Below are 72,089 nucleotides of genomic sequence, written 5' to 3'. Positions count from 1 at the left end.
AGTGGACCGAAACATTATTTCTGATGAACATGGCGGTACAAAATTTGCCGGGTTAGCTAGTAACTAGTAAATGAATAAATAGTCACTTCAATTGGCAAAATTGGGTAAAATAGTGCCGCATCATAAGTTTTTTGTTCTATAAAATCTAAGAGAATTCTTATTGGCAGCTCATTCTGTCATCATAATCATAAATGCAATATCTTCCTTGAAATTAAACTTAATTTGAAGTGATCGAACACCTAATTTTCGCTTACAAAACAATGTGGATTTCTGAGTCATTGTTGCATCTAATCGCCTCTACTTTATGCGACCGATTTTTGTTTATTTTCGTCGTTTCACATAGTTAACTACCCATATCCCAATATCCGTTGTGTTATTTTTTGTTTTACCATCTATTTTAGCCCTACCAAATAACAAGGTTTGCTACTCCTGGCTGTTTAGCAAACGACTCTATGACATAGCAACAAAGTTCAATGTCCAACGCTCACCTTTTGGGCAGAATGGAGACGAGCCGTGGGAATTTGGGCCAGACGGATTGGCGCCGGACCAAGTGTTGCGTATTTGAAATAGAACGAGAAAGCTGTGTCAAATGTCACGCAGATGTGAGCGATTGCAGAGCTCTTAGGGAGATCGATGACTTTATTGTACAATAAAACAAAGAAAAGAGAAATACCTATTAAAAAGGCTACAATTCAAGCTATAAAAGAGCCGATTTTTCAATCATCAGATATCTTATAATAACTGAAGAGCTGAAACTTTCAATGTGCCAAACTTATTTTTCAGTTAAAAGTAATCCGACGATTGAAAAATCAGGGCCAACTAGGGTGATTGGACCCAAATGTGTAAAATTACTTAATTTACTTAGGTTAAGATAATTAGGCTGTAAAAAGGCACTCCTTCTGCATGTGCCAGATAAATCTTACTTGTAAACAAAGCCATTTTTATCGTTTTCAAAACTTAGCGCATAGCGAAATGATCACTAAATTGATTTTGTCATTATGTTTTGTCTAGAGGCCAAACATTTTTTTGTTTTTAAATGAATTTTTTGTTCCTATTTGATACTGATTCCGCTTTTGACCTTAATGAGATTTCAAATTCTTTATTGTTTTGTTAGGTCGATTTCATTTCAGAGACCGTTCCAAATATAGCCTTCTCTATCACTGTTTCAAAGAAAAAGTACCGGAAAAAATCAACTACCTTAGTTGAATAAACCTAATATCCACATAAGTCAAGTCATCCATTATCTCCAAACTCCTTTTAAAGGTAGACATGGGCGGACGGAATCTGGACCTAACCAAATCGAGACGTATGACCGTTTACATACGTCAGTCAACCCACACTACCTTCTTTTGGATTGATTGACCAAATCTTGGAGTCACCGTTAGGAAGCGGTAAAACAAAATGGCTGAAAATGTAGAGCAGTAAAGAGCTATTTTTTTGCTCCTTTATGGTCTATAATCCGGGCCTTTTCAAGGCGAGAGTGTATAAGCACTTTCAGGGCAAATATGTACCATCCTAGACTGCATCACACTTAACATCAAGTGCGATTGTGGTCAAATACCTGCCTTGTTATGCATAAAAAAAGACTTTGTCCATTTGGTTAGTTAGAACCTAAATGAATGCTGTATTTTATCCCTAGTTCCCTAATATTATAAAGGGCCAAAGGCGAACGTAGCTGAACTGATTTTGATGAGGTATAGAGATAGTTTGAGCCTCGGGAAAGGACATTAGTTAGTTTTTATCCCGGTTTTTGAAACAGAGATGCGCGCGATAGTTTTTCTGTGACAGACAAAATTTCACGTGACCTAAACCGCGGTCAAAAGTTTAATTGTAAAGAATTTGAATCCAAAAAGAAGAAACATTTGAGTAAAATAATGCTTTGTCAAATCCAATGTGAAGTAACCAGTGTTTTTTTTATATAATAAAGTTGTGTGATAGCGTGTGGGCAGAGCTTTCAAGCTCAGCTAGAAGAAGTTACGAAGAAAAATAATAATAATGTAAGTGCATTAACGCAACGTATTCATAAACGTTATTATAAGGTCTCACAGTACGCGTGGACGCATAGGAACCAATCACAGAGCTCTATTCAACGCTGTGTGTTCGATTTGCGGCTTCACTTAAGCAAGCATCGTTTGTGAATACGAGTGTTAGCATTTGCGGTCAGTCGACCATTCCGATAATAGATGCGGTTGAGCGAATCTGGTTTATCATGAAGGCACAACAAGCTTTACACTGTAGCATCCAATATCGTCACAATAAGTGCTATGTTGCAAGTACAAAAATATGAGCAGTTTGAACTGCTCGTGGTATAAGTAATAATGCTAGTAAATTAATTTTACTTTGATTTTATTAATAATGTGTAGCAATATTAGGATTTATTTGCGTTACACTTTATATTTCAAAATGTATTGAAACGTGACTATTAGATATTATGTGATGAAACAAAGACAGATTTATTAGGTGCAGTCGCGTAGTCGATAGCACCTTTTACGTTTATATTATTTTATTTTATGTATACTCTAATTACCACAAAAATGGAACATAAGGAAAACTTAATACCATTGGGTATTCTCTACCATTTAACGTTTGGCAGTAATCTGGTGAGGTCTGGTCGTTGTGTAAATCTTTGGGGGAGGCCTTTGTCCAGAAGTGGACGTCATTTGGCTGAAATGAACGAACGAATTAGAAGTGATTTATACAATCTGTCTTTTACAATATATTATGAAGCTAATTATGTTATGTTTCGGATACGGGACTATTCCCACCTCTCGTTCCCACCGCTGCAACTCCTGTGTAGCCAGGATCTACAGCTTGACCGCCAATAATACCCAACCAGTGCAGGTCAAGTTTGTCCTGGGGGAAAGTTAAACTGTCATTGGAGCCGCAACACTTTTAAATTGATCAAAAGAACATGGGAGGAGTTCGAAGTTATAAGATCGATTTCCTTCCTCCAAAGCGGAACTTTTGGATAACACTAATGCATTTTTCATCTCATCAATACCTATCAGACTTTCTATCGGCCTTACTCCTACACTATATCCTTTCTAAACAGATAAACCATCGACCTTGGTAGGTCAAAGACAGTCTACCAACTTAACACACGATTCACATAAAAACAAACCCAAAACCCTCGATTTAAAGTTCGATTTCCGCTGAAGATCATCGATACGGTGTACGGCTGCGCGAACGCAGTGTTCTATGAAGTGGTTACACAATACGTTATTAGTGTGTGATTTAATTTATTCTGTACGTTATGGCGAACATTACAATGAACTCGGATTTACTCGACGTCATTTCCTTTTTTTTAAACCGGCGGAGTGTGACAACAGATTGTGTTAAGGCAAAAACGATACCTAATCTAAATATATTATTAACTCAAAGGTGACTGACTGACTGACTGACTGACATACCTAGTGATCTATCAACGCACAGCCCAAACCACTGCAAATGGACGGATCGGGCTGAAATTTGGCATGCAGGTGGATGTTATGACGTAGGCATCCGCTAAGAAAGGATTTTACGAAACTCCACCCCTAAGGGGGTAAAACGGGATCCACGCGTACGAAGTCGCGGGCGGCCACTAGTTTAGACATAAATGCTTAGAAATAGACGATGTAGATATGCGGGTATGTAGATGTAGATAGAAAGACAAGGTAACATTGATGATAGAGTCAATGTCAAAAGAAAATAAATTGCGAAGCTTTATTCGTGAAAATTGATAATTTGTGTTACTTATTAGATTCTTGGCTACCTTTATGATGTCGAACCTCTCACTTTTAAAAATATTATTTTTCGTCAATAAAAGTAGATAAGTACTGTAAATCATTCAGGCGTAACCGAAATATTGAACTCATGGACCAAAAACATAACATCGTTTATGTTCTAAGTGCTTTGCAACTTAATTTGAATGTAGAGTCAGAAAATAATGTGTGAAAAAATAATCAGATTTCATTACTTACCTTGAAAAATACTAACGATCTTGGCTTCGGAACAGTGGACTGAATAATACAATAATAGTATGGTAGGTACTTAATGACTGACCTTTACGTCTACCCTCCTTTCTGAAACTAGAGAATGTGTTATGGACAAGTAACGCCCTCTGTCGTAACTGAACCAAACTACAACATTCACGTGGTTTGGAGTGCATCACTGACGTAAGAAAGCATGCTATTTGTTACTAGGATGACGTGGTTTGTGAGTACTCCGCGAGATGGCGGTTAAAGGCATATTTTATGTAGAGTCATGAAAACATTTTCTTTAATCAATCAATCCTACTTCAATACAAATATTTTACTTAAATTACTAATTAAACTTGTACTTACTGGAATGCGATATTGTATAATAATTTCTATTAAGTAATTGTGTAGCGAAACTGCACCAATCAATGAAAGTAAAAGTGAATTTTCTTACATTTTAAAATAACTAGGTACTATGTTTATTTACTTATATTATTTACAGTTATTAGAAATTAAATTATATTATTAATCAAATAACGTGTTATGTTAAAAATTCATTAGCATTTTGACAAAACAATAATTTGATTTCATATTAAGATATTGTTTAACTTTCTTAAGTTTCTCTAGAAACTTCCTGCCCCGTACAACCAAACTGTGGAATGGACTGTCGTCTGCGGTGTTTCCGGACGGATACGACCTGCAAGCTTTCAAGAGGAGAGCGTATCTTTACCTTAAAGGCCGGCAACGCACCTGTAACGCCCCTGGGTCTGCGGGTGTCTATGGGCGACGGTAATCACTTACCATCAGGTGATCCGTCTGCTCGTTTGCCTCCTATCACATAAAAAAAAAAAAAAAAAAAAAAAAAAGTTAATTAAAGATACAAAATAAATAATGCACTTTATAATCGATTTATGATTACAACCGACAAAACAAACTCTACACACTCGTTATTTATGAATATTCTGTAATATTAGAATATTTATCTTTAAAGCTATTAATCTTTAAAGCTTTAAAAAGATATAGCAGGCATAGACAATATAAATTTATACGATGTGCTTGTTCGACATCTTCAGATTTGATTGCTTAGGATGTGGTAGAAATAAATCTTCAGTCTATGGGTGGTCGTTAGAGAAAGACCATAGATAATTATTTGTAAAAACGTAGAGTAGCTGAAATTATTTTGATTGTATTTTGACCATATTTTCTGTTTTGTTACAGGTAAGTGTGGAAAAGTCGCTGAAAATCTTGAAAACAGCGCTGTTGGCGTTGAGTATTTTTTATTTTATGACCAAGATATAAAGTGGACAAATAATCAGCCATACATTTTTGTAGTAAAACAACACCTATTACCATTTAATAAGATCGCTGGAAGACCTCGGCACAATGCTCGAAGACCTTAATCGAGTTTCCCAACAGCTAGGCCTTCGGAAGAACATGGATTTCGACCTCATAAAGGTAGCAGGAAGGCGCTGGATGCAGGCCGCTACCATCCGGGCGATGTGGAAGTCATTGGAGGCCTATGTTCAGCAGTGGACGTCCTGTGACTGAAATGATGATGATGATTCTACATTGTTTAGTTTGATGTGTTGTCATCTGTACAAAACAAAAGATGCATGCGAATTTCATCGTCATCATCATCATTTCAGCCACAGGCTGTACACTGGTGAACATAGGCCTCCTCCAATGATTTCCACGTCGCCCGGTCGGTACCGCCCTGCATCCAGCGCCTTCCTGCTACCTTTATGAGTCATCCGTCATGCTTATAGAATCCAAATTGACAACGTCTCTCTTGTATTATCTATACAGGGTGTTAGGTAAATGGGTATATGAGCCGACACTAGCCCATGTTAACATGGGCATATAAATGATATGGTGAAGTCAGAAATTTGATATCATCATTTTAATTTTTTTAATTTTCATACTAAATAAATTTTATAAAATCCGATTGGTATGAAAAATAAAATAATTAAAATGAAGATATCAATTTTCTGACTTCACCATACCATTTATATGACCATGTTAACATGGGCTAGTGTCGGCTCATATACCCATTTACCTAACACCCTGTTGTATAGGACTGCTCGTACAAGTATTGTCTACGTTATAGGCATTGATTTTCAAAATTAAATTAATTTTCTCCCTTCGTTATCAATTTACAAATGCTAAACGAAACTACAGATGGGGTGTTGTAGTTATTAATAACTTAATTTCACATTTCACACGCGTGTTGTTACTGCCATAATCATCCTACCTTCATTGAATGATGTATCATCATGACAGTCATACGGGTGCAATTATAAAATGCAGTTTCTTGTGTCGTATGCACAGGGTCTAAAGTTGCATAGCTTTTGTGAAAACATGGCTAACTCTTTTTTTCCAAAATATTATACTGGTAGTAAATGTTTCGAAGCGATGATAGGGAAACAGGCATGTGTGCATTTGATGCAACGTGGATTTGGTATTTTGTTTCATTTAAATTAGTTGGACCATGATAACAAATTATCAACGAAGATTTATGTACTACCTAAACATGTTGGCAACATCGAATAAAAATGTGTATTTTTTACTCTAGCAACTAAGAATTCTTTATACTTTTGCTTGTGTGTCTGCAACAAACGTGTAATGTGCTATTATTACTTGAAAGTCGTCAATAAAACTCAAAGACACTGAAACTGATGAGATGGTTCTTTTCCTTGACTTTCAGTAAAGATGTACAGACGACAGCAAGCCAAGCTGACCACTTTAGGATCTTACGTTCTCACATCTTTACTGAATGTTCTTTTCCTTGACCTTCAGTAGAATTAAAGATGTATACTTATTCATTATTTATGTGTAATTGTAAATAATTCTATGTCAATTTTTTAAACTTATTTATTTACTTTAATACACTGGCTATAATGTACAGTCGCAGAATGAAAAGGTTCGTCACCTTAGTGTCGGTTTTCGCTTGCACTAGGTACTGTAAGAGTCAAACCTGCCAACATAAAAGTGCAAGAAACAGTGCTGCTAACATTTAAATAATTTAAATAATTATGACGTTTGCTAACAAATAAGGTTTTGCTTGTTTATTTTTCTATCCCATCAGTGCAATGCAATGATGACATTGACCAATTTTTTTTTATTTAATAGAAATAATAATGGCAGGTTGAACCAACAAGAAGGTTTTAGTTTATCAATCATAATAATCTTCTTGACAAGATAAATCGTCAAACAACTTTGATCTGGATAATTTTGAACTTTACTGACGAACAGTTAAAGATTATTTTCTCTAACCCGAGATTATTCTGTAACATAGTTTCAAAAGGTAATATGTGCTCGCGATTCGTTGAAGGAATCAATTTGAAAACTGACGAACCTTTTCATTCCGTGACTGTACATACAAACCGCACGAAGCCATAAAGGAAGAAAAACTGCCTCGTGTGTGGTCGCACCTCTATGGCGCATGTACACTATGCGGGAAATTGATCGAGGCGTAGTGTAAACACGCACTTCGGTTAGTTTCGCCGTGCATCGCTCATACTTAGTTGTGCGGGCTCGCGTTTCGTCTTGGTCATAAAGTTAATATTCCTTCGGAATAAAGCACCAACCACGAGCTGTCAAACAAAACCGATTTTGGATGACACTGGATATCATTATGTGGCAGTGTCAGGATTATTTAACAATAAATCAATCACTGAACCAGACACCACGTTTCTGAAGCACTATTTCTCATAAACATCTACGATATCACTCACGTAAAATCTGAAAATATCTCAGAGTTAAATTTTCAGCGTGTCAATAAGTGCCTCCGAACTGTCAAATAGTTACAAATATGGTTCTGTTTGACGTGACGGCAACGGCATCACGTATCTCTTTTTATCACACAGTGTTGCTGTTAGTGACATCTCGCTCGCTCAGTTCTTTGTTGCTATTCCGCTATTAACTTTATGGTCTCGGTCAAACCGCATAGTGTATATGTGCCTCTAGATGCGCGTGCGTTCCCGCGTCACTAGTCGACGCGCTCTGATTGGTACAGTAGGGAGGTATAATAATGCTAGTTTTGCGGAACAAACGTTGGAAATGTATTTATTTGTCTGGTGATATCTAGAATATGTAGAGCAAAACATATGATACGTACATTGTTGTGCAGTGGGCCTAGGATGCGCGCATATTTTTAATCGCGCCATTTTATCGATTCAACGCGACAAGCCATATTTGTCGTCTTAACATCGATAACATTTTATCACAGCGCGCATCCTAGCCTGCCAGGACGAGTTTTCTTTTTCAGGTGAAATCCTGTTGCGTTTTGATGAACGCAGCCAAATTCCCAAAAAAAAAGGATTAATTAGGTAATTTATTTGAAACATAATGTCCTTAGGTAATAAACTTCGTCCCATCTATTCATCATCATCAACATCTTCAGCCGAATGCAGCTTATTGCTGGACATGCCATTCTGATATGAATTCAGGAACATTTTCCAAAAATGGTAGAGACGACGCGTGGGGACTGGTGGAATTAGGACGAGGTGGAATTAGGATTAGAATTGTCATAGCCGATTATGTAAGTTCTTAGGTTTTAACAAAATCTCCCAGTAAGAGCTTTTTTATTGAATAAAGTAAATAGACATCTTGCATATTCATTGAATGTTAAAAGCAAAATTGATTTCACTTTTTATCAACACATTAGTAAAACACTTTATCTATTAACATACTCCATTCACTAAACTGTCTAATGTGATTTTTATGGTGATGCACAGATATTGAGAGTATTTTTAAACTGTGGATGGTTAATGTATGATTTTTATTGACGCTAGTTTGAGGCGGTGTAATAAAAGTTTATGGTTTATCGAATTGATGCATTAATGTTATGGGGAAGTATTCTGAGCTGGTGGATAGTGTGTGTGAAGCTTTAGATAAAAACGTATTGGTATTTTGGTGCATTAAAAACGGGATATGGTTTGGTGACCCAAAGGAAACTCGTTCATGCAGTATTCATGTTAGAAACATTCATGTTCATAATTTTATACCTGATTTTTTTTAGTAATTATTTAATTACAGACGACCAAATAAGTCATAAAAGTATACGTATTTTCTGCAAATGGGCTTCTGAAAAGCGCTTTAATTTAATATGGCCGCCATAGATAACAATGCATTATCTTAAGATGAGTACAGACAGATAGACTACAGTATTTCTATGTGTGTAATTTGAAGTTCTTAGGAATTTCAAATTCGATTCGATTCGCCGTTCGATGCTAACCAACGCGAGCAGAGCCGAGGGATCAGGCTAGGTCTATTTATAAAGGGTGGGGTGTATTTGATTGTTTGATTATACAGTCATAATAATCAGTCATCTGGGAACACAATGCGGGCGGCACACGAGCTGCGTAGTTTTATACCTCGTATTAAACATTCTAATCATTGGTTTTAGTAGTTAAGGCTGAGTTTCACCGTACTTTAACCGTAACTATAACTTGTATTTTTTGTATGGCGTTTGACAGATTATTGACGTTTGTTATAGTTAAAGCTAAAAATAAGTTTGTTAGAAATTCAAAGGTTAATCTAGACACTGTCCGTTTCCGTGGCTTCTTTCGTTTTGATTTTAGTCTGTAAGATTTTTTTTTTCAAGAGCATAAATTATGGATGCTAATTTGAGAAATGAACAAAAATTCTTTTTTTTTCCTATATTTCACCCCCTTCTCATTACATTTAATGATCAAATTGGTTGAGGAAATCTTACGTATCGTTTATTTGTTGTTGACTCTACATTCTTTGTGGACTATCTCGCATTCTACAACTTTATAATCATACTAAAACTAGTTGTTACTGAACCAACTTTAATAAAACTGTCAACAGTACTATCGACTAGTTTTCCACTGGACCAACTAGGGCTATGATCAATTATATCAGATAATTGCCTTCTAATTGGACTAAGAAAGCGGAGAAATTGCTATGAAAGCTATAAAAGCGCAAAGGTGATATTAGGGTTGGTGGGAACACTGCTTTACGACAAAATCGTTACGATCATAGCGTGTGTCTTACAAACGCTTTTGTTGAAATTAATAGCAGTTAGTACGCCTTTGTTCTCTGAAGTAGCAATGGGCAGGGCACATAGTACGCAGAACTGACGGCCGATGGGGCTGCAAGGTTCTGGAGTGGAGGCTACGTACCGGAAAACGTGGCTTGGTTCCTCCCACAAGGTGGTGGACCTACGATTTTATAAAAGTAGCAGGAAGGCGCTGGATGCAGGCTGCCTCCAGTCAGGCGATGTGGAAATCGTTGGGGGTGGATTATGTTCAGCAGTGGACGTCCTGTGGCTGAAATGATGATGAGATGACATCTTTGTTTCTGAAACTTTCAGTTTTTTTATTGGGTAATTTGTAACAAACTAAGGTTGCTGATTAGGTACTGCTGTCTTCATCTGCCAGATTGTAATATTAGGTAATATGTGAAGATATAACACATTTTTTTGAAACTTTTAACCCCGTTTCGTCCTTTTATGGGGTGAATAATACTTATTTAGTAGATATCTAGGACATAGTAGGTAATCAATATATTAATACCCGCCTTTCAGCGCAATCCGTTCAGTGGTTTTAGCTGTTTTGTGATAGATCAGTAACTAACAGTTGCCTTTTATATTATTTACGTTTAGATAAGATGGCACCGACAGTAAAAATAGTTGTCCGTTTTTTGAACTGTCATGGCCGTATGACCGAGCCACATTAATTGAGGCACATTCACGTAATTAGTGTTCATTGCTCTGTAATTGCCTGAATTGGGGACCGGCCGGCTGTTCTGTCTGTTCGTCGCGTGTACAGTCACTGTCAAATAGTTGGTGACACCTAAAATAGCCAAAAAGCTCGCAACACGTCTTTGTTACAATTGGAATAAGGTTGTGTTGACAACTTTTTGACAACTTTGGGTGTAACGAACTATTTGGCACTGACTGTACAGTCCACAGCTCAACAACTTACAACTAAAAGTCAAACCTCAGTCAAATTTGGACTTTATTACTAAGGAAAGAAATAGAGTCCAATTTCCATTGAAGGGAGACATTTTGTGTACGTTGATCTGCTGTTGACTATAGGAAAGGAAAAGTCTCACGGGTCCTATATTATTTAATGTTATATCCTCATGGATAATTTTAATTTAACTATTACATATTCATTGCTAGCTATAGTACATACATCGTTTGCCTCCCGGTTCGTAAAAATATATAAATCAAATACAGGCTGGGCCAAAAATGTTTTCAAATAACAACGCTTGCTTTCTCGAAAACGGTTCGAGGTAGGGTGATGCGAAACTGTGCATAATTTCGTAAATTTTTAACCGACTCCAAAAAAGGAGGATTTTCTATTTCTATGTTTAACTGTATGTATTTTTGTCACTATGGAGTGCTTCATGAAACAACATCGTGATTTTGTGTATTTTTTTTACCAGAGCAAAAGCGTAAACTTGGCCCACTCTGTAGGTGACATATTTTGTTCCAGTAGTTTTGAAACCAACCACATTCTTGTAATTATTTAGGTGCAATTTAACTATCCTTTCCCCAATCAAGTATTGAAGTAACTAGTTACATATAAGTATAATATCTAACCAAACATTTTGTACTTAATCTTGATGAACTAACAATAAAATTATAATGTAATAAATTAATGTCATTTTTATTAGCTTGTATTGCATTTGAACTAATTTTAATCGTCAATTTTCTACTTTCGCATATTAATATTAAGTTTATTTTTTTTTATGAGTGATGTAAATTAATTTAAACTTAACTAATTAGTTTACTTATTTTATTTTAAACTCAATATTGTTATTCGTACAGATACTTAGAATTTAATTCTTTCTTTTAGAACACTATTTCATTATTTCTTGAGACGACGTTGACTGGCACTGTTTATAGTTACATAATAATATTGTCATTAAAATGTACTCATTAAATGACTCTTTGTGTTCCATAATTAAGTAGATTATCATTATCATAAATAAATACTTACTTGGATAATTGATAAAAGAAAGTTACCCAAACTATCAGTTGTGTGACGTGATTCTAATTATTTACTTACTAATTTATAAAGCTAAAGAATTAGTTTAGTTTTTTGGTTGAACGCGCTAATCTCAGAAACTACTGGTTCGATTTAAAAAATCTTTTTGTGTGTTATAGCCCATTTATCGAGGAATAGTACATAGGAGTATCAATGAAAAATGATGCAAAAGCGGGAAAAATATTCAAACAATTTTCACGCGTACGAAAGTCGCAGGCACAGTTAGTTAAGAACAAAAGCCGCACCAAACGCTAGTACAAGTACTTATTCTGTGCTGTAACGGAAGCTATGTACTTTGTACTATATTTAGCACATCTCTAACTTCATTAACCAACTGCATATGCGAAAAGCTATGAACACTAATGAACAGGCACTATTGACCAACACAAAACGCATCCTCACACATTTGCCAGGTCATTTTAAACTTTATTATAATGCAGTATAGCTTGCAATAAAAGTAACATAAAAATAAAAATAGTTTATGAACTGCCAGTGTGCGTTTTCGGCCATTGCTTGCACGCCGAATTAGAAACTTTTTAAAAATAGTGATGCCTCTGTAGTTCTATGAGCTAGTTCCTTGTTACAAAATGAACTACGTTAATTTGTTAATTGGCAAAATTATAGCTGTCTACAACGTTTATTTTTAATGATAACGAAATTAATTATTTTTTGTAATTAAATATATTTAGGTACTTACCTACTTATAACATTTTTTCCGTAAAAATATGTCAATAACTTACAAAATAATTTTATAAATTTTCATTACCTAAGCTTCTGGAAAAAGAAGTTTATAAAATGCCAATTACTGTGTCAAAACGTCAAAACAAAAATACTAAAATAAATGAACATGGCAAACCACCTTTGTCTGTAATTTATGAACTGCTAGTAACAAAGAGGTAGCTTGTGTCTTTATTTCTCTGGCTGTTAAATGCTATCACATTATTTCAAATACATACGAGTCTTTTAATGACTTAAAGTTTAAACATTATGATTATTCGATTTAGGTACCAGCCATACAGAAAGAATACTGTGTGCAACTGTGTGTTATTCTTATCTTTTATTTGACTTATTACCGCATCTGGGGAGATGGCACTGCCCTCGGTATGCTAACTTTGATACGTAACACATAAGTATCTGTATGACTAAGTTAAGTACTATTATCTATGTACTTAATTAATCAGAAATTGTACCTAGTTACACATTTTGAAGTGTTTGAAGTGTACTGAATGCAGACAAAACTTGTAGGTGATGAAAATTATTATACTTATGTATAGGCTACATAGTCTTTATTTTTCCCCTTTTAAAACTTAAGTAAATAATATAGCTAATTCTTGATTCTTTTAAAATTAATGAATTAATACAGGACAATGACCTTCGCTATATCACGTGGCTGCGAATGCTTATCAATGGGATGACGCACTCTCTTATGTGGCGCTACCAAACAGGATTAAACATAATTTTGCTGTTGGTAGAGCTATAAATTAAATGCTTTGTATTATTAAATACGCAGAACTCGGCTGAGAAATTCCATGATTAAATTGTGTTGTGGACGCGCCATGAATGAAAGCAAATAGGCGGCGGGATAAAGCTAATATTGACGGGCCGGCGCCTATGAACGCGACCCAATTCACTGATGCCCGATCCGCTCATTTATCTAATGCACTGTGCATTGCCATTGCTTTTAGTTCGGTTACGCCACGCGCGCTCACAGAAATAACGACGAATATCGGTCACAAACTCGCACCGCACAGACTCCGGAGGAACGCATCGAATTAATTGCTCGGCGCAACACTATCGCGGCGGACGGCCCGCGGGCGGACGCTCCTCCATTTTTAAAATCGGAGGAAAAGCGCGCGATCACACGTCAAACACGCGCGGGAATTTTTATTCGAAATTTTTATTACTTTCCGGCCAGTATTTCCGTGTCAGTTTTTTTTTTTTAACAAACAGGTTAGCAACGGAGATGTAATCGTGTTTTATAAGACACCGATAAGCAATCGCGGCCGAGTGCAAATGTCGCCGATATGAAACTGAGAGCGAGCGCAGGCGCAGTGCTCTAATGAGTTTTAGATCGGCGTGGCTTACGATGGTCGCATCAACAAACGCGGTCCCTTCGCGGAATCCAGTGAATCACACACCGGTTATCGGGTTTTGAGCGAGTACGGCATAATGTGTGAAGTGACAAGTTGGATTCCGACGGCCGTGGCGGCCACACTGCGCGAGGACCGTTCCGCTCAGCCTGTGATCGCGTGGCTGGGCGCTATTAGAGACTTCACCGAGGAGTACGACCCACTGATCACTGTCAGATCTCCCTCGCCAGAATCCGAAGACTCCGACAAAACAAGCGCGTCCCCCGACAGTGCATTCGACGAAATACTTTCTCAGCTGGGCAAGGAGATCTTCAAGCTAGACGAATACCAAAAAAACCTCGCCCCCGAAGGAAAGGAAGTGTCTCTCAGCATTCTCAACATATTCGACGAGTGCCTAGAAGGGATGAGTGATACGAAAGAAAAGTGTGTTGTGAAAACAGAAACAGTGAAAGATTTAGTTAACGGTGTGGAAGAATGTAGTGATGGTGAATCGACTCTATCTGATGTATCGTTCGTGACCAGTACGCCTATTGCGGCGAAGGTCGAAGTGCCAGAGAAAGTTCCTCCGATCCCTCCAAGGAGAGGTCGTTTAAAGTCGCCTTCTAGTTCGTCGTCGATTTACGACAACGTAGAAGTGAAGACTGAGCCTGTGTCTGATAGTGAATCGACAAGCACTTGTTGGAGTTATAAAGAATGCAGCACAGACGCCGAGAACGATGGGAAGGACGCATACGCAGCGATGTGGTACCAGTCGAGTGGTTTCCACAAGTCAGACGAAATACTGCAGCGGGTGTTAGCGCAGCACCACGCGACAATATCTCGATTGTCTTTCCATACCGCCGGCGAGCTGTTGCCGAATAGGTACTCGGTGTACGCGTTGCACGAGGTGGGAGACCCGGGCAGGTGTGTCACGGAGCCGGAGCCAGTCGCTATGACGCGCCACAAGCCGCTCGACGACGGCTACGAGCCGGTCCGCGACGCGATCACCGACGAAAACATTTACGAAGAAATCGAGTATGGATACAGTTACACAGACGAAGGCTGCTCGTGCGGAGGCAGTATCGAGGTGGAGAGTGTGTCCATGAGTGCCAGTTCCGATGGTGCGGGCCGGGAGAGCCCCTTGTACGCGAACATGAGGGACCACGACGCGTATGCGGTGACCTCTGACGTGATATTCTGGAAGAATATGCTGTTAGACCCGTATTACAACGACGACGAGGAGGACGAGGTTAGTTTTGTTATTATTGTCGCATTTTTCCTCAAAAACAAACAGCTAAATATTATCCTCAGGTATTATTATGCCGTTCAAATGTTATTTTTGTTTTGAACTAGTTCATGATTATAAGAACTATGTAAATGTATTCGATTTATGAATGCATTAGCTTCAAAACAAATTAAAAAAGTTGCGGAACTTTTCGCGCCAAATTACCATTTGACAGTTCGTATGCGTATGTTGGTATTAAATATGGCGAATTGATTTGCATGCTCCCGCTCGTTATGGAGGATATGATGATGTCACTCATTTTAGTTTTGCATAAGGTTTCCTGTTGCCGCTGGTACCTCTATTTACGTACATACAGACAAACGGGCTCACAATAACAATAAATGCTATGCGTCATTTATTATTAATTAAAATTGTACGTGGACGGATCATTGAGTGACTAATAGATTGGTCGAAACGTCTTTTGAGTTCGTTATAATAGAGTTCTTAAATTGAGTGGGAAAAGTAATTAATGTCAGTAAAAATGTTATTGATCGGTCTAGGAAAACCCAATCTTTGTCCTTAATTAACAATACCAATACTTAATTTAGGTATTCGGTGTATGAATTCATTAGTGTAATAGTAATATTTTAGTCTTGTTTTTTGTTCGGTTGAATTCCGACAGTATTCAAATAATTAATTTATTAAATAACTTATTATCCTTGCTACAAAACAATTAACCCCAAACCGCTACTATACTTTTCCGAATAGTTATGATTCCTTGCTTTCTAGTATTTTACAATCGTAAAAATATAGTTTCCTTATTGTCCTTAAACTACAAAATGTACCTAATTAAATTAATTGTCCATTTAGTCACTATCGGCCTACCTACCCTACCTACCTAAAATATTACACATTTTAAATGTTATTCACTAATATTTAACCTATTAAAACATACAGTCAAAGCTCATTATTCATTGAAACGTATAAACAACAAATTATAACTGATTTTCTTGTTCTTTTCACTAATAATGCTAAATTTATCGAAAAATGTATTTTGCTCGTAAAAATTCCTCAGGTGGGAATCAGTTAGACTGATTATCGAGTGAATTACGTTAATTTTCTCAAGAGATACACTTTATACCGTTTGTTACATTGGATTTTAAATGGTAGGTACATGATTAACCGAGAGTACGGTAAATCAAAGTTAAGTAGGTACTAGCTCTCGCTTTCTAACAAGCGATTATGTTAACGCGTGATTAGTTCACTGCCCACAAAGTGGTCATTAAGTAATTGAAATTAATTACGGATTTGTAACGCTAGAGGTGCTTGGCCAAGTTTTTTGTCGATACTTTAGCATAATTACTATGAAGAGTCGAAAGAATAATGAAAACAAACAAGCAATTTTCGATCTATAGATCAAACGATTTGATTGATTGGAAATAACTGCGGCCTACAATACAAAGGCCAATTGAATACGATATTATAATTTTTATTCAATAAATCAACAAATTACTGGTACGGAAGGAAGTTTTTCAGATAATTAGGTAGGTACATTATCCCAACTAATATTATAAATGCGAAAGTAACTCTGTCTGTCTGTCTGTCTGTCTGTCTGTCTGTCTGTCTGTCTGTTACGCTTTCCCGCTTAAACCTCGCAACCGATTTTGATGAAATTTGGCATAGAGATAGTTTGAGTCCCGGGAAAGAACATAGGATAGTTTTTATCCCGGTTTTTGAAACAGGGACGCGCGCGATAAAGTTTTTCTGTGACAGACAAAATTCCACGCGGGCGAAGCCGCGGGCGGAAAGCTAGTAATTTATAATGAGTAGGAAATTATTATAAAGGTATGTTTATTAAATTATATTTACTGGTATTTCCCAATCACCACTCTTTACTTAAGTAAGTAATTAATATAGGTAATACAACAAATTATGCGTTTTCATTAATACCTAATTAATAATAATTATCGAATAACTCAATACTCTCACTCAATCCCTATCACAACATTTGCAATGATCGTTTGAACTAAGCCTTAGTTATTTGTTGACCTTTTTTGTGTATTTTATGCATTTTTTTAGTATCGCCTGTTATTTAGCATTATTACAGTTTTTATTTTATCAGGATATATCGCTTAGTTTAAAAGTTATTACGTTTTCTTTACAATAAGTAATTGGAAGAAAAAAAATTCTATAAATTAAAAAAAAAAAATCTCAAAAAAATTTTGACCTCTTTTTTGTCGATAAAAATAGGTCTAATTTCATGTTTTTTCATATGTACACTTTAACGTGACTCACACTGTATTTTGTTTTATTTTTAATCTGTAAAAATATGGCGCGCAAACTGAAGTGAATCCAGGTGACAGTAATTTTCTAACAGTTGGCAAGCCTGCTCACATCTTTTTTTCTGTTACACTTGATTACAGCGAAGGAATTTCTTCCATAACGCTTCACATACAACAGATTCAGCTTACATTTTAAAAATGTTCAGCAATGAAACTGAATAACAGTTATTATCCCGCGGTGTTCAAACCTAAACACTGGTCTTAAAATAGGTTTAACTGTACAATGTATGTTTTAGATAATATTCCTACAATAAGGTTACTGTTATCGCGTCGTGACTGCTCAACAGTTAGCGCAAATAAAATATTATGAATACGCAATTCTAGGTAGTTATCATTTTGTAAATGAAAGGAATTTTATGAAGTAATTCGTACTTTTTATGTAGAAAATACTTTTTTATTTCGCTGTTGTGAATGTTGTGATACTTGCTTTTCAGTAGGTATTATACACGAGTAACTTACGTGGTTGGTTTGTTTAGTGTCTCTACCTCATATCCGGAATTCTTGGGTTTGATTCCCAGAGGTGACACTCGTACATCAATTAAAAAATCTTCGTAAGAAAAAGGTTTAGGTATTCATTAGGTGATTGCAGGCTTAAATCAACTGGTGTATCGGAAAAGATAGATTTCATGCTGTATCTACAGCTTCTTTAATCAAACCGTCTCTATTCGATTTATAAACCGTGTTTACCAGATATCTTAGGGTGGCTAAAAAAATAACACATAAATTAATAAAAATCTTTTTTATTACTTGATTTATTACACTTTTGCGTGGCACTAAACTGCTAATTCACAACAAAACCTTGTAAATGTGTACGTAGTTGTATGTACATTAATTTTATGCCCTTACAATTCACATTACAGCAATACAAATCCAACTTAATCTAGGGTAGTGTAGAAATTCACTCGCGTGTTGCCAATATGGTCGCAACGGCTCGCATGATTGCATGCCACAAATGTTGCTGGCAATTTTAGGTAATCTCAAGTGCGTTAAAAAGTTGAAAAACATTCGTAATGGACTATGTAAACTGCTGGCTGAAAAAGTTGCTGATTGAAAAAAAAAAGATGTCGTGCGTGTTTTTTTTTTCTTAATGGCCAGTTGAGTTATAAAAACGAGTTTTTAATCTTTTTAACCTATAGACAGTAAGTATACTGTCATGATAATCGTAAAAGCTGTGGCAAAAGCTCAAAATCTCACTCAAAATGTATCAAAAATGTAACTTGTAACCCAGTATTTTTGCATACTTGCTGTCTGTACTCTTAACAAAAGAATCAATGCTGATACATAATATTATTTTTAGATATTTTTAACGTCTTGAACAAAGCATTAGATACTCATAGGTACTACAGATTGCACTGAACTGCAGTTTAAGCTGAAAATAACAGATAAAAATAAAGAACCAAGTTAATAAAAAGAAAAACAAAAAATCAAATCACAACATAGCACGAGCCAGTCGGGTCATGTACCGTAAATCAAGTTAACAACGTTCGTTATCAATGATAACAAAAAACTGGTCGAGTCCATTGCCTTTGTCATTACAAATCATCAGCCAGCTGATTATGAGGCCACACACCATCAATCCAAGTCATTTGCAATGGAAATTAGGTAGAAAACGCTGAAGTCATGGTTGAACGATCATTGTTGTTTCTGTAAAAAGAGTCATGCAATGTAAACAAAAATAAAAACTAGCTGGCGATTCCGCTAGTTTATTTGTCAATTTGATTTAAACTAAGAACCTCAAAATCTTTTGTTTTGTGTCACAAAGTAAACATAAAAAAAAATTGTCACTGTAAAATACTGGCTAACGCAAGCTTTAAAGAAAAAAGTTGCAACCTTTTTTGTTGCTAAAGTCATGCAAAGCAAACACCTTTTACTTTTAAAACATGCGAGTTCCAAGTTCAAAGCAAGAAGGTTGTATGTGTGAGATGACTCAAAACTTTTTGATCTTAGTAGATGAGGGTCTTGGGAAAGTCCCATTTTTTCTTTCCGGCCATTGGGTTTTTTCAATGATTTACTTTTTCTGATGAGTTATAAATAAAGGATTAGATAAGTTGTTTTCCTAAACAGGTACTTTGGTTTTTCTTTTCTTTTCTGGTGTGTAAGTAATTGGGATATGAAGTCTGTCCAATAAGTTTATTAAAAGTATAGAATTAAGAGATTAAGAATAATACAAATAATTAACCTACATAGACTAAAATTAAATATTTACAAATATTTACAAATAAAAAATATGTCCCAAATCGCTGTCCAAACAACGCGACATGGTGCCCAGAATGCTGGCTGCATTTCCGCGCTGAATGGCCAAACTGATTCGTTGGCCAAGAAATGCGCCAGCTCTTCTATCACCTGTACAGTCAATCAGCCGCTTGGCTAATTCCCTGTACAGGCGATGAGCACTTGGTCCCCACGGACCTAGCGTCTCGACCCCAAATGGCTCAAACATGTAGGTACTACTAAGACCTACATATTTGCGTCGCTTGAGGGATTCCGCTGATGCAGCGGCAGTACCAGCCCCAGACGAGGTTTGCGGAAGATGAGACGGTGCCAGTGTGTCTACGCAGGTTGCATCCCACACTAGTGGCCGTCCCACCTTCCATGGAACCAAAGTCATACCATCAGGTCTCTTACCATCACTTCGAACCAGGCCATTTGGTTCAAGAATGGCCGGTACGGAAGCGCTAGAAAGAGACCTGCGTATGATGTCATTGAGGCTGGCGTGACGGGAAAATCTCCCGGCACTTCTGCTGCATGACAGTCCGTGATGACCAAGGGAGTCAACCATGTCACCGCAGGGACAGCGATGGGGGACAATGCATGGTGCCCCCAAACGGAGCGAGACTGCTAAATTAAAAGTGGTATTATCCAAAAGTGTGCCAATATGAGGAGAAGGTAGGGAGTGAAGCCAAAGACCTGATTCCCACTCGGCTACAGCCAGAAGACGAGCTCGATCTGCAGAACTGGAAGACGTGTTTAATAAGTTATTCCGTACAAGTCTGCAGAGCGGCTCGTCCCACTGCCTTTGTGAGATGAGAGACAACGGCAAATTTTCAGAGCTTAACTGCCTCCAAGCGCTAATGCCTTCGGCTAGGTGGATGGTAGTTGAGTCAGAACACTTACTCAGTATTTTTGAAACCAATCCACTGGTGCTATGAGCCGAAGACAAAAAAGCCGGTAGAGCAACACTGGAAATTTTGCGAATACCCAAACCTCCAAACCTAATAGGTAGAGAGGCTTGGGTCCATGATCGATCATCTAAAGGAATATTTAAAACGGAGGAAATAATTTGTTTTATAGAGTTATCTAATTTGGCAGTTAAGCTAGGGTATTTCCAAAACTGTGAAGAACGAATGCAATATGTGAATTTAGGGACAAAAAGACAAAATCGAATAATTGTGCACGCCATGTGTGTGTTAATTTTAAGTAAACGGTCCGAAACATTTTCAAAGCTCTGTAATTTTTCGTCTGTGAAAGAAGCAAACGCTTCCTCCAATATAGGAGACCCAAGGAGGCGAAGGGAATCTCTTTTAATAATTTTGATATTGGGAGCTATGGAATTAAAATTCGAAATGACCCTATCTGAATTAGGGCAGGAGTCGGGTACAAACAATTCACATTTTGAAAAATTTAAATCTAAACCGGCTTTTTCAAAGTTTTGTGTTAACATATTTAAATCGGCCAAAACTGTATTAGGGTCTCCTCCAAGGGTCCCGTCGTCTAAATACCACACATTTAATTTGGAATTTAGTAAGGTTATGAAAGGATGAATTGATAGGCCGAAAATAGCTGGACCAAGAGGGTCACCTTGCTGACACCCAACAGCAGACTCAATGATATTATCCTTATATAATAGTTTGCTTGGGGTGCTATAGCACTGCCAAAGGAAAGGATAAATCAACGGAGCCTGCTCTTTTATTTGTGTCAGCAAGACGCCCCTATCAACTGAATTAAAAGCATTTTTAACATCCACTTTCAGCAGGACGTCGCTGGGATTACTATACAAAAAAGAACGGACTGAATGGATGGCGGCTTCGCAACCGCCTTTTATGCCAAAGCCCAGCTGGACAGGTTCAAAATAAGCTGCAAGGCTATCGGAAACAGCCCTACAGCAAATTTTGGCGGCTAGTCGTCTCAAAGTTGAGCCAACAGCAATGGGTCGAATGCCACCATCCTTTTTTTTGAGAGCGCAGAGATTGGCTCCGTATAAAATATTTATAAATTGAGGGTTGACGCCACCAGATAGCATCAAATTTGTCAGGGCAACCAACTCCTTCAGGAGGAGGGTACCGGCTTCGCCACAGTTAGCACTTACTAAGTCTTTGAGATGCTGTGGAGTAAGGCCATCCAAGCCGCCCGCAGAACCACTCGCAAAGGAATTGATTGCACCCAATAATGCTTCTGGTGTTGTCTGGAGGCAGGACTGTGCAGGATCTGGTTGTTCAGGGTATACTGTGGTGGTTGCTGAAAGTGGATGTTTGCTTTGAAGGGCCGAGAGGGTATCAGGGGTATTAGGGGCTATAAGATCGTCGGAGAACATAATGCGCGCAGCACTTTTAATGTCACCGTCACTGATTTTTGATTCTACATGTTTTATGAAATGTTCACTGTTAGAATAACGGGAGTTAGGTATGGAAATGATATCAGAGGTTTGCCACGGTGTACTACAATTTTGCTTAATTCTGTTTGTCAATGATTGATGGTTGTTTGGTTCAGATTTTATGTGTAAAACTCTATAAGAAAAAGTAAACAAATGCTCCCAGGCCTCAACAGAGTTGCTTCGAACTACATGGGATATGGATTGACTTAGGCACTGTGCAACTGAGGCACGAGCGCCACGAGGAATCCGTTTAATGAGAGGATGAGAATGTTTAAGGTGACATAATTTTTTCCAAAAAGGACAAGTGGACGGTGAGGGTTGAGATGGAGATGGATTTGGTTGGATAGAATCTGGCACTGTACTTGGGTGAATACGACTGAGATGAATTCTCAGGCCTCGTTGGCCTTTGAAAAATCGAGGCTGGGAGCATTTGGGGCAACGTATCAAGTTCTCCGACGAAACGTTATCTCCGTTTGAAGGCACTGCACTAATAGCGGAAGAAACACTCATATGATTTTACTTACAAAAGAACAAATCCTAAAATAGTAAAAAGGCATCCAAAAAAACATTGAAAATATAAAAACACCTAAAAACACAAATGTCACAAACATAATGTCATTATAACGATGACGACGAAAACGACACCAGGTTGCTAGGCAGCGGCGATAATACCGGCCTCCTATTGGTCACGGTTGCAGTGGGCGCCTAGCAACGGTAGCTGCTGATGAGGCGTCCTTAGAAACTGTCACGTTATATAAAATGACAGCGGCACAGCTGATTTCAGAAAATAATTTGTGTAAAAACTTTATGACACACTGTTCAATCAAAGTTGCCCACACGTACAGTCGAGTAGAAAGCTCAGGGCTGCAAGTTGATGGGGTACTTTCGTCCAAACTTGCGATATTATTATTTTTAAAATTAAAAATTGAACTCGACTGACACTTTCTGTCACCTTGTTAAAAATTACGTTCTAATTTTCTGGTGTAAATTTTTTATAACTGGAATTTATTTTTTTAAAATCAGGTTTTTTATTAGCTAGATCCAGCTATGTCTAGTATAATACAGTTTTTGTTTTGTATTTATTATGTTGGCAGCAACAACCGTTGAGGAGACTTCCTGTCCTTGAATATGATCAATCGATCGGAAACGGTGCCGAAATCGAATATTCATATCGATCTAAATGGAACATTATGTATGATGGAAAATACCGTATCGTCTGTGTATTGCAGTTTGCTATTCGCCAAACGGGTGTCATACTTGATATCGAACGTTGAAGTATCTATTGTCTAGATATCGACAACTATGCATCAACGGGTCGCTACATCTACGGTACTCCATATTAAAAGTCATGAAATCAACGGGTCGCTACATCTACGGTACTCCATATTAAAAGTCATGAAATCAATCGGTTGTTTAATCAGTGTCATGACATCAAAAGTCGCGGTGGGTAAATAACGAACTTCTCAGGGTGGGTAAGTAATATTTTCCTACCAAATTTTGTACTAAAAGGTAAAGTATTAAGAAAAAACAATTTTTTAATCATACATAATTGTGTATTTAAATAATGAAATAAAGTAATTAATTAGTACATGTTTAAAGTAAAGTTAAAGTTAAAGTATCTTATTGTGTATGATACCAGGCCTGTTCATCTCCGCGAGTTTACATCGAAAACAAAACACGCACGATGGCCCACCTACAGGATACTATTCGACAAGGCCTCACATACGAGCGAACATTGACTCACGCACGCGTATTCTTGTGTATGATGGAAGTAAATAAAGAAAAGTGTACTAAATACTGTGCAGTATTTAACTGCCTAAATAATAATAAAAACACAGAATGTACTTTTTTAAGTTGCCTCAAGACACTGAGAGGTAAATAAGTAGTTAATATTATTCATGATAATTCATGCTAAATCATGTATTTCCTCCGCCATTTTCCGCAGTTTGGCACCTCACGTCACATCATTTTACCGAAGTCAGCCCTATAGCTTCGGCGCAGTGCCGATCACTGACGTTTGTCAACAAAATGGTGCTTGACTCTTGAGACAGGCTAAATTACACCATATTGTTAATGACATTGAGCATACATTTTTTTAAATACCTTCGCGAAGTAAAACTTCTGTACGTAGTACCAGGCCTATTCATCTCCGCGAGTTTACATCGAAAACAAAACACGCACGATGGCCCACCTACAGGATACTATTCGACAAGGCCTCACATACGAGCGAACATTGACTCACGCACGCGTATTCTTGTGTATGATGGAAGAAAATAAAGAAAATGGTGTACTAAATACTGTGCAGTATTTAACTGCCTAAATAATAATAAAAACTCAGAATGTACTTTTTAAGTTGCCTCAAGACACTGAGAGGTAAATAAGTAGTTAATATTATTCATGATAATTCATGCTAAATCATGTATTTCCTCCGCCATTTTCCGCAGTTTGGCACCTCACGTCACATCATTTTACCGAAGTCAGCCCTATAGCTTCGGCGCACCCGGCGCAGTGCCGATAACTGACGTTTGTCAACAAAATGGTGCTTGACTCTTGAGACAGGCTAAATTACACCATATTGTTAATGACATTGAGCATACATTTTTTTAAATACCTTCGCGAAGTAAAACTTCTGTACGTAGTACTTATTATTATTCTGTGGTAGTACTTATTATTATTCTGTGATGATACGTACTACAAAAAAGAATTGCTTGCTATTCCTTTCAGAAATTGAAAAACAATGACAATGTTCGTTCTCCATACATTGTTTGCCCCAGAGCAACAGTGCCGAAAATATACTTTCTAGGTTCGAAATCATACAACTATGTAAGAACAAATTATTCCAGGCGAACAAATCCACGTGACTTACTAAACTATCTCCATGGTTACCGTCGTAGTCTATGCAGGACTATATAGGGATTGAACAACTTTTAATTAAATTATTAAATGCCAATTTATTATTGACAGTTCTCGATAATTTATCGATTGAAAAATATTCGGTATTTGAATCGAAAGGTATATTCAATTTTATCAATATCAAAATATTCAATTTTAATGATAAAATAATTATTATTTACTACCACCTATTTAACTTGCATTCTTATTTAAAATTATTCATGGAAAACATTGGTTTTAGGCTTTACTTGCTAACATTATCAAGTAATGAGTGCCATTACTGTGGCAGTACTAAATGTATGGAAGCTAGTAACATTGAATTTTCGGATATTATCCAGTCTGTAACCTATTACTAATATCGTTTGAAAGAGCTCGTGAAGCACTTTCAGGATCAGTAATCAGTTTTTCGGTATCTTGTGTAGTTTAGAAATAATCGAGTTAGATCACTTATCGTTTCCACCCTGTATAGGTACTTAATATTTGAAATGTATTACTAATTATTGCTATAAGAATTTTGACCGAATAAAACTTTCAATTCTATTAGAACTTTAGACATTTCTCTCACTTTAAGCGGCATTGGATTTTTAATCGGATTTTGAAACTGTTACAGATATATTAAAGATGATCCCATATTGCTAACGGGGCAACAACGACTAGGCGCTGCGGAGACATTTGAGTAGGTACATACGCGTGCGTGTGTGTGACGAAGTCCTAGCGAGCAAATCCGTGGGTTGCGGGCGTACGTTAAAAAACCCATGCCAAAGCGGGAATACAAATAGATACAGCAACATTCATTGTAACGTACCTACTAATTATTATGGAGTACTGTAGATGTAGCGACCCGTTGATGCATAGTTGTCGATATCTAGACAATAAATACATCGACGTTCGATAACAAAACATTCATTGTAACGTACTAATTAATATAGAGTACCGTAGATGTAGCGACCCGTTGATGCATAGTTGTCAATATCTAGACAATAGATACTTCGACGTTCGATAGCAAGTATGACACCCTCGCCAAACGTTTTGTTGGATAATGAATAATGATAATTAAGTAGGTAGCAAATTCTAAAAATATATTAAAGTTAAAGTATTTTGCAATGAGGGCTATCGTTTTTATACTTAACAGTTGGCACCCCTGGCGATTGACAGGACCTTACTCTACAGTGGCGCCATCTTGATGAGTGCAAATGCGATAGTCCTCCTACCACTTTCGCGCTCACCAGTTGGTGCCACTGTCTTCGCTACTAGCAAGTGACAGGACCTTACTCTACAGTGGCACTAACTGGTGAGCGCTAAAACGATAGCCCTCATTTTCATGGTCATAAATTCAGTTCCAAAACTCATAATATCTAAGTTTTGTAGAAGATTCTGAGAATGCTTGCAAATGCTTTTGCAATATAGATTTTTCTAACTTTATGCGTCGATCGTCTTCGTATGACTTTATGTAGAGTTAACCAATTTCGATGAATATTTGTTTGTCTGAAAGATCAAACTCACGAGATTGTTTCATGAAATTTTTCACTGCTTTTTACTACCTACCTACCCAATTAATTTTTACTATAGCCAGTAACATCGCTGGCATACAAACTATAGGCTATTACAACGCACGGCTTGAGCAGATGGCTCTCTCGTCGACCTAGATGCGCGATAAGTGATGTCAACGTGCCCGGATCGAATACCCTGTTACAATTTACTAGTTTATTTCTCGATCTAATACACGATAGATTATACTATTTGTTGTCCCGATTGCAGAGGTAGGGTTTTAAGTGATATTGGGAAGTGAAATAGCGCTTTTTAAAAGCCTATTTGCAAAAGATAAGTGACTATTATAGAGCCAGCAGTATCGTATAATTTGTTATCCTTGGAACAGCTGGTGTTTAACAAACATTTGAAGACCCCAACTCCTTAGAAACATTGTATATTTTATCGGAATTTCGTGGGAAAAAGGACACAATCAGAAATGAGGTCAGAATAGAGGTACGATCTTCCATGATCTCAATTCTAGAAGATTGATTTACCCATTTTTAATATAACCTTTCTGCGCTTATGAGAATAATATTCAATACTTTTGCAATCCTTTGTAACTAATAATTGCAAAACTTTTTTGTCAATTTTTGTTTCTTCTCAAAATCGCTGCAGTTATGTTTGGACATTTCAATGCCAATTATTATAAAATAGCCAAGTATGTTATTAGATACTTATATTTATTGAATTTTGTTTGTGAATTATGAGTTCGGAATTAGTTATCTAAATAAGCCCTAGATATCCTTATCAAACTGATCAGCAAGATCATGATTCAGTTAAGGGTTTCCTTGACATTTGCACAGCACGTGTAGATGTCTGATTGTCGATTTCGAGAAGCCATCTTGTTTGTTTTTGCGCAAGCGCCGTCTGCTTCCTTTCCGCGAAGTGCGCTTTGTTCCGACGTAATTAGTGAATTTTTAACTGGACAATATTAAATATACCGTTGAAATGAGTAAGTAAATAAATATCCTTAGACATTTTAAGGCGAGAGACACTTACAGGGCAGATAATATGAAGGTACCATCTTAGACTCCATCTCACTGCGATTGCGTTCAAATACCTGCCTTGTTACTTGTTATGCATAAAAAACATTTTACACTGCGCTATCTAGTCCCAAACTAAGCATAGCTTGTGACTACGATATCCAGACCAATACAAACAAATATGTTTTGCACACAAGTGTTTGTAGTGTTTGTACAATGCGGGAATACAACCCGCGACCTTTGGCACAGCAGTCCATTAAGAACCATTACACCAAAGTCGCCAAACGGCCGACAACTCAGGAAACAAGAGTTTTGTGTAAAACAAATTGTTAAAGGAAGTGCATTAGGACAACAAGTATTAGAACTAAGCTGTAAAACGTGTTTTTTAATACTTGAAATAGCTAAAGGAAAACGCAATACCTCAAGTGCTGCAGTTTTGTTATGAGTCCCATAAGTTCGCTAGTTTGACCGACCGCTAAATGATTGTGGTGAATCCCCTAATGCTATAATATGCATTTACCTAGCCTGGAAAATTATCAGGAATTTTAGTAACTATTATAGATTACTTGTAATCCTTAAAAATACTCTGAAATCTTATCATCAATGATGGTAACGACGCTGCTTTCCAGTTTTTGAGCCCTCTACTATGTTTAATCATCTTAAAAATCTAACAAAAACACACAATTTACTATGCCTGATTGTCTAATCCATCCGAAAACCAATCGACGGCGTATCAAGCTATACACTGTTGTATCTTACCTACTTGTAATAGTGTCGATTTTACAATACAAAATCATAGTCTGATGAGCTATCGTCTGTATTAATACGGACATATTATTATTATCTACAGCAATCCATTGTTGGCTTCCTTACATTTGCATCGCCTTAGAAGTCGTACCAACATAACAATATGAACACAAAGTGGCAGTCACGTACGATGACAGATAGACATACAGTCGCCTCGACAAGTTTTAAAGGGATTAGCACACTTGATAATCCACGATTTATATAATAGAAGCATTAACGTTTTCTGGACAAAGGACTTAGATTTCCTTGCTGTACAAGAAAAAAATCGTTTGCAGACCGTATTTCCACGGATCACTTGTTGGGAATGACTGATTTTATAGCACATGTCTTAGGCTGGGTTGCACCATCTTATTTTAGCTTTTAAAAACGTCAAAAATGTGTTTTAATTATGTAATTAATAATTAAAATCTAAATTTTTTGTAATTTATTATAATTGTAATTTATTATTATTGTAATTCATAATTAATGTAAAACGAATTTATTTTTATTATTTAATTTTTATGGTGCTTTTTTGTTTCTTTCTTTTTGTTTGTTTGTTTTCTCTTTTTCTATTGCGCCCCCCTGCTGCGTTCTCCCTGCTGCCGGACTTGTGGACTCCTTTCTCCTCTTGCATCTCCGTCAGCAGGGGTACACCGTGACAACAGAGGGCTCCCGCTGAAAATCAGTTTCAAGACAAGCCCTGGCGGTCTTGATGTACGCTGAGCGGGTGCCTTTTTGTCAGAGGGGCACAAGCAGTTAATTGTCCACTTGTTTATTTCTCTCTGTTTTAATCTATGTCTTACCTGCTTGTATACCTTTCTTGCAAATAAAAAGTTTTCTATTCTATTCTAAAAATCTGTCAAACCCATACAAAAATTACCCGTAATCGTTACAGTTCTAGTTAGATGGTGCAACTCAGCCTTAAAGACTCTACTTTCGGAAATGCTGCTATCATCATCATTGACAATTAATATGACCATGAAATGTGCAGAACATAACTGGGTTGCACAGAGGGAAGTCACTATGTCTATTCTTCGAACTGCCACCCTCCTTTGATTCTTCTGGTTATATTCTTTGTGAGTTCAAAGACAGTCAGTTATCCCACGGCACTACTCAGCCTTCACTGATTAGGTTTCATTGACAGCCAAACTGGAAAGATTGGATTAAAATTATCTAACTGCCGGAGATTGGTCTTCTTCAATGCTTTTCTTCGAGTCAGTTCTAGGGCATTTTTTATTACAATAGAAATACCTGTCACAATACTAATGACATCAAAAAGTAGCTCAAACCTGCAAGGGCTCTAACAGCACTAACAGGCGCCTTTTAAGGAATCAGACGCAGAAGTGGCATAGGTAGTCCGTGACGAGCCTGCATTATTAGTTCTTAAACACAGTCACTATTGCTATAGACTTAAGACCTAGTTAACAAGAACGGCGAAACAAAACTTAAACACTGGAGCATCTATATCAGTGTTAATAGGTACTATAATGCAACTAAAGTGCTGTTAATATGTCCACTGTACCTTACACAGACGACGCAGTACAATATGTGACTTAAATGCAAACTAAATCGCATTAGTTATAGTAATGCTATGCTAAATAAGCAAGTATAATTTAGTCTTGTATAAAGTAGTTATATGCTGTTATTGTTTTGATATTTCTGTCACATATTTTAACCGTTGCGATTCTAATTTTGAATGAAAATCTGCAGCGAACTTTAGTTTTAATTATTTCCAAAATGGAGCAACAATTTTGCTGACGATAGAGTCTTTGTCCTTTATAACTCCAAGGTTTTAGCTAACTTCATTGATTAACAAAGGTTTACTTTAGAGTTAGGTAAATTGGTGCGTTGTTTGTGTCATATAGAAAATAATTCAGTGACAAAGGCACAATGGTGGACTGCCAATATGAGATCCGTGGAATGTTGGATAGTTCAGAACAGTGTTTAACACACTACTAACATAAGCACAATATTTAGCTTGTCTGGTTGCTAGTTAGGCTTATCCCCAAAGGTCTAGGACTCTATTGTCCTTCTTTTCCCTCCGAGTCCATGACATGTACAGGGATATTAGGTACCTATTATTACCTACTCTTTAGAAAACACCAAATACTTAAGAAGTACCGCATCCGCATAAAATAGCAAAACCGCATCGAGCTTAGTTTATTGCTCTTTTGAACGCAAACTCAGCATCTTCCTTACCTTGGAAATATTTTTAGAACCCTTCCTACTTCATAATGAGCCATTCTATCCATGCAACATAAAATTTTAGTACCTACTTCTTACGCAACGATTTGCCTTTACTAGCTCGTAAATCAAGAACTTACCCCATCTATCTAATATTGCCGAAGAATTTGGGTCGATTGTTTTAATGGACTATTAACAAAGGTAGAAGTGTGGTCATTTCCTAAAGTGTTTATTTCAAAATCAGAACTGCGTAGCGCTTATAATAGTATTTCTCTTATGTTCTTCTGATTGATTTCGTTGCCGGTCAAACTTGACCTTCACTGGTTGGGTTATTGGCGGTCAAGCTGTAGATCCTGGCTACACAGGAGTTGCAGCAGTGGAAACGAGAGGTGGGAATAGTCCCGTTATAATAAATAGTATTTGGGGGGAGTCATGCAAGGTAGTATATTCGGACCTGTGTTATTATTGGTAGATAAAAATGTAATATTGAAGAATCTTAGTAATGTTTAATTAATATTTGAATAAAACAGTTTGCGTCTAATATTTTAATGTTACTTTCTCTATAAATAACAAATAACTTTTTAACTAACAACAAACTAACGTGCCACCTGAGTATTCATTCTCGTTTGCGTTAATGAGTAAAAGTTAAACAATTTGCATTAGAAAATCAATACGATTCGTATCTCTATTGCCATCTGATTTTATACAGTATAGCTGTTACCTGCGGCTTTACCTGTATTCTCTGTTTCAGAAAGCTTTATCTCTTTAGCTCGTCCCTTTATCAAAATCTATTTTCTAAACAAACAAGAACTTGAAAGGAAAATATAACCAGACTTTAGCAAAAGGTACCAATCTCAGCATGGTGCTGTGCTTATCCTAATATTTCTCACACAAATTTCCATACTCTATCATGTACCTTGGATGCAGGTCACTACTCGCTACCAATCTCTAGGCTACTCTGGAAATCATTGATGATGATTATCATACCTTTATTATTTTTGTGACAAATGATAGCCATGTCACTCTCTAATATTTAAAGCTATCTCCAAGATTCATCAAAGTTGTTTGAGTGATCTAAACGTGACAAACAGACAGCTATTCAATACCATCACATTTATAATCACTATACGAGTAGATGGTAAACAATCCGCCGCTAGGTCAACAGACACAGACATCGATACCATAGTCGATGCCACGAACAATGGCTGGAAAACATACAAAAACAAACGAATGGCTCGCATTACGTCACTCATTTCGATTTCTTTTATTGTTTTTTTATGACGTTTAAATTGCCGTCTCGAAGAGTCTGGATCACAGAATGTAATGTGAGGTAGATGGAGGTAGATTCGTATTCCACACAATTAACATTTATACCATCATCATCATCATTAGGGTCATTAAAATTTAGTCTCCACTGCAGGAGCACGACCCTCTCTAATTTACCAGAGGCAAATAGAGGATTTGACTTACACTTCCCACGCTGGCCAGAAAGGTTGGGGACGCCTGACGTTCGCATATCTGTCTCTTAGACGCTTTTTACAACATCCAGGGGAAAAATCCTATTCAACCCTTCTGGAACCACACGGCATACGAGCATTTATAGTTTCTGAATTTGAATTTAATGCTTTAATCACTAAGGCTGAGTTGCACCACCTAGTTAATTTGAATCGTGCCTATTACGATAACCGGTCTTTTTTGTATGGATTTTGACAGATTTTTGACGTTTGTCAAACTTAAAATAAGATGGTGCCTTATTGTCAAAAATTGTGTCATTGCAGTTGAAAAGAGACAACAACGGTTGTAAAAAACAGTTTTAGTTTATACGTGTATTTTAATAGGATCCAAAGGATGACTGTATACTTAATTGTGCAATGTTTATTTTTAAATAAATAAATAAAAATTGTTGCTGCAAGTTTCTCCAGTGGTCATCAATTCAGAGATAACATCACATCGAGGTTATTAATGAATCAGAATTGTTTGCACACAGAACAATAAAATAGTGTCATCGCATTAGTAATAGACGCACGACCGACCACGCTGGTGTGTTTTATCTAGCTTTATTTACTCCAGCGGTTCGCAAACTGTCTTATAAATACGACTAGGTACCTAGTTGGCAGCCTCCCTAGACAAATTGACGTTCGTCTCGGATTTCGCGATCGCTAGACGGAACAAAATAGTTCTCAACAAGTCACACGGTGTTACTCATTGGGAAAAAAAATCCTGTCCAATCACACCCCTACTCGTTAACCTGTATTTGCTTACACAACTTTAGATTAGGTTATACTATTTCGATTTTTTAATAGTCACTACATAGTAAACTTCTCTCCCGCGATTACGTATTTTTCAGTCTGCTATAAACTCAAAAACTGCCAATTACACAATATTTTCACCAATAAATAGAGTGACTGAGGAAGATTTACTGGGGCAAAGCCGCGGGCAAAAGCTTTAGTTACATAGGTAGGTATAATGAGCATAAGTTTAAGCGATTAAAAAATATTTTCGAATTAAGACTCTAACCCATGTTATTTGTCTACGAAGGCTGACACATTATGGTCACGGAATCCGATATAGCGATTAATTTACAATTGTTTCAAATAATAGTCCTTTATTTCATAGTTCAAAAAGGTTGAGCATCTATGCTACGATCAAAACGAGATACGTTATGCGCGGGCGCGGTAAAAACGGTGGCTTCCTGCCTTGTAAAACAAATAAACTGGATCTTTACCAAATGAACTCGAAGAGATACGCGCGTGAGTTTCCAATGAGTTTGATTGTTCGTTCGTTTCAGCCAAATGACGTTCACTGCTGGTCCAAGTCCTCCTATCCAGATACTTCTCGATCCAATGAGTTTACAAGTTGAGTATTCAAACTAAAAAAGTAAATAATATGTAATTTATTGGTTTGGTTTTCAGAGCTGACAAAATGCGATTCCAATAATATTTTGTTTTGTACAGCCATAGAAACATAATGATGTCACATTTTGATACAATAATAATGACTCTACCATTTTTCAGCAAAGTAAGTACCCTTTAAACTTAAAAAAATTTTTTGTACTTCAATTAATATTTTACAGTTAACTGAAAACTAATTGTGTTTTCAGGGCTAGAGAAGTGTTATTTTAGAGAAGTTGTATCTTTTAATTATTTTGGTAAATGGTGTCAACTACTCAATGCATTTAAATAACATTAACTTGGTTTAGAACTAGGTGGCGCTGTACAAAGTCCTAAGATGAGTTATGTATGCTATGAGGGCTATCATCATTGTTCACACCAGTCTGTTGGTACTGATTTGATTTGAAAAAAAAAATGACATTTCCATACTAACAATTTAAGCCAGAGTTCAAATAGGGTGTAACTTTTATTAATAAGAGGGGCAGAGTAAGATCCTGCCACTTACCATTGGTGCCAACTGTTAAGTATAAAAACTATAGCCCTCATTTCCAAGTACAGTGGCGCCCTCATAACCAATGGTAGTGGCAAAGGTCAGTTATGTAGGTTATTGCTCTCGCATAGTTGAAATAATAAACAAGCGTGAATCATACGTACCTACATGTAGTAACACGTTAACGAAACGTTAATAACGCTACGGTACTGTTACTACGTAATAAATACCGATAATTCCGTGTACGTTTCACGAAAAACGTTCCGTCTATGTTTCACGAAAAACGGCAAGTTGGAATGAAAATGTCACTTTTATATAAAAATGTGAAAATTCTTCAATTTATGGGGTTAGTTGTGTTTTATTACAACATAATAGAGTTGTATATGGTAGTTCTTTTCAATTATATTTTTTCATTTAGTTCAATTAATAAGTAGGCATAAGTTTTTCATAAACAGAGCTGCATACCTACTTGTAATGTCTGTTTTAAATTACCTAACCACAAAGTTACTCATTAACCTACTTTTATATCAGTTAAACATGATAGCAATAAAGCAAATTACCTATAATTACTTTTCATGCAAGTATAGTAGACTCAGACTTTAAATCAAATTAAAATATTAATTGTATTCATAATGATTGTAGTAACACATTTTTCAGTTTCAGTAATCTACTAATATCATAAACAATTTCTTGTTCGTTTGTTCTTCAAAATGTTGAAACCCGTATCATTAAAAAACTTGAGTCCAACTTAATAATAGGTTCAAACCTGTGATTGGTTAATTTTAATATTGAGGAGACCAATCACAAAAATTAATGTTCACATCATGTGTAGGTAATAGGGTTTCTGATTTCTCGACTTATTTTTTTTCTCGAGTTTCGAGAATTCTCGAGGCCAAAGTCTCGAGTTTTCTCGGGTCTCGAGTCTTTTAATGAAAACTGCTGAAATCGGTTGAAATTTAATAAAAACACAGGTTTTTTTAATCTAATATACCTACTTTTATGCACAACAATCAATATTAGAATTTAGTACCACTTATTTTGGTAAGGAAAGAAACAATAAATAAATTCTTCTTTCATAATTAATATTTACTAATAATCATAACAAAAGTCATAAAGTCGCGTGTACTTTAAGGATAAATAACAATAAAAATCTGGAGCAACAATTGAATCACTTGTTTTCTAAAGAACACAAGTCCAAATAGCAAAATGACGATAGGTAAATAAAGTTTTTTTTTTTAAATGTCTTACAGATAACGACTTTAATAAACTTTACGAGGAGGCACGAGTACCTAACCTAACGTCTGTTAGGTAAGGTAACTGCCTAGTTAACAAATTTTTCAGTCTTTAAATCAGTCAGAGTTAAACATACATAATAAATATATCATACTTGTTGGTGAACATTATTATACCTTAGTTTCGATTGAGATCATTACTTTCAAATCAAATCAGTTAAAAAAGGAAAGACTAGGCCAGTCTAAAAGCAACTTTGACCTATTAAATAATTAAAAACTTACTTGTGTCTAAGAAAATAGGCTTTCAAGAATATTAAAGCTTCAAAATCGAAACTCGAGAATTCTCGAGCTCCGGTAATTTTTTTCTCGTCTCGAATGAAGCCAAATTTCTCGAGTTTTCTCGAGTTCGAGAAAGCTCGAGCAGAAACCCTAGTAGGTAATTTTATAAAATACCAGCTAACCCGGCGAAATTCGTACCGCCTATGTTCATCAGAAATAATGTAGTGTTCTAATGGTGAAAGAATTTTTCAAAACGGTCCAGTAGGTACCTACTTTCGGAGCCTAATTCAATTAACAAATATTTCTTCTTTTTAATATTAGCGTAGAAGATCTGTGATGGTTTTTTCATAAATAAATAAAACTATCAAAGAAAAAGATTCATAGGGTGTAGTTTGTTAATACAGGTCTAAATGACGCAGTTATTTTTCTTATAAGTAATTTGATTGGTTATCTATGGTGTCAATAGTGACACACTCTTTTGACGTCATGTGCAACGCTCTGTCATTTTTGGCGCCAATACAGATAAGCGGTAGACATCCTGCATTTTAGGTAAACAAATTGCTAATGTAAGGTAAATAAATCATAATAACTAGGTACTGTTAGTAATTTGGCCAGTAAAAATAGATTTTCTTTTGTATCGTTAAGCAATTTTCCTAATCAAAACATCAGTTTTCAGTAAGGCCTTATCGTTAGACATAACACTAGCCAACTCGGCAAATTTCGAAAATTATGTAGCCTATGTTCTTCTAGGATTCGAATAGTGCAAGAATTTTTCAAATCGGTCCCGTAGTTTCGGAGCTTATTCAATACAAACAAACAATCAAAATCTTTCCTCTATAACATTAGTATAGAAGTAAAGATTATGAAAGATTTTTATGTCTCACACTGCATTGGAATTAAAAATAAGCAGATATCGTTAGGATATCCGGCGATAAAAGAATAATCACGGTTATTTTTAAACGCGTTTAGTTTTCATTCAGGATGCCTTCAAGATTATTGTCTTTGGTTCTTCGATTGGTTTATAGCAGTTCAGTTTGTCTATTATGCTTTTTATTCTCGAATTACGTATGATCATTATAATAATAAATCGATCGATCGATCATAGTAACTATTATCCGCTTGAATTTCATTTTGTCACAAAAAACTGACTTACTTGACACTTATATTTGTAATTTGCCAATTATTAAGTCAATATAGTTATAATTTATAGCCTATACGTTATTCAGATGTAAAAACAATAATATTGTACCTAAAGTTTCATCATTATCCGTTCAGTAGTTTTTGCGTGAAAGTGCAACAGACAAAATCACAAACTTTCACATTTATAATAAACTCGTACTTAGTACATAGTAGGACTTAGGTGCACGAACATAAGTAATGAGAAATAATATTACCTACTTCATTGAAATACAATTTTTAAGTCGGTTGCAGACTAATAAAAACTTTGATAAGCACTAATTTGGAAAATAAACGCAGTTCAATGATGAACTGCTTCCTGATAACCTCTGCCAGAACTTAAGTAATTAAACAGTAAAAATAAATCTTATTTTTTACTGATTAGTCTTGTATCTGTCATTTACAAGAAGGATACAGATACCACATATTTTTTTGTATTATTAAGTGTAGGCCCAAAAGTTGATCCTTGTTTGCAAGGAAAATACTGATTAGAAATGCATTAAAACTATTAATTAATTTACGATAAACATACTAACAAGAAACATACATTATTATATTGTTTATGTAATATTGTATAGTTATCAAAAGGCCAGTTGCCTAATTAATTTTACGTAACGCAAATAAGTCTTAGTAGGTACCAAACGCTTCAAATAAATCTTTAATTATCTTCAAATAAATAAACAAGTATGCATTAATGTGGAATGTTTTGATTGATAAAAAAATAAAAAAAAGATAATTTAACTAAACAATTTGATTATTTGAATAAGTATTAATAAAGTTAAATAAAAGCTGGGTACTAAGGAAATGAAGAAAGATTGCATTTTAAAGGTAATATTTTTTTCTTTTAAGTTAGTGACGTTGTTAAGGAGCGACACGACTTAATCGAACCAACCACCGCTGAAGTATGAAATTATATTTTAGGTCAATAAAATGGATTCAAGCCTGCAATATTCAAACAAAACTAGGAACAATTACAAAACTTGTCACACCTGGGTATTAAACCAAGAACATAGAAAGTGAAAAAACTCTATATTTATAATCACAGAATTATCTATAGTAACATTGAAACAATCAGCTCTCTTAAACAAAATTTGTCATTCATTTCACCTTAACATTTTAACGTTCTTTCATTTCTTTAAATCAACACTACGTTCTACAATTAGTGCTGTCATTGTACGTACCAATCCAAAGTCGTCGCTAATTGCATCTTATTGACATTGTTTCCGGACTTTGCCGTCTCTTTCCTGCATTACAACACTGTGTAAGTCAGAGAGAGATGGAGACAATGAATGGAGTTGCCCATTCACGCTGACACTGAGGTCAGCGGTTGATTCAACTTGTAAAGATAAATTAAGGACTGACTTGTCTCGTAGATTGGCTCCGATGAAGGCAATGGTCATTTGTTTAAGTTTATTTTTATGTGGCGAATGGAGCTCTTTCTTAGTTTCTCTTGGACTTGATATTATCTTCCGCCACTTCTTCTCAGCACCAGCCCATATGTTGTCCCGAAGGTAGTAGGGCAAGCTATTTCGGACGCGTATAGGCACCTTTAAAAGGGCCTAAGTACTGAATAAAAAACTTTGAATTTCACTTTGCTAATCCCGCTGCAAGCTTAGCTATGTTTTTTATGGTGGAGCAAGCTTTTCCAGCTAACCAGACGGGTTTGGAAAACCTGTCTCCTAGACAAAGTAACATTTGTGACAGTTTTAATTTCAAAATTGGTTTGATAGACCGTTGTAACTACGAGAAGAATTCCGGAGCCAAGTGATATCAGATTTCAACTGTCTGTCGCTGACACCTTTGTCTAGGGGGGGGCAGATATTCGCATATTCGAAAGAAAACGAAATTTTCCTTTAGTCGCCTCTTATTATCATCATCATCATCATCATCTCAGCCATAGGACGTCCACTGCTGAACATAGGCCTCCCCCAATGCTTTCCATGCTGCCCGGTTGGTAGCGGCCTGCGTCCAGCGTCTTCCTGCTACCTTTGTGATGTCGTCGGTCCACCTTGTGGGTGGACGTCTCACGCTGCGTTTTCCGGTACGCGGCCTCCACTCCAGAACCTTGCTGCCCCATCGGCCGTCAGTTCTGCGTACTATGTGCCCTGCCCATTGCCACTTCAGCTTGCTAATCCGTCGGGCTATAACTTACGCTAAATCCTCCATTTTCTTCTGGTAAATTAGAGAGAGTCGTGCTCCTGCACTGGAGACCAAATGAAATGACCTGAAAATAATGAGCGAGATTTTCTCGTAGCTTGTCATGTTAATTAGATACATGAATTGTTTATTTTCAATTATATTACTGAGCTAGGATAATGTACAGCAGTTATTATAACAATACAGGAACTTTCAATGCTGTGATTTAATTATGATGCAATATTTCACCTCCCCGATCGTAAACAATACTTATCACAGTATATGAAAAGGTCGCTTTATCGGTATTATGTATATTATCAAATAACTCACAAATATAATATGCTTATAAAATCAGTAACCTGAGTATAAATAACAAAAATGCTCTTTAAATAAAAACTGCTCTAGCAAATTAAATATTATATTTTTGTGGGACTAAATGGCAAGTATTCCGTATCGAACAAAAAAAGAATCACGTAAATCGGATCAAATCAAAATCGGTAAAAAAATACCAACCGAATCGAGAACCTCCTCACTTATATTGAAGAAACTAAAAACTTTGGCAACTTTGAAAAAAAGAAAGACATTATTCTTAGACAACTGGTAAAAATTAAATAGGGTTGATGGTTTTAATGTCACATTGGTACCGAACAAAATTAAATATTCAAACCATTTTTCGCAATTTCAGACCATTCTACGCAATTTAAATTATTTTATTAAATTCGAATCGTTCTAAAATATGAACGCTAATTAAACGTCTTTTGTTTCACGACTGTCACTTGTTTTAACTATGACCTTTGGATACCATTTAAAAGTGTCACTTGTCAGTAACTGAGCACCTGTTTTCACGGAAGAGCTGTGAGGTTTAAAACACCGTGTTTAAGCACTGGGTCAAGGCGAGTCAGGTCCGGTCGAGCCTCCCATTCATGGTGACGTCATGCCATTGATAAGTTTTTTGGTGGTATGAGGAGTTTGGATGTTATGTTTGGTAACATTCAAAGAGGTTTTAAGCACAAATATACATTTTACTATCTGCTATATCTTTTCTTTTTTTACGCAAGTATTTGATCGCAATCGCACCTGATGTTAAGTAAGATGCAGTCTAGGATGGTACTTCTGCCCTGTAAGTGCCTATTCACTCTCGCCTTGAAAAGACGATGATTTATCTGTTTTTTATTTGTTTTGATGATTTAAACGCTTCTGTAAGTAGTCCAGTGGTTTTAAGACTTTACCGACTGAAAAGTTCAAGATTTCATTCCCATTATGTCAAACATCGTAACTCAGCATACGTATCTTCCCTGTTTGGTTAGATATTTCAGGTGAAAATCAACCCGATTTTCCAAAAACATTGCTCTTTTTCTTTAAAGGACATCTTTATCAGTTTGATAGAGTCAGTTAACCACTTCTTTCCAGTCTATCAAGTCAGATACCATTGTTGTGACATCACTAGATTCAACCCACAATCGAAGATGATGTGGTCAACTATGAATCAACAAAACAAAACAGCATCGTAGGCCGCGTGACGTCAAAGAATGGGTCAAAGATAAATAAAAATGGACATAGACTGCTAAGTAAACTACTAGACAAGCCATTTTGAATAAAAATTTAATTACAGCTAAAATTATTTTTATTTTGTTAAAAATAATTTTAGCTGTAATTAAATTTTAATATTTGCTAGCTTCGAGGCACATCTTTTACTCCCTCAAAAACGTAACAATTGACTAAAAGATTGTTTGTTTTTATCAATACCTAATTGGGTAAGAAAATATCTCCATTCAGAATTTATCCTATCTAGTAGAAAATTGTTAATCGTCTACGACCTTAGCAGTTCTAACGGCACATCTACTTCTCTAGCTCTTTCAAAAAAGTCTCAATGTATTAAAATAGTTGTTGATACTCGTACTTATTAAAAACTCAGTGAGCAATCGCCATTTTGGTTCAATAATTTTGAACCAAATAAACAATTTTTCTTTCTTTCTTTCTTTCAATCTGCATTCTGTCTAGTAGACATAGAAGTCTATTCAATTGACCTAAACGAATAAGGATGTGGTTTAACCGCAGTTTATCGTTTGGTGGCTGTTTGTTGCGTCGTTAAATATTGATGACTGTACACACAAAACAAAGTGCAATGAGTAGCCAGTTTCTTTGAATTATGGGCTTATTCCTAATAATTTGATGAACATTGTTATTCAATTTGTGGTTGGTCAAATTCATGTAATTTTGTAGCGTTTTGTAACTGTTAGTTCGTAATAAAATGGTTCATCATCAGGTAATTTACTTAGTTTTGGCTGCAGGAACACGACCCTATCTCCAATTTCATCATCATCATCAGCAGCCCTTTACAGTTCACTGCTGGACTATGAGCCTCCTCCACTATAGTGGAGGGTTTTGCCATAATCTCCACGCTTGGCAGGCGGGTTGGAGATCGCAGTTTAAAAGATTGATGTTTTTCCAATTTACCAGATGTAAAATGGATGATTTGGCATCCACCCTCCTACACTGGCCAAATCGACAGGGGACTCTGATGATAGCATATTTTCTTCTTAAGACGCCTCTTACGGCATCCATGGGAAGGATGGGGCTGCCATGGCCCTGTTCTCTGCCAGAAATACACGGCTATTATTTTATAGAGACAGAGTCATGAAATATTTAAAAACTAAAAATATTTACTAGTAACTTAAAAAAAAGTCGTTTTCCACTGCACCATCCAACACCCAATCTTATCCAACTAGAAGCAAAATAATGTTTAATACGGATACTGAACCTGCAACCTCTAGCATAGTAGTCACGGACCACCAGCAGCGTTACAAATTTTATTTCAAGCCTAAAACAATTTTCAAAATCCTTTACACATTTGCGAAGTGAAACGTAACCCAGTAAGGCAATTTGCGCATCCCAGCGTGTCAGGTTCCCATCCTGTAGCACATGCACAATGATGGCTGTGTTTCACAGTTCGACTCGTGCGCATCCTGGGATGATGACCTCTATATTCATTTAATAATTAAGTAGGTATACCGGGTTTGCCTGTGGTTTTGCCCGCCTGAATCTCAATCTGCCATTGTCCTTAAAATGTCCCGGATAAAAACTAGGTAGGTATCCAATGTTTTTTCTGGATCTTTAACCATGTCTAACCAAATGTCATTGAAAGCCGTTCAGTAATGTTTGCGTGAAGGAGTTACAAATATCTATCCATCCTTATTCGACCTTAAATTAGTTATTTGGCACTCACAACAACTTTTTGAAGACTCAAAAAAACTTACTTCCCTTAACCAGCTGATTGTCAGCTAGAGAAGTGCCTTTTTGAGTTTTTTTTAGCACTTAAATCATATTTCTTCTCTTATACCTGGACTTGTACCTTTAAAGCACGTTATCATGACTCTACATATGAGAGATTCAGTTGCTATCTCTATCTACGAGTAGGTATCTACGCCAATCGTTTCCCTTCTTTGCCTATTCAGTCTCAGTCCACGCTCGCCTTGAAAGCGACTCTCTAACATGACTCAGAAACAAGTCAATTTTAATCAGCTTGTCTTTACAAGTCAATTTTGTTTGAATAAGCTATGCATTTTAAATTAGTGCCTGAATACAGACCTAGTAGTTCACGCACTACTAACGCCATCTGGGTTTAGTTTGAATAACATGGAGGCTATTTTAATGCTAAACGTATAATCGTTGATCATAATTATTTGAAATTGAGAGCAACTGCGAGCTTATTTCGAATTTGCATTGAACGTCGTCGTTATTTTTCTTAGGGCTGATTTTTCAGTCGACGGATAACTTTTATCTGAAGAATAAATTATTGACAGATTCTGTATGAGAAATGTTAAGAGGCCATTTTATTCTTCTGTATGCTTACCATGATTTTACGTTAGGGGTACCCGCTAGCGACTCCGTAAAAATGACATTAAATGTATGACAGATTGTACAGCGCCCCTAGCGGGAACTAAAATCTTCATAGATTTTTTTTTGACGTACTCGCTAGCGAGCACGCCTAACGTAAACTCATGGTAAGCACACTGATCTATCTTATAAGATATCTAACGAATGAAATCAGTCCTTAATTTTTATCTAAAAATGTCTAGACAGAGGCAATGATTCTCAACTTATGTGTACTCATCAAATTAAATTACCATATCCATTGGCCTAATCAAAGATCAACTTTGACCGCAAGCCTTTCCGGTGTTGCAAGCCAAGTTGCAGTTGACGTAACTCCGTTTAAAAATAACTTAACATTCGTCCATACTTTGATCACCGTCTGAATGACCATGATGTACGATGATTCACAAGCGGTAGCGGGAGAGTAAGCTGATGATCGCTTAAGGCTTAATACGCTACAGCCTATAAGACACTGCTGCATACTGTCGGTAGTTGCAACTGAGTTAATTCATTTAACACACAACTTTCTTTGCCAGGGTTGTTAGAGATCATTTCCTAGCATTAAGTCCACCCAATGGTGGCGATCTAACTCCTATATATTTCTAGTATAATTAGAGCGTTTTGTGCAATTTGCAATGAAGAACATCTAAGATATTAAATAACTATTTAATTACTCAGATACTTTGACTAAAAAGCCACTTTTTAAACGTATTTTACAATTTATCGACTGTTTTCATCAATCATCATCAAGAGAGACGCCTATTCTGACACATAGACGTCTATTTTGACAATAGACTTCTATTATAATCTGTGAACCTCATCTTTCAATAAAATATACATTCTCCGCTACATCTCCCGCTGCCGCTTATGTTAGGACATAACTGTACGATCATTTACCGGAACAGAACTGTACGATCATCATGACAGATAATGATCGGATTATACAGTAATCATGATTATTACGACTACAATCATTAGGCTGGCCCGATCGACGTAACATGACATTTGCTGATCGTCATCATCATTTACTTATAGAATTCTTATACATACAGTGTAAAAGAAAACTAGCCAATATTTAATTTTCATCATAGGATTTCGACTGCTTAACATAGGCCTCCCCCAATAATTTCCATATCGCCCGGTTGGTAGCCAGTATCCTGTATCCAGCGCCTTCCTGCTAGCTTTAAAAAATAAAGAATAATTTATTTGCACTGAAAAAAAACTAACAAGAAAAAATAGAAAGAGAAGAGGTCGTTTATCCACCTTGTGAGTGGCCGTTCTGAACATAGGCCTCCCCCAATGATTTCCATATTATTTGGTAGCGGCCTGTTTCAGCGCCTTCCTGCTACCTTATGAGGTCATCAGTCCACCTTATTGATGGACGTCCTACCGGAAATATTGCTGTAAAATTCAAAAATATCAAACAGTTTTCAGGGACATTACATTAAATCGTTTGGGACAGTTGCCATTTTATAATTTGAAATAAAACTAAAAATACGCATATTTTTAATTGTGACTTTTAATTATACTGTACACTTGTATGCAACTAATTACTTTCCGTAAGTGGACTGTGCAACTGTATCAAACACAGACTTCTATGTCTACTAGACAGGCTGTGCTGAATTTAAGGCTGAGTTGCACCACTTTGACCGTAACTATAACGATAAGCGATGCTTTTGTATGGAGTATGACAGATTTTTGACGTTTGTCAAAGTTAAAGTAAGATGGTGCAACCCAGCCTAAGATATTGCTTACAACTTGTTGATTAATATCAACAGCCACTAACTTAGTTGATTGTGAACGAGTGAAATTATAGAAAATACAAAGTTACAAATTTGACAGTTGCAACTAATTATAAAATCACTCGCTCCACGAAGCGATTTCAAAAATTAGGGTTAGTCCCAACGGCCCCGGTGGATCTGCCCCGTCAACGGGGCGGATGGGAAAAAGTGTTTCAACGACCCCGGTAGTCATAGTCCTAGCGTTCAACGGGGTGGATGGAACACATCAAGTGTCAACCACCCCGGTATATCATTTAACGGGGCGGATGGATCAAATCAAGTTTCAACCACCCCGGTATATCACTAAACGTGAAAGATGACACAGATCTAAAAGGCTCCACCTCGGTATTGCATACCGAAAATAAAACCTGTTAATAAAATAAAAAAATATGTAAATATAGTGGGGGAGGCTCATAGTCCAGCAGTGGACTGTGATGATGATGTAAATAATAATCAGATTTATTTAACAGTCACTGTTTAAAAAATCTACAGCATAAAAGTAAGTTTAATTGTCACACAATATAATGGTCATAAACCTATAGATTACGTCTAGAATCACAGATGCGCAGTTGCATTAATCAGTCAATATTATAAAAATCTAATAGTCTAATGTGATAAAAAGTCACTCTAAAATTGTTACAAAATATTATTATTTTAGAATCACAGATACGTAGTTACATTAATCAGTTGTTGATTAACAATAAAAGTAAGTTTAACTGTCACAAAATATTATGGTCATAAACTTAAAGATTACTTTTAGAATCACAGATGCACAATTGCATTAATCAATCAATATTAATAGCACTTTAATAGTCTAATGTGATAAAAAGTAACTCAACTCCTCACTAACAAATAATAACAAGGAAATCTAAAATTGTTCCAAAATATGATTATTATTTAAGATTCACAGATACGTAGTTACATTAATCAGTTGTTGATTAACAATAGTACTTAAACTACTACTTAAATAAATCATTAATAAGACTCCTGTAAACGATTACACTGCTGAGATGCTGACAGATTTTCTACTTGTTTTGAAATCACTTCATAATAGGAGGCGTCGCTGAGCAGTGTGTTTAACAACTCTATGATATTCGGTTGCTTTTTTTAATTGTTTTATTAAGCTTTTTGTGCCACGCCTCAAGCATATAAGTATTCCGGTGTCTCTCTCCGAATACGCACCAGATTGGAATAAACTCGTCTCGTAACCACTGACTGAGCATAAATATTTGCGGAAAAGATACAGCAACCGAATATCATAGAGTTGTTAAACACACTGCACAGCTACGCCTCCTATTATGAAGTGATTTCAAAACATGTAGAAAATATGTCAGCATCTCAGCAGTGTAATGGTTTACAAGAGTCTTTACTTTGGCACGACTTTATTATAGAAAAAACAAAGGAATTTTTGAATGGCCAAATGACAGTAGGACATTTTCTAAAAAGTTTACGATAGACTTGATTAACCAATGAAGACCGATTAACGTACGAATATTAGATTATAGAAGTAATAATCGTACTTTTTTTACAATTATATTTTGTGTCAATTTTACAAATTATTCTTTTGTTGTTAATGATTTATTTAATAAGATAATAGTTTAAGCACTAGTGTTAATCAACAACTGATTAATGTAAGTAACTACGTCTCTGTGATTCTAAAGTAATTTCTTTCTTATATTCTGTAATAATTTTAGTTTTTTATTGTTTAACAACAATAAAAAACTTATTTGTTAGTAATAGTAGTTTAAGAGTTACTTTTAATTACATTAAAGTGTATATTGACTGATTAATGTTATTGCGTGCGTCTGTGATTCTAAAACTAATAATAATAATTTGTTACCGTAATATTTTATGTCAATTTTAGAATACTTTTTTTCGTTATTCATAATTTATTTAAGTAGTAGTTTAAGTACTATATTATTGTTAATCAACACCTGATTTATGTAACTACGTATCTGTGATTCTTAAATAATAATTATACAGGGTGTTTGGCGCATCGTGTGCCAAAATGATTTGGCGGATAGAATGGGTCATTTCCTATATTTTCAGCCCCCATAACACGTTCCATACCAGGCGGCTACTTTTAAATTATTTTTTTTAGTAATTTCACCAAAATACCCAAATCGCATCATTTAATTTCGATTAAAAAAAAAACTACTAGGCGCAGCCCTAAAGTAAATATTTTGTTTTGACGTGCATTAATGTAGGGTTGCATCAAATCTAAATTTACTGGCAAATATCATCTAGTTTTTTTAAAATTCAGCTTTGAAGTTTTCCGAAAAGTTAAAAATGGACTGAACATTTAAGTTTACATGGGTATAATTTTCTTTTTTAAAAGAGATAGCGATCTTCGGATTTTATCAAAACTTCTCTAGTCTATCCTCATTCAAACGGTATACTAATCTTGTTTAAATAATAACAACAACTTCACAAATTACTTAAATTAGTGCATTGACTCTACTCGGACTGATTTGCGAAATTTGTGTTTATAGCCCCTTTATGTGTGAATAGCACGTTTAACACCTACAGGTAAAAATTATTTATCTTATGCAATGTAAAAACCTTTTCCCAATCGTTTTTCAATGTGGATTTCTTGAATTTAAAGACGAAAATAATTATTTTGATCGTTTATTAATTATTACAAATTTTGTTCAAAATGGCCTCGGCAACGTATACACTCACGACATCTTCTTCTAATTTTCTCTTTTTATTACTACAAAGGCGTTTTCTACTCGTGGATTGGAAGAGATGGCCCTATACAGTGGCCTACACGTTCCCCAGACCTAACTCCGTTCGATTTTTACGTCTGGGGACAAGCTAAAGAACTGGTGTACGTAACGGATTCAAACAATAGAAAAACTACAACGAATAGAAAACGCCTTATTAGTAATAAAAAGAGAAATGTGGCTGCATACGACAACAGTCGAAATTAGAAGAAGATGTCGTGAGTGTATACGTTGCCGAGGCGGACATTTTGAACAAAATTTGTAATAATTAATAAACGATCAAAATAATTATTTTCGTCTTTAATTTCAAGAAATCCACATTGAAAAACGATAGGGAAAAGGTTTTTACATTGCATAAGATAAATAATTTTTACCTGTTAGGTGTTCTACGTGCTATTCACACAAAAAGGAGCTATAAACACAAATTTCGCAAATCAGTCCGAGTAGAGTCAATGCACTAATTTAAGGAATTTGTGAAGTTGTTGTTATTATTTAAACAAGATTAGTATACCGTTTGAATGAGGATAGACTAGAGAAGTTTTGATAAAATCCGAAGATCGCTATCTCTTTTATTTATTTTTTTATAGCCATGTAAACTTAAATGTTCGGTCCATTTTTAACTTTTCGGAAAACTTCAAAGCTGAATTAAAAAAAAACTAGATGATATTTGCCAGTAAATTTAGATTTGATGCAACCCTACATCAATGCACGTCAAAACAAAATATTTACTTTGAAGCTACGCCTGGTAGTATTTTTTTAAATCGAAATTAAATGATGCGATTTGGGTATTTTGGTGAAATTACTAAAAAAAATAATATAAAAGTAGCCGCCTGGCATGGAACGTGTTATGGGGGCTGAAAATATAGGAAATGACCCATTCTATCTGCCAAATCATTTGGCACACGATGCACCAAACACCCTGTATTTTGTAACAATTTTAGATTTTTGTTATTATTTGTTAGTGAGGAGTTTTAGAGTTACTTTTATCACATTGGACTATTAGAGTGCTATTAAAATTGACTGATTAATGCAATTGTGCATCTATGATTCTAAAAGTAATCTATAAGTTTATGACCATAATATTTTGTGAAAGTTAAACTTACTTTTATTGTTAATCAACAACTGATTAATGTAACTATGTATCTATAATTCTTAAATAATGATATTTTGTAACAATTTTAGAGTTTGATACGTTTTATTACATTAGACTAATAGAGTGTTATTAATATTGACTGATTAATGCAATTGCGCATCTGTGATTCTAAAAGTAATCTTTAAGTTTATGACCATAATATTTTGTGACAGTTAAACTTACTTTTATTGTTAATCAACAACTGATTAATGTAACTACCTACGTATCTGTGATTCTTAAATAATAATATTTTGTAACAATTTTAGAGTTACTTTTTATCACACTACACTATTAGAATGTTATTAATATTGACTGATTAATGCAATTGCGCATCTGTGATTCTAAACGTAATCTATATTTTATGACCATAATATTTTGTGACAATTAAACTTACTTTTATTGTTAATCAACAACTGATTAATGTAACTACGTATCTGTGATTCTAAAATAATAATATTTTGTAACAATTTTAGAGTGACTTTTTATCACATTAGACTATTAGATTTTTATAATATTGACTGATTAATGCAACTGCGTATCTGTGATTCTAAACGTAATCTATAGGTTTATGACCATTATATTGTGTGATAATTAAACTTACTTTTATGCTGTAGATTTTTTAAACAGTGACTGTTAAATAAATCTGATTATTATTTACATATTTTTTTATTTTATTAACAGGTTTTATTTTCGGTATGCAATACCGAGGTGGAGCCTTTTAGATCTGTGTCATCTTTCACGTTTAGTGATATACCGGGGTGGTTGAAACTTGATTTGATCCATCCGCCCCGTTAAATGATATACCGGGGTGGTTGACACTTGATGTGTTCCATCCACCCCGTTGAACGCTAGGACTATGACTACCGGGGTCGTTGAAACACTTTTTCCCATCCGCCCCGTTGACGAGGCAGATCCACCGGGGCCGTTGGGACTAACCCAAAAATTATAACTGTCACGGTTGATTTGTCTGGACTCTAGGCGTTTGTAGTCGACAAACTAATCTTGAGTTGCACCATCTTACTTTACTTATAACAAACATCAAGACTGTCACAATAATGAATTTTGATAAGGCTGACAAAACGTTGTCATTTTCAAGCGAAATAAGTTTTTTTTTCGCATTAAAGCACAATTTTTATTCGACCAGTTTGTCTAGTAGTTTACTTGTTAGCATTGGCCATAAAATAAATTAATAAATACACTTTAATAGATAGTCGTTTCATGTCTGCGCGCGCGCAGCGACAACGATTTAAATTATTTCAAGGCAAAGAACGCTTGCTTTGTACAATCAACAACACAAAGGCCTTTTATTTACTTGTAATAGGGGTGACTTTGCTATATAAATGTATAGTCTGGTGCGGTCAACTGTACGTTATTCAACCGAGAGAATGTTAGCAGGAAAACGCGTTTTGTTGGTCGAAATAACTAGGTATTTCAGTTTTAAATAGACCTGAGATTATTCAAGGAAATATGTAAAGATATGTTGCTAATTGTATTTATTTATCCTATACATAATCTTTTAACTATCCATAATGTTACAAAATAATGCAATAGTTCTCACATCGAAGTTGTTGCAACGATTTTGATATGGAAATTAAATCAAGGAATTGAAGAAGACAATCTTAAAAGACCTTGAATAGGTGAAAGTTCATAGTATCATTTCATAACGGGATCTGCAAATTCTTGACCCGCGACCTTTTGCTTGACAAATTATTATTCTGAGCAACCGAAACATGCAATATGATTTGATGACAAAATCATAACTAATTGCTGGACGAAAACCTCCCATAAGATGCACCACAAAGCACTATTGTCTAACCCAGTGGTTCTTAACCTTTAGTCACGAGGGACCGTTTTACCAAATTTCTGTCTTGTCAGGGACCACTTTTTTTTTTTTTCAAAATCCTATGAAAGGGGAGGTTGATTTGTCGCCCACTGTGCGCCGTTTGCATTGTGTTGACTCGACTCATCACATCACGTCACTTGTTTATTACGATGTCTTCGTGGACCACTTGGAATGCCTCCAGGGACCACCAGTGGTCCGTGGACCACCGGCAAGAACCACTGGTCTAACCCTAGCAGTTCTCAGGTCGTCTGTCCATCAAGCAGGGTCTACACTACACAAACTAATGAACATTTTCTCTTGTTACAGTGGATCACCCCTGAAGAATGCGCCGTGTACAGCAGGGAACAGCGGCCGCCTCTAGTCATCCCTCGCATCACCCAGTACCGCACTCCCAAGAGGGAAGTGAAGCAGCATTTGGGGCATTCTTACCAAGAGGTAATTTTCAAATATTTTGACGTTGCATGCAAACTTAGCGTCCGCGGTGACGTAGAGTACTTACTAAAGCCCAGTCGCCGAGCACGTAGTATTTCGTCCATTGACCCCAAGCTACCCATCCTTATCGCCCGCGCGTAATTATGTTGCTGTCGCGCTCACGCGTATTGGTCCTTGCACGTTTGGTGAACGCCTGGGTGTAGCTTAAATACAATCAAAATTGTTGTTGCGCCGTGGACAATAGCACAAAATGCAGCCTCTAGTGATCCCTCGCATCACCCAGTACCGCACCACTAAGAGGGAAGTGAAGCAGCATCTGGGGCACTCTTACTTAGAGGTAATGCTTTAAATATTTGCAAGTTAGTTCGTTTGTTTCAATCAAATGACGTCCACGGTTGGATAAAGGCCTCCCCCAAGGATTTTCACAATGACCAGTCCACCGTTACTCGCATCCAGGTACTTCCCGCGACTTATACCAGATCTATACATATAAAGGTGTCCTTCTTTTTTTGTTCATAACGAGGAAGCTCTTGGTCTGCGTCTCCCCTGATGGAAAGTTATGATCAGGTTTCACCCAGAATTGTGGATTTCGGGTGAAGCTCGCTTCCACCTTCGGTCTTAGAGGCAGTTAGAGGTAGGTTAGCCAGTTCATTACAAAGGTACTGGCTCTTACCTTTAACTGCCGGAATACAACAATGCTGTTACATTGTTGTTATGGAGACAGACTTAATTTTAAAGAGCTTCTTACATCAGCTGGAGTTATCGGCATGTCAGAGTTGTAAACCTATAGTACATTTGTATTTAACTATAACTTTAAAAACTACATCCGTAAACTCTTAATTTTGCCCTTTATCTATACATTATAATATACTTTGTTACATTTAACAACAGCAAAAGTCATAGACAACGTCAATTCAGGGCGCATGAGTCAAGCGCCGCCATGTCGGCTCGTTAACTCGCGATTATTCAACTCGCTAATTATGCGCAGGCGCTGCTCTTACTTGCTAGGGCTACCTCAGATACTTACTGCCCTAGAGCCTAGAGCCAAAGCACACGATTTTGTTGATATGGAGCCAAAAATACAATGTGTTTATCAAAAAACTTGCTGAAAAGGGAACCGATAAGGAATTTAATTTCATGGCTTCGTGTAGTAAGGTTGTGGAAATTAATTCTAAAATAAAAAAGTATTAACATAGGCTCGCACAGTCCTCTATTGAAAACTTTTCAATACTAGGTCCCTACCTGTTTTACTAAGCTACATTCCTGAAATCAATGTACACGAGAATGTCTCGTGTAGGTAAGTACATTGTATAAGTGGTAATTCAAATACCTGCCTATTGTGGCATCATAATCATCATCATCTCAGCCATAGGACGTCCACTGCTGAACATATGCCTCCCCCAATGCTTTCCATGTTGCCCGGCTGGTAGCGGCCTGCGTCCAGCGCCTTCCTACTTATGATGATGTCGTCGGTCCACCTTATGCATGGGTGGACGTACTGGACGTCCCACTCTGCGTTTTCCGGTTCGCGGCCTCCACTCCAGAACCTTGCTGCACCATCAGCCGTCAGTTCTGCGTACTATGTGCCCTGCCCATTGCCACTTCTGATTGCCTGATATTGTGAAATAGGGTTTAATAAAGGGAAGGTCAAGAAGAGTAATGTAAATGATATATTGGGATCAGTTTTCTTTCTGCCCTTTGGAAAACTTTCAAATGTATGTGGCAGCCCTACAGCAACGCAATATGGCGTCGTTCTCGCGCCAATACCGCACATCCGGTGCCATCAATGTATCGATTCAATGAATTTATTGTTTCGACTGAGAGCCTGCCAAAGTGCCAACGTACGATAATCGATTGGTGAAAATCGAAAACATTTACATGTAATCGAATAATAGATCCATAGACAATTTAGCTAGAAATACACGAACTGTCCAGTCGTTGGAATTGGCATTGGCAGCTGTATTGGTTAAACTGTTCGAAAAAGAGGACTGATGTAACCACTGAGCTAATGAGAACCTACGTGGGTTCGAGTCCCGGCTCAGGTGATTTAATTCAAGTAGAAAATCACGTTTATGATATTATTATACTTCTTAAGCGCTATATCTTGGTCTAAATTGAATAAAATGATACTTAATTTCATATTAATACAGAAATCCCAATAAACAACGTAGAAAAAGTAGCAATTAATTAGATACTTAATAGATAATCGCAGAACAACTAATGGGACAATGTATTAAATGTATAATTATAACTTAAAACCAAAAGATAATGTCTGCCATCATTACCATCTTAATTTTTCCATTGTTTTGTTCGCTTAATTGGTAATTATACACGTTTTGTTCTATCAAGATTTATTATCTTGACGGCCGAGTGCATAGCTCTGGGGACGAATTTTGGAAGCACTCGATTCTTGACGTCGTATACGAAGAGTCGTGTACGAATTCCACTACAGATGTATCTTGAAAGCACTCGAATTGAAACTTCATGTCGCATACGAAAATGGTCATGTGCAAATTCTTTTTCGATTGGATTTACGTATTTCATCATTAGTAGATCATTTTATGCCCGTTTTCACCACATATCCCTAATTTTTAAGTGACCTCTAGGGTAACACTTATCAGGAATTTTGTTTTCATAGGGGTCACTTAAAAAATGGGGATTGATGGTTAAAACGGGCGCATAAGTCTCTACTACAGGAGGATTTAGCAAGTGATAGAAACGTAAATAAGTTTTGATGATTTTCGCTATTACGTGTGCAATTGGATTTCCAATGATCCAAAATTACGTCGTCCGACTGATTTCTTGCCGGAAAACTTAGATGATCATTAACAAACATTGAACAACATATTAATCAATCATAACGTTTAATTGGTGTGCTAAAAACTCTACCGACATGAAACATGTCAAACAAATACTTATTAAACAAGCTGTTCGGAATAAAATTGTATCAAGGTGTGTCAGTTTTCCTAAAAATCTTGTAATCACGTTGACGAAATGCGTGTGCAAATAGACATTTTATCGGTCTTACTATAGTCTATCCAATATAGCTTGATTAGAATGACGGCTGTCAAACGAATGTGACTAGTGATGGGTATGTTTCGTACGGTTCACATAGATGTATCGATAAGTTTTCGAAAAAATGATATGAAAAAATGCACCCAATTTTTCTTCATTTATCTTTATTCATAAAAATGACAATTATGATTTAAATTTAAAGACAGTAAAATTTAAAATTCATGTCAAGGGTGTACAACCTAAGTCGTAGTCATTAACATCAGTGTTCTTCAGTGGTTTTTTCCTCTCGCTAGAGGGCGGTGGGCATCTCTTCTAGAGCAACGGTGCTATGAATACCCAAAAAATTACCGGTGATTGATTTCCGATGTTTGATTATTTAAGAATGAAATTTTTTTTGGTTTTTAATAGTGAACATTTAGAAAAACGTATAACTTGACTTAAATATGTTAAAAAATTTGTTAAATATGTTAAAAAAATAGTTTTAATTTAAAATAACTTAAAAATTACTAATGATAAAAACTATTTACAAAATATAAAATACTTCACCCCCAGCGCCGCAGTCAGGAATGGTGCCCAAAAGGCTGGCAGCATTGCCACGTTGAATGGCCAGGCTAATTCTCTGGCCGAAATAGCTGCCAGCCTTTTGATCACCGGTCACCTCGGTGAGCCTCTATGCCAGTTCCTTATAAAAGGAACGAGCGCTTGGACCCCATGGTTTTAATTTAATATGACATTTGTCGATATGTCCCAACACTAACATTTTTGTAACTCGAGATAACCTTGTAGAGACGTCGTTAATACTCTAGCTTGATTTTTATAATTTCGAATTACTACTTATTGGTGTAATTTAACGCTGCATTTACACGAAATTATCATTTTTATTGGAAGCACTGTCGTCGAAAATATTGTTTGTAGGTCAGACGTGAATTATTTCTTGTCCGCCAATATTTAGCTCTCATTGATCGCTACTACAAAGTTATGTCGTTACTTTTGATGACAGCTGTCATTTTAATCAAGCTATATTGGATAGACTATAATGACATTACGGGCTATATTTCACCGGGACACCACGGCGGCGCAACCAGTCGTCGGCTACCAACAAAATGTATACAGCTCTATGGAGAGTTACTCACCTGGTGTCCGTTTGGTTGCGCAAAGCTGCATACATTTTGTTGGTAGCCGGCGACTGGTTGCGCCGCCATGGTGTCCCGGTGAAATATAGCCCTACAAGGCAATGCAATGACATTTTGAACCTTTGAATAATCCAAAAACAGTTCTATTCATGCAAAAGGTTACTTCGTATCGCCTCATCATGATCAGTCTATGGATGTCCACTGTTGGACATAGGCGCCTATTTACCCTGTATTTTACTTGTTTCATCCAGCTTCTGCCTTTCGCTAGTCGTCAATCCGCCTAGCTGAAGAACCTACACCACTCTTGCCCAGTATTTAGCTGTTTTACACCACGAGTGATTCGAACCGCGGTGCTAAACGCCCAAGAACAGTCATTCAATCGGTCTTTTTGCACTGGTAACATAATAATATGGTACGGTGAAGATGACTGTAGGAATCATTTGTAACGGGTCGATTCGAACCCGATACACAACATCTCTTTTTCAAGGGTAATTGGTCAAACAAAAATTTATGAACTTGAATTTTTTTAGGGCAATTCACGTGCCCAAAACTGCACTTAAACGGTACACATACACGGTCCGAATTTGTGGTGCGAAACGGCTGAAAACCCGTCGCGTTGAGGCGAATCGCCTGCCGTAAACAAATACCTACCTACATTCTCGTGCAGAAACACGTGAACGTCTACGTGTACACGTGAGATCAACAATAAACACTTCCTTCCAAACAAACATGTGCTAACAAAATATTAAGGCGACCGGGTACACCTACACATTATAATAATGATCACCACAATCATTGAATGCGTAATAAATAAGATAACGCACTCACTTCCTAACGAACCGTCGGCCGACCAATGATAAGGGCCTTCTAGGGATAGGACAATGGGCTCTCGATGTCTTTGATGTCGATATCGATGTTTGTAGGAAAACGCAACACTCATTATCGCCGCTTATTTTATACTTTACATTGTAACTAATTACATGAGTTCTAACTACGAAACAGCTTAGATAAGTCTTGTAGAATCAACTTAGTAGGTATGTATTAGTTAGAGTATTAAGGGAAAGATTAAAATATTATGTCATAAGACTAAGATACTTTCTTAATTAACGATAGTAAGTATCTTACTGAATGATATGACTCCTAATCTTATCTAATCGTTGATATCGCTAGTTTCAAAACTTAATGGAACTGACTAGAGTAAACTGTCACTTGTTTGCATCTTATCAGTCGCTTCATAGCGTCGTCTACGCCAGAACTGTCGACAAAAAACGTTGTAATGACATCGACAAATAAACAACACTAATCTAATATCAGAGTAATGTATGGCGACCTACCATTGTACTCAGTGCGTCATGCTAGCAGCACGGCCACCGCAAAATAAGCGTTTTTCCTTCAATTAATACCTCTTTGTAATAAATATAGACTTAGTTAACAACAACCAGTGCTGTGAATATGTAGTTTGGTGTGTCAAGTGCAGACATGGATGTGAAAATTGTAGTTGACGACGAAGTTGTAGTGAAGGCAAGACCGAAAATGTTTAAAATGATGAGATCCAAGACATGGATCAAAAAGGTGGGTACTTGATGGGCGTGACCTATGCCAATCTAAGTGTTCTATAAGTTTACTTAGTAATTTATGTAATTATAACTAAGTATAGCTACACCATCATACTTCCGAGCTCTATTACGTACTATGCCACCATCATCAAAGTCCTCCGTATAGAAATTGGTCTTAACGCCTGTTTCTGAATGCTCACAATCGCCCGGTCAAAGGATACTTTGCTAAGATTATTTGTATAGGCGTTGTTATCTGCTAATAGTCGTTATAGAAAGTGATAAGTATTGTTTATTTTTATTGATAAACATTATTCTTAGCGTCTGACACCTTACAAGTGATTTTAAACATTAAATAAATTGTTTGTCAATTCAACTTGCACATTATTCGTCTTTTTCAGTCGCGGATATGTATTTATTAACTGCCGTTTCCTTATGTAGGAAATACAGAATGAAATTATTTATTTAGTCATGTACATTGTTGTGGCTGTTTACTGGAATTCATCAGCTGTCTACAGCATTATCCTCAATGTTATGATTAGGATTGAAGTTAAAACTCCTACTTTGATAGTGAAATCAAAGATGAAAATACTTAAGTACCTACCTACTACGGGCAGCAAAGATGTGAAGGGAAACTTTATTCAATTAGTAGTTGACCTAACGCGTGGGCAACATTGCTCTACGAACCGACCTCTTATTTGAGGGAATGATTCTCAAGAATATGCTCTTCAATGGGACACATAAAAGACCTACCAAAGTAAAGTAACATTATGACAGATTAAATTCGCTTTGCCTCCTGGGGTTTTTGTAGCAACAGGATTTTACAATGATTTTGCATTTACGTAGCACAAACGTACAGGAAAACACACCCACAGTGGTTTATCAACGAAATGCAATATGTATATTATACAGGCGAGAGCACATCAGACTGTACATTATTGTAACAAAATATCCGCTAATACCACTGTAATAACGCCAGACAAGCTTGACGTGCCGCATCGTCTGTGTACAGCATAGTACCTATACGCTACAATTTTGTCGTTACACTCTTCAAGTTGGTAGAGCATTTCAGTATAAGGGCTCGTTCCCACTCCCACGGCAATCCAGTTTTGCTGGATCTAGTAATGAAGGATCTAGAGGACTGTCGTGTGAACACACATGTGTGTTTGAAATTCGAATTACAAATGCGAACGGATCGGTTTTTTCGGGACACTGCAAAAACGGGATGTCTCCGTGCCCTAAGGCTAGCAGTTTGCTTAAACGCATTAAGCGTAGCCCTTATGGGCTTACATGCCTCCATGTCTTTAGGGCCCTACCAGCGCTTCGAGACAAACATTTTAGCAAGTGCTGACTCAAACTCAATGTCCGAAATATCTTGCGATGTACACCCTTAGTCAAAATCTTGTATCTCTCTTCCAGGAGAATATAAATGAACCGTCAGTGAAATCGTCGGTGCGCCAGTATGAGAGGCTGCAGGACTGGAGCCCCACCTCGGAGCGGAGCCGAGTGGAACTGGAGCGGAGCTTCAGCAAGGCCAACTCCGACAGCCCCCCGCTGGCCAGGATCAACAAGAGGCTGGGTAAGATATATATGACCCTTTTTCATTGGAAAATGTCATCGTAATTCCAGCAGTAGTTAGGCTTCGTACATAGGTCTGAATTTGGAAATATCACTTTTATTATGGATGCCTCAAGCTACACTTCCTTACGACGAAGTCGCAGCGTTTGTGATTGATTTTATCGTATCAGCCTACAGCTGGACATAGGCCTGAATATCTCCAAGGATATTAATATTCGCTTCACGCTGCACTTACTGCGTTTAAGACTCAGAAGAGGCCCTTGAATTTCTTCGTATGGGTAAAAATAAATCACAAACATAACTAAGACAAGTTAACAGCCCAGACAATAGAAAGAGTAAAACCTTACATAAATACTATGCCAAAGGAAACAAACAAAATTACGAACTAAAAGTAATATTCGCTTCGAAGACACAAGATTCTTCGTAGTGGGTATTGTTCTAATCATGAATAGGTACCAGCTCAAACACCATCTGCTTTTCTAAAAACCTACCATTCTAAATTACAGGTAACTCCACCGAAAACCTCCTGTTCCCCAACAACCGAAGACCGAACCATCTACAGCTGCCAGCGTCTTCATCCGGGGACAGCCTGGATGTGGAGATCCGGGAGCGGGAGCCAGGGTATACTAAGAGCCGAAAATCCCGGTCCATGGTTGCTCCTAAGCACCGAATGAGGTCCCCAGTGCCTGCGCCAAGGATGCTGCTTCATCAGCCCGCTGAGGTAAATATGTATACCTCACTTTAAAGATCTCCATAAGTTTACTATATTAATACTTAAATCATACGTTTTGTTGTTGTTATCAGCAATTAAACAACTGCAATTTACTCTCATGTAGCTAAGGTCTTCAGTTTTGCTACCAATAAAACCAACGAAGGCTAACTTTGTCCCAAGATAAGCTAATGGAATACATTGAAATTAGGAATATTATCGGGGTTTCCTACTTTTTAAAGTGATATCAATTACGGCTTACTTACGGCTTGACAATCAATCTATGGTTAGTCTTCGAAATACGACAAGAAAATTGACTAGTTACTTACTTTTTACTCCACTAAAGTGTGGCTTTATCATTTTTCTTCAGCTTCAGAATATAATATATGCATGAGTTTGAGAATTGCATTTTCCGACGCAAAAAATGTTAGTTAGATTATTATAAATCTTACTACGTCGGGGTCATAAATTGACGGAGTTTACACTCTTACGCTCGTATTTACAAACGATGCTTGCTTAAGTGAAGCAGCAAATCGAACGCACAGCGTTGAATAGAGCTCTGTGATTGGTTCGTGTGTCACCCTGTGCGCTGTGCGTCTACGCACACTGATAACTCATAGTAATATTTGTGAATACGTTAGTTTAATTCGAATCAAGAATCTTCCTGTCCATTAAGATGATGATGTTAGATGATGATACAATTTAACTTGTTACCTCACCCCTTCCAGGCGACAGTGATCCTCGAAGGACCAGTGAAGCGCACCAAGTTCTCGGAAAGCGGGAAGAAGAGCAAGAAGAACTGGAACGACTGCTACATGATCCTCACCCCGACCGCGCTCGTCTTCTACAAGGACCAGAAGACGTATCTGGCAACTGTAAGTCAATATCTTATCAAATTCAAATTGTCCATTCTTCTTCTTGTCGTGTCGACACAAACCTACACAGTGTCAGCCCAAAACTGCGCCACGTGTGCTTCAAATACGCACCATTGAAGCCATTCGACAGAATAATAAGGGTGGCGTTGTCAGTAGCCTTCATTAAATCTTCCTGCGTGCAGTTATTTGGGCACGCAGGGCACGACATCATGTACTTCGTCGACTGGGGCACAAAACCACACTTCCACTCCAAGTTTGAGCCATCCAAGAATCCCCACCTGAACAGATAGTCCTTACTACGGCCGACCTGCGTCCGAAGTCTATTTAAAGACTTCCAGGTAAGTCAAGGGAGCTCATGTCCAAGTGGAAGACTCTTAGACATAGGGACAAAAGGGCATTGTCTATTTATGCAAAAAGGCTCCGAAAGAGTACTTTTACACGTCTATCACACTGCTTCGGGACCGTAATATGGGCCAGTGCTGAGGCCTGAGAAGAAGCAGCGCAAAAAACTCACATCCGTATTCACAAACGAAGCTTGCTAATATTAGCAACTAAAATTTCACTTAAAACAGAAAATCGAACGCACAGCGTTGAATAGAGCTCTATGATTGGTTCTTGTGTGACCCTGTGCGTCCACACGCACTTTGAGACCTCATAGTAATGTTTGTGAATATGAACGTCAGTCAGTATCAGCCATTCCAATATATTTTTATAGTTCGTATCAAGACTTGTGAAATTACTGCAATGCACAATGACGTAATATATGATTAATCTAATCCAAAGTGCAACGATTTCTGCTGTATAATGAAATGACGTTGTATTGAAATGCGCACGTAAATAATGACAATGTTTTATTGATCGTAAACAAATGACTCTCACTCGTTTGACTCTTTACTTGCACTCGGCTTGAGTAGAATAGAACCACCCCCACTATTCCCGTGGTTGTATTTACTTAAACCTTTACCTGGTAGTGGCAGAATTGTTGCCACCATATTTTGAACCTTATTGAGAAAACATAAGGTTCACAAGAAGTACAAAACTAATTAAAAATATTTTTCTCTATACCAGTTAAAGGGTTAAGAAGTGACTAAGCCTAGGCGCAGACCACCAACTTCTATGTAGTTGGCCTATAAATAATAAATAAATATCCTTGGACATTTTACACTGCGCTTCCAGTCCCAAACTAACGCCCGTATTCACAAACGATGCTTGCTTAAGTGAAGCAGCAAATCGAATGTACAGCGTTCAATAGAGCTCTGTGATTGGTTCGTGTGTCACCCTGTGCGTCCACGCGCAATGACAGACCTCATAGTAATGTTTGTGAATACGGGCGTAAGCAAAACTTGTACTATGGGTACTAGACAACGGATATAAACAAACATACTTAAATACTTTTTTTTTGAAAATTTAAAAAATTAAAATGATGATATCAAATTTCTGACTTCACCATACCATTTATATGGCCATGTTAACATGGGCTAGTGTCGGCTCATATACCCATTTACCTAACACCCTGTATAATAAAAGAATCGGCCGGTACCAAATCGGTGTAATAATGTTCATACATCTCCATACTGATCAACAGCCCGACCCAACTATCGGCCAACTAAAAGTCGGTGGTCTGCGCCTAAGCTAAGAGAGAATAAATTGCTGATAATCGAGCCTCCTCAACTCATTTGGCTAGGCGTGGAGAGTGAAGGTCAAATTCTCTATTTTGTAAATTAATTACATCTAATTAGAATTTTCATTACATTTTCTGGCCCGCATTCGAGATGCTAAACATTTCTGTAACGCAGGGAACCATTTTCATGAGAACGATCGCGATTTGCGGGAGAATAGCACACATTTCCTTTGGCGTAGAAAATAGTCGAATGATGATGATGATGATAGCTATTAAAATTTCTTAATCTCAAACTAAATTATAAATAACTTGAACAAGTCCAACCGCCTAAGGTGGGAATCGAACCCAGAGCCTTTCGCTTGCCGGGCGACTGATCTTCCGTTCATGGGTTGATCGTGGGTTGAAACTTGATGATGATGACCAGTTTTCTCATAACCATGTCTCTTTTCCAGCGCATGCCCAAGCCACCAGGCACGCCGCCATCGCCGGCGGCGCCACGCGCAGAATTGGTGCTGCCTCTGCGAAACGCCCACGTGATGCAGTGCATTCAAATGCACACCAAGAGGTGAGGACACTTGTAGAAGACATCTTGCTGCAACCTGTAAAACCCCAATGATCAAAGACTCATCTTTGATCATTGGGGTAATCCCAAACTAAAACCGGACAATGGTAATCTATACTTACTAATATTATAAAGCTGAAGAGTTTCTTTGTCTGTTTACTTGAACGCGCTAATCTCAGGAACTACCGGTCCGATTTGAAAAATTCTTTTAGTGTTAGAAAGTCCATTTATCGAGAAAGGCTATAGGCTATATTTTGTATATGTTACGGTTAATGTGATAAATTGAAAATTATGAATAATAACCGGTTATTATGAATAATTACCGACAGTCGCGGTAAAAGTAATAAATTAATAACATTTAACAGTGATTATTTAATAATTCAACCTTAGTACTAACAAATATCATAAAAGAGAACAACATCTTGTGTACGTGCTCTTGTACAGCCAAAAGTTTTGAACGTTTTGATATCATATATTAATATAATTTGGCATAATGAGTTTGGAATGTTTCTTGCATGATATTACTTTTCCATGATGCCCATAACATAATGTTTTGATTTAAAGTGAAAAATAGGTTAAGGTGCGGCGGGGGAGCCACCCCTAAGCCGCCTATTTAGTTTTATACACACATAAATGACCTCATATTAATCACATTTACCAAATCATGCGGTAATTATTCATAATAACCGGCGATTATTCATAATTTTCACATGTATCACTTTGACCGTAACATAATATACCATCACGCTACGAGTAATAAGTGCAGAGCAAAAATGAAAAATGTTGCAAAAACGGGTTTCTACGCGTACGAAGTCGCGGGCACAGCTAGTGAAATAAATACTTACAAACTAATAAACGTGCAAGTTCTGAGATCATGTTTTAAAATAGTTAGAATTTAGCAGTTAGAGGTAAGATAGCCAGTTCCTCCGTGGTTGAGGATTCCGGGTGAAGCTCGCTTCCATCTTCAGCCTGATCGTCACTTACCATCAGGTGAGATACAGACCAACAGCTTCCTCGTTGTGGATAAAAAAAAAACATCAAATTGATCCTAATATTGGTTACGAAACTAAGTCCTAACCAAAACCTGGTTGTTTACAGGTACACGAGATCGATGGTGCTCACGGTCGGGTACGACCAGTACCTGCTGCAGGATGAGACGGACGAAGGCGCCAAGCGGTGGCTGATGAACATCCAGAATATTATCTACAAGCTGGTGAGTTTCAGGCTCTTCATCATCATCATCATCATCATCATCATCATCATCATCATCATCATCATCATCATCATCATCATCATCATCATCATCATCATCATCATCATCATCATCATCATCATCATCATCATCATCGTCATTATTTCAGTCCTAAGACGTCCACTGCTGAATATATCCTTCGATGGCCGGTTGGCAGCGGCCTGCATCCAGCGCCTTCACGCTAACTTTATGAGCTGTGCAACTTTGAGCTTATTTATATCTAGGAGTTATAATTTAACTGATTCGCTCACACTTTTCTTACAAATATAGGAAAAGTCATGTGTGACGTCGCTCTGCTTTAAAAAGCAGCTGATAAGCATTCAGTGATATCATGATGATGCAGGTCATGACGCTCTGTGTGATGTTTTTTTAATTTTGTATTGTTGATGTAACTTATAAAACCGCTCTTGTGTGCGGAATACAGGGACTTTTAGAGAATATGAACCGTACTCCAACCTAACTGACCAAAAATATGAAACACATTAAAGAAAAGCCAATATAAATGATAAAATTTCTTCCTTCATTGTCCAGGGTCCTCCAATGCTGGAAGACTTCCACTCCCCGCAGTATACAAGCAGCAACACAGACCTGGAAAGCCTGGGCAGGACCCCCCCAGCGGCCCGCCACGCCACAAGGAACAAACACAAAGGTTGGTCCCACAAATATTCCTAGCGTACCCCAAGGCACAGTTTTATGCCCAGCGCGACTTTGTCAAAGGCCTTCCAGAGATCTCTGAAGATGGAAGAGGTATATTTTGAAGTGAGTATTTGATTGATGTATAATTTTATCGGGGCTACATTTTTCTTCTATCATCATCATCATCATCAACAGCCCTTTACAGTCCACTGCTGGACTATGAGCCTCCTCCACTATAGTGGAGGGTTTTGCCATAATCTCCACGCTTGGCAGGCGGGTTGGAGATCGCAGTTTAAAAGATTGATGTTTTTCAAAGAGCGCTGCTGCCCATTCTCTGTTTGATGTGTAGTCCCTAAGTCGCCTCTTACGACACCCGCGGGAAGAGTAGGGGTTGGTGACAAATGTATTCTACTCTGCCGTCACCACACGGCAATTTTCTTCTATGTTAAGCATGATTATGAGTATAGTTTCTTTTGCTAAAGATACTAACAACGTAGCTCTGTACTTTTTGTTTGAATTAATATGATGTTGATTTTTCTATAGAATCTGTTTTGGTTCTGCCTTGTCTCTCAAATGAGGGTTTTCGCGAATGAAAGATCCGCTAGATGGCGGGTCGTGGATGTGGGGTCTGACTGCTGCGTGATTGGTGGATTTTGACATATCTGTCAATGTCATGTCAAAAATAACCAATCATTTGGACCTCGCGTCTACGTATTGCCATCTGGCGGATTTTTCATTCGCGAAAACCCTCATTAACCGAATATTCGTGTAATTTATTAGAATTCATTAACTATGAGTCTAAGCAACCTACTCATCTCGGTGGTTATGACCAAAAATGTTGAATAATTCATAGTTATTTCCTAGTACTGTTAAGTTGTTGTTTACTTGTCGTCCAATCCGTATCATGTCAGCTTCCCGGTAAACTACTAAGTTTAACTTATTTTCCTCGTTCAGTTCTATTCCATTGTTGTGAAGTTTAGGTGTTTGTTTTAATTGGCATTTATGTTGTTCTCTTAATTAAATTCGTCTGTTTTAACTGATTGGACTTACATAATTTCCTTACTTTGATTTGATGTTGTTACTTCGATAGTGTGTGTAGTGGAAGTTTATAAATGAAAAGAGTGGACTGTATGAAATTAGTTATCTATTCGGTATAAATTTACAATATTATTGAGACCGTTTAGTTTTGTCTGTTTAGGATTGTCTTCTTCGATGTTCGCTCGCGAATTGAACATTGCTCGTTCGTTCGCCGAACGCTCGCCGCTCTCTCCGGTCACGCCGCCCGCGGGCAATGTCCGTGAGTAGACAGATATTGTGATATTTTAAGTCGTGTTTAATTTGATTCCAAATTCACATCACAAAGTGTAAGTGGATTGACAATGGCTTTCTGTGGATGCATATTGCAGACTGCGTTACTTCATATGGATGTACGTAAGTTAATTTGTACATTTAGTGTGATAAAGTTATCTTTTCCTGTAATTTAGATATTTTCAGTGATTACTAATTCCTAATGAGTAATGATGTTTTACGGATCTTCACTTTTTTCGTCATTGTTTCCGTAATTATCACACAAAACACAAACATTGGCTAATTAATCATTAACACGTGTTCTTCCTAGGACTTCGTGATTGTCTTACAAAGTATTCTTCTATATTGAGTTATATTCAACTTGCTGTACATGTAATTATATCTACAAAAGCTTTTTATCGTTGATTAAAATTATAAGCCACGATATCGAGGGTCCTTTATCTGTAGATAGTGCTTCAGTTTAATCATTAAATCTATAATTGGAGTTCAGTCAGACATTATAACTCTAGGACAATACACGGATCACAAAATAATTGACAATGACGATACAAAGTTTATTAAAATCAGTGCAGTGATTGTTTAAAAAGTGTAGTGAAAAAGTGAAGACATTTGCAATGGATTTTCAAAACTTTGATATTTTGTCGATTACGTCATTCTTTTATCTGTATAGCATGGTGATAATGAGCAAAGCAAAGAAAAGCCCAACGGAAAAGACTTATGCCAAACTGAAAGACATTTTTGGATCTCATCACAATCTAAGTCAGAAGCACCACGATTTGAAAGTACACAAACGTATGTAAATAAAATATTTAAACCTTAGTAACATAGGTTAGCGAATTCCCGCTTTTTCCAATGTATAATTGGGCGAAGAATTTAGAGGCTGTGTTATGCATTTATTAAATTAAGGATATTGACGCGCAAAAATTAATAAAAATAGAAAAGTACTACACGCATCCGTTTGTGTTGAACGTTAATAAAACACCTTTACAGAGTGTTAGTGATACAGTTTTATCTTCAACATGATCGATAAGATATTGATTATGGACTATATCTTGGTGGTGTGAAGTGCTCATTGTTAATTCGGCTATGTACGAAAACATATTGCAAGTTTATGTTTTTATAGGTTTTCCATCGTCATCTACTCAAGGTCGTGAATTATCTTATGCGATTATAATAGTGATTAAAATTTCAGTTTTAGTGTTAAACGATACAATAAGGTAAATAGTATTTGATCTAATTTGGTTGTTAAATGTCTTATAAAATATGGTTTCCGATGTCAGATTATGTGGTTTAACATGTGATGTTCTATCATTCGCTGTTGGTTGGTCTGTCTCAATTAGTTTTTCATCTTCTTCAAATGTTTCATTTATAATTACTTCCAAACCATTATCATACATTTGTGGTCTCATTCTTGTTTTAGGTGATTGAGGTGTGTTAATTAATTATAAAATAATTTAGTTTAACGTAAGTAGATTATTAATCGTCTCTTCGTCATTTTGGGTTTGGCTATCTTAACTTTTTTAATTAGTGTAATATAACTTACCCATTATTAAAACTAACACAACTTACTGCTATAACTAAATGTTAAACTAAATTATTAGTCAAATCTTTGGCCTTTCATTGGTATCATTAATATCAGTCTACGTAACTTTTAACTCAGCTATAAAATCTTTAATTTCTCTGGTGGTTTGGGCAATAACTTTACCAAATACGTTTTTAGCTTAACCTTCTCTCGCTTAAGCTTCTTCGACTGTCGCTTCACCTGTTTGTATGTTGGTATTATTTTTTTCAGCTGGTGGCAGCAGTAATGAAGATCTCAGTGACTCTACGGAGGCGTCCATACAAAAGTCACATGTAAGGAGTATACTCAGGAAGTTCTTCCCGAAGAGACCAGCAATGGAGGTGCTCGTGAAGAAAGGAATCTACAAAGGTTCGATGTGATTATGTTGGTGTGTGATGCTTGCCACGAAATGATTTTGCACTAAGCTAAATTAGTTTTAGACGCTTTTTAGTTTAGTCTATAAGGAGTAGTAGTTTTAGTTTTTTTTTTACTAATAGTGTTGGTTGGTTGGGTTTTATTAACAAGGGGAGGAACGAAAAGAAAGGAAAAATAATTACAATATAGTGTTTTTCCGTGATAAAAAAAAATAAGTAGAGGGTATTAAACAACTAATCTACCGTATGTATTGTTAAAAAGGGATGAAAATGTAAATATGTAAATATTTGTGTGAACGTGTAAATATTAATGAATTTCATGAAAACAGTGAGCAATTTTCAAAATCATGCGTGCAAGTTCAAATTTATTTTTGTTTTACAAATTTTCTTTGTTTTGTTTTTGGCAAATTGGCTTGCATGTATAAAAAGATATTTCTAAATTTTTTGGTGTTTTATTTATGTGCATAATACCTTAGAGTTATGGAGTTTTTTTCTTATTTCACATTTATGGTGTATGGTTTAATATTGTGCATATTACTTTTATGTAGTTTTATTATTTTTTTGAAATCGCATGAGTTTTTTCAGACGTTTACCTAAGGCCCAGAACAAACGGTGAAACGCAACTGCAACGAAACTGCAACTGCTAGTTACTTTTGAGTTGCATCTAAGTTTCTGCCATAGCGTCCGTTGAGAGACCACACATGACGCGACCAGTTTGAAACTTTCAGTTTCAGTTTCATTCATCAGAATCATCAGAAAGTTGCAGTTTCGTTGCAGTTGCGTTTCACCGTCTGTTCTGGGCCTAGGTGTAGACGACATCACATCAAGGTATAGTTCTTGCAACTCACGTTCAGGCGAGTGACCTTTACTTGTGTGTGTACGTGTACTTATATGTACATAAATAACGATAGCGATAGAAAAACGAACAGTAGCGAGCCACCACACATGTATTAAGCTCACTCGCGTTCGTGAATTGCAGCAACTATAAACACTATCATGATGTAATGCAAAAGGTGTCATTTTGCGGCAAAAAAGTTTATTCTGATGTGCTTGTCGTCTATACTTTTAAATTTCATATTGCGTTGATTGAAAATATCATTGCAAGACAATAAAAAACTGTTTTTAAAAAACGCCATTTACAATAACTGATTGTGCTTTAAAGTCATTATATTTAATAATTCGTCTTGTTACATTGTAATTAAAAAAAAAATCATAGGCACGATATAATAATTATGAGTTTCTTTGAAGTAGCGGTAACGATCAACAATAAATAGTCAACAGAACGGAATTTTAATAGTAACATAATTTAAGAACTTGTGTACGAGTATGATTCATGTTTTAATTTATAAGTTGTAGTTACGCTTTTTTTTTTCTTTGTACAGTAGGCTAAGCCGCATTTTCTATTACCAACCTACAAACAAACATCTGTTTATATTTATTTCTAGTTAAGAATTCAGTAGGAAATGTAGACTTTACAAACGCTTAAGTAAGATTTGGTATCAATTCGCATTGTGCATTCATATAAAATGGTTATAAAACCACTGTATATAGAAATCAGCTTTTCTATTGCTTATTTCTATAGCAATTTTAAGTCTACCTAGTATGTTGTAATACAAAGTGGTGTTACATGTTCTTCCTAAAATAATTTATCTGGTCTAACCACCTGCTGTATTTAAGCTATTATTGTAAAGACGTCACTCATATCTTAGGTATGACCATTACCATAAATGCTGTATATCCAAGCTACTAAGGTACAAATAGGGATGTTTCCTGGGTAAAAAAGCAAGAGTTTTAATTAGTCCGTCAGTTAGCTTATCAAAAACTACTCGACACGTATTTTTCACTTTTTAAAACTAATGAAAATGTAAAGTGATAAAGCGTGCCAAAGTTCTAAAAAAGGCCCGTGACGTCAGTGAGTGCGTAAAAGTGCAGCACTTTGTGACGTCGCGCGGAACTTCAACGCACTATAACTTTGTAATTATTTGTTTGATTGATAATTAAAAATATACGTGTCCAATATTTTATTATACTAAAATTGACGGACTAAAAAATTATTTTTAGGAAACTAGCCTATTCCCTTACAACTTAGGCCATAACCAAACCCTCCGTCTCCAGATGAGCCGGTCTTCGGGCGGAAGTTGGAGGAGGTCTGTCCTGCCACCAGCCCTCGGGTGCCGGACTTCGTGGTGGCGTGTGTGAAAGAGATAGAGAGCAGTGAGGAAAACATGTGTACCGATGGCTTGTACAGGGCCAGTGGGAACCTGAGCCAGGTGCAGAAGATTCGGTTGGAGGTGAGAATCTTGTTGTTTCTTTGGATTTTAATGTTGGCTGTCTTTTTTAATTTAAATGACGTGCTTCATTATCAACACGATAATTCTCAAAATATAGAATTGTAAGAAAAAGGAAAAAGTTCAATAGGATAATGATTTTTATTGGTTTAACAAATATGAATGTGGAATGAAAATCCAATAACAGCACATTCTTAAGTAAAAAAATCTAAGTATTTAATGTGCATGAGTTCGTTCGTTTTAACCAAATGTCGTCCACTGCTGGACAAAGGCCTCCCCCAAGGATTTTCATAACAACCGGTCCTGCGCTGCCCGCATCCAGGCTCTTCACGCGACCTTCAACAGATCGTCGGTCTACCTAGTGGGAGGCCTGCACGCTACGTCTTCCGACCCGTGATCGCCACTCGACACTGTGCATGAGTACAATGAAGAGAATAAATGATGGGATTTTGGCTAGAGAGTTAATTCAAGTAAATACTTACCTCCTCAATGATAAATACTCAGAAAACTTTAACAATGAATTTCCACTTGCAGATCGACCAGAACAACCTGTCCGTGATGGAGAACAACACAGACATCCACGTGCTGACGGGCTCGCTGAAGCTGTTCTTCAGGGAGCTGAAAGAGCCGCTCATACCCTGCAGTATGTTCGACCGGGTGCTTGCTGCTTGCTGTAAGTATATCTTTACTTATATTACTAATTGGTCCTAATAAATAATCTCTTGCAAAGACTCCAAAATAATACTACCGAAGATTACACACCTATTCAAAATACTAGAGGGCTTGTGGCAGTAAACAAATGAAGCAACATTTCCTTTTCACATTAACGATTAACTATTTTCATAGTATAATGTCATACGGCATATTGTTGTGGGGCTCAGCTGCGGACATTGAAACTGTGTTCGTTCTGCAGAAGAGAGCAGTGCGGGCCATTTATAACCTTGGACCCCGATTTTCCTTGAGAGAATTCTTTAAGGAGATTAATATACTGACAGTAGCTTCACAGTTCATTTATGAAAACCTTTTATATGTTCGCAAAAATATAGAGCAATTTACTAGAAAGAGTGATTTACACAAGTTCAATACAAGAAACAAAAATAAACTTGCCGTTCCAAATTTCAGACTGCACAAGATTGGTAATTCATTTATGGGGAAATGTATTAAACTTTTCAATAAATTTCACAAACTGTTGTAGAATTGCCCATTCATAAATTTAAAGCACATATCAAAAGCACCTTAATGAAAAAGGGCTACTATAAAGTTGATGATTATATAAAGGATAAAAATGTTTGGAATGTTTAACTACCTAGCTCGCATTAATACTTATGACTATAATTTGTATATTTTAAAGACTGTAAAACCTTGAAAAGGAGGCTGACAATAGTGACTGAGTTTCTTGCGCTGCTTCTTCTCAGCACTGGCCCATTTATTGTCCCGAAGCAGTGGTAGGGTTAATATTGGGACGTGTAAAAGCGCTTTTTTAAAGCCTATTTGCAAAAATAAATGAATTTTATGAATTTTTAATTTTAACGAAACCTCTGCCAAAAGTTTACATCCTCTTCAACAAGTTTATTTATTTTACCCTCAAAGTAGCTGTTGCACTGTTGAGTAAAAACAAAAATACTTATAGAGACGTCTTAAATATTTAATGACTACCTATGATATCAATGTACGAGTATCTACTATTACCTATCTACTATTATAAATAAATATCTTTGGACAATCTCACACAGCGCCATCTAGCCCCAAAGTAAGCAATTAATATGCTTGTGTTATGGGTGCTAGCTTAACAGATATACTACTTATATACTTTTTTTTTAAATACATACATATTATACATAGTAACACCCAGACCCGTCACAGAAATTAAAATTCATCATTTCAATTTCTGCCCGACCGGGAATCGAACCCGGGACCTCTCGGCATAGTAGTCCGTTCTGAACCACTACACCAAACGGCCGACAACTTACTAATGACGACGTTACTTTTGTTACAGCAATAAAACCGAGGGAAGCGAAGATCAAAGAATTCCGAGATATAGTCCAAGCTTTACCTCAGTGTAACAGAGACACCCTGAAGTACCTTTTAGAACATCTTCTACGGTAAGTCTACTAATAAAACTACAAACTTAATCTAATACCCAAAATCTGAGTAAGAACTAAAATAAGAAATAGTTTAGCAACTTGATGTGATCAGTTTCATCATTATCATTATCAAGTCATTTGGTCTCCACTGCAGGAAAATGACCTTATCTTATTTGCCAGAGGCATAGAGGATTTAGCCTACCGGTCGGCCAATATGGGGAGAATATTTTTGGACATTTTTGAAAATTATGGCCCTGCCTGAGTTAAAATTCATCAACTTATTTTCTATTTCCAGAGTCACACAGTACAGCGAACGAAACAGAATGCACACGGCAAACTTGGCCATCGTGTTTGGCCCCACCCTCCTCTGGGCGCCCGCAGAGCAAGCCCACAACATCGCCATCGACTGCATCCAACAGAACAACGTCGTCGACATCCTTCTCAATGACTTCAAAGAGATTTTCACCGAAGACAACCCCAAGGGGAAGAAGAAAGCGTGACTTTTACTCAACCGGCTGTCCCGGAACGATAACTGAGCCCCCAATGTAACTCTTCTTCAGCATTTCCAATCTGGTACGAAGAATGGATGTTGCAACTGGATTGTGTCAAATACAAGTACCTAACAATTTGATCAACAAACTATGAAAAGTGGCGTTAAAGTATTTATTATGAATCGAAACAGATGACTTTTGGAATGAGAAGTGGTCTGGGCTCTATTTTATTTAAATTAGGGAAGTAGTTATTCTACAAATTATTATTATATCTTTATAAATTTGTGTACATAGACGATGTTGTGATATGAATACGAATATCTGTGAAGGTGAATGTTAAAATCTATGAATTGAATTGAAATATTTATCATGATCTCTGTCACACACAAAATCTAAATTATTTGACGTTATTTCTAATATCGTGAAACTTGTCCAAAATGTTTACATCCAAAAACAGTGTTGTGATTGTGAAGCAATAT

At 36.6% G+C, this 72,089-nt stretch overlaps 1 protein-coding gene across 1 annotated transcript; it reads left to right on the top strand.

Moving 5' to 3' along the window:
• Positions 1-14,024: 14,024 nt before the first annotated feature.
• LOC135082065 (WW domain-containing protein tag-325-like) lies at positions 14,025-71,877 on the top strand. The gene is made up of 13 exons (XM_063976817.1): positions 14,025-15,295; positions 50,445-50,573; positions 57,691-57,850; positions 58,356-58,570; positions 59,287-59,433; positions 61,507-61,619; positions 62,715-62,829; positions 63,400-63,517; positions 66,605-66,742; positions 68,863-69,038; positions 69,570-69,708; positions 71,032-71,137; positions 71,415-71,877. The coding sequence occupies exons 1-13, from the start codon at positions 14,147-14,149 to the stop codon at positions 71,617-71,619; spliced, it is 2,910 nt and encodes a 969-aa protein (XP_063832887.1). The 5' UTR covers positions 14,025-14,146; the 3' UTR covers positions 71,620-71,877.
• Positions 71,878-72,089: the final 212 nt, after the last annotated feature.

The sequence above is a fragment of the Ostrinia nubilalis genome, chromosome 21, assembly GCF_963855985.1.
Source record: "Ostrinia nubilalis chromosome 21, ilOstNubi1.1, whole genome shotgun sequence".
Lineage (NCBI taxonomy): Eukaryota > Metazoa > Arthropoda > Insecta > Lepidoptera > Crambidae > Ostrinia > Ostrinia nubilalis.
This window is presented reverse-complemented; position numbering and strand designations above follow the sequence as displayed.

Bases quoted from the DNA above. Each gene is read 5' to 3' on its own strand.
- LOC135082065 (XM_063976817.1), top strand. From the start codon at position 14,147: ATGTGTGAAGTGACAAGTTGGATTCCGACGGCCGTGGCGGCCACACTG. The intron at 57,851-58,355 runs GTAAGATATATA...TCTAAATTACAG, and splicing joins CAGGATCAACAAGAGGCTGG to GTAACTCCACCGAAAACCTC. The intron at 61,620-62,714 runs GTGAGGACACTT...GGTTGTTTACAG, and splicing joins ATTCAAATGCACACCAAGAG to GTACACGAGATCGATGGTGC.